The 61170-nt window shown below is 45.7% G+C and overlaps 2 protein-coding genes and 2 long non-coding RNA genes across 4 annotated transcripts; 2 read left to right on the top strand and 2 right to left on the bottom strand.

Annotated features, from left to right (window-relative positions):
- Window positions 1-8204: 8204 nt before the first annotated feature.
- On the bottom strand, window positions 8205-10177 carry LOC116652489 (rho GTPase-activating protein 32-like). Its single transcript, XM_085526514.1, has 5 exons — window positions 10058-10177; window positions 9486-9565; window positions 9271-9378; window positions 8865-9004; window positions 8205-8380 (listed from the first exon to the last, which is right to left on the bottom strand). Exons 1-5 carry the CDS (start codon window positions 10115-10117, stop codon window positions 8205-8207), a joined length of 564 nt encoding a protein of 187 aa, XP_085382640.1. The 5' UTR covers window positions 10118-10177.
- A 1050-nt stretch (window positions 10178-11227) lies between these two features.
- Window positions 11228-12471, bottom strand: LOC146755007 (rho GTPase-activating protein 32-like). Its single transcript, XM_085526462.1, has 5 exons — window positions 12381-12471; window positions 12182-12253; window positions 11741-11863; window positions 11551-11628; window positions 11228-11366 (listed from the first exon to the last, which is right to left on the bottom strand). The coding sequence occupies exons 2-5, from the start codon at window positions 12233-12235 to the stop codon at window positions 11253-11255; spliced, it is 369 nt and encodes a 122-aa protein (XP_085382588.1). The 5' UTR covers window positions 12236-12253; window positions 12381-12471; the 3' UTR covers window positions 11228-11252.
- A 15663-nt stretch (window positions 12472-28134) lies between these two features.
- On the top strand, window positions 28135-29697 carry LOC146755006 (uncharacterized). The gene is made up of 3 exons (XR_014938588.1): window positions 28135-28390; window positions 28491-28750; window positions 29417-29697. It is a non-coding gene; the product is annotated as an uncharacterized LOC146755006 (long non-coding RNA).
- A 16377-nt stretch (window positions 29698-46074) lies between these two features.
- On the top strand, window positions 46075-49640 carry LOC146755005 (uncharacterized). The gene is made up of 3 exons (XR_014938591.1): window positions 46075-46164; window positions 48798-49317; window positions 49523-49640. It is a non-coding gene; the product is annotated as an uncharacterized LOC146755005 (long non-coding RNA).
- Window positions 49641-61170: the final 11530 nt, after the last annotated feature.

Here is a 61170-nt window from a genome sequence, read left to right as displayed (position 1 = left end):
TAAAACCTTTCCCCTTTGTCCTATCACTGCCCACCCTCATAAAAAGCCTTACCGCCTCCTGTTTATACGCTCCCTTCAAGTACTGAAAGGCCACAATGAGGTCTCCCCGCAGCCTTCTCTTCTCCAGGCTAAACAAGCCCAGATCCCTCCACCTTTCCTCATAGGAGAGCTGCTCCAGCCCTCTGATCATCACAGTGGCCCTCCTCTGGACCCACCCCAACAGCACCACAACCTTATTGTCCCAGAGAAAGCATATAACCCTAATTCAATTGTTCTTCCACTCAGCTTAGAGCACTACTAAAACCAGCATCTTCACCTTAGCTCATCACTCTGCTGCAGTTCCTTTTACAAGGATTTCACTGGCAAAAATGAAATCAAAGCCGTCACAAGGGATTTAGCGCAGTTACGTGTTACTGGCTACGAGAGCTGTCAGCACAGTCACCTGTCAGGCTTTGCTGCTGTTCTCTTTATGTAGAGGCACAACAAGGTTCAGACACCTCACAGTGCAATTCTCACTTGGACTGTAAAGAAAAAGGAGGCTTGAAAAGCAGTGTGTGGAAAACAAAGAAACAAGAATTAGAACAACAGTGGGGCCATGGCACTTGTAGGAATTGCTCCGCCTTTAACAGCAGAGTGATTCAAAAAGGATGAGGGCATTCCAAACCAGACCAGTTTGGACAGATTAACAACTGCAAGTAGTGGGTTCCAAAATTCCAGACATGAAATCAAAGCTGGAAAAACTCTTCACATTTTCATCTCTCAGTTTTTAGTACATTGTGCATTACAGTGCAAACAAGTGTTGACCTACAACTTGGAAGCTAAAGAGAAGTCTGACAAAACAGACTGCACAAAAATGATGGATAATTAACAGAGCAAATTGGTCTTTCAAAATCTTAGTCATAGAAAGAGATCTCTGAAGCTGCTGTTCTGTAGAGCCCCAAAGCAGTCGCTTGAGGCAGTTCAGGATTAGCCAGAGACAAACCAGCCAGCTGTGTGAACTGAGACCAATTGCACTTTTCTAGTCTGTGGCCACTGACAGCTTCTGAGAGCTACCAAGCAATGCAACCTAGCAGAATTCAGAAGGGAAACCAAGAGAGCCTACCTGAGCTCCACTGCCTTGAAATGCTCTGTGGAGAGGGAAGGGAAAGAGGGGAAAACAAACACCGCTCTACATCCCTCTGAGCCAATAGACGCTTTGCCCTGGATTAGCTCTGGTGCTGCATAAGCTGGGCTTCCACAGCATGTGTTCAGGTGGTAATCAAGGCCTCCCTGGAAGAACACAAAAAAGACAGAGAAACGTTTGCTTTAACAGAGTTTATGTCTTCTGGTCATAACACTTCAGGAGCCTCAGAGGCTTCTTCTCCTGTGTATGTTTTCATTCATTAGATATATTTTCATTCAGTGTGACCTCACTAAGCAAATATTGTCTAAGACCATGAGTATCCCATAAATGTGCAGATCTCAAGCTGCTCACTTATCTAGTACCCTTGGCATGATGCTTTATTTTCCTCAGCTGATCATCTAGATTGTGCCTGTTGAAGGTGCAACAACAGCCTGTTGGTCTCGATTACCTGTGAGAGGCTCTAACTTTGGCCAGGAAAAATCATTTGAGGTTCAAAAGAAATTCTTTTGGAATCAGTAAGGCAGTCTTCCCATTCTTTCTTACCAGCACCCATCTTACATGTTAATAAAGGATTCTGGAAATCTGTTTTAAGATCAAGAAACAATTCATTTCAAGCATATGCAATCACAGGATCCATATTTCACCTGCAAAAGTCATTTTATTCTATCCACAATCTCATCCTACATACAGTTCCTTAGAAGGTTCCTTAGGCACACCAATCCCATGCTCCTATTACAGAGCCTTCCATAGGACAGGTGATAAACCTACAAGATTATCTACAGCTTAGACTACGAAAACAGGGAGTCTAGCTAGAGAAATTAATCTAACTGTGCATCTGATCAATCTGTTAACCACTCTCACACAGTTCAGGCCATTCCAAACAAGATGCAATGACATGTCAGCCACAGAAACAGCTTGATTTTAGGGTGTTTGTTTGGACAAGCCCCTGTTGCATACGGTGCTCAAACATGCATTACTTGGGGGCACACTGTATTTGATTTAACACATCCTTTAGCTTTGCACAGAGTCCAAAGTCCATCAGCTTCAAATTGTCAATCAGCAGATTTTCCCGGTGGATGAGAAAGCAGTCAGGAATGATTTCCACCCAAGTGCCCAAGGAAACATCTTTTCTCTTCTCTTCTTTCCTGCTGTGGACAGTGGTTCCCAGTCTACTCAAAGCTCGCTCGCTCTCGCTGTCTCAGAGATCTTCACTGACTGCTGGCAAGTACCCATCTTCCAATATCCCAGGTGGGAAATACTAGCTTGTATCTGTTGGAAAGGACCTGGGGACTAGGAGGACAAGTGGTGAGAGACCACAGGCTGAATGCAAGCCAGCAGTGTGCTCTGACAGAAAAGAAGTACAACAAGATCATCAGCTGCATTAAAAAGCAGCACAACCAGACCAGGACAAGTCATTCCTGCTTCAACACTCACTGGACCACATCTACAATACTGTATCTGCTTTTTGGCCAGGAAGGATAACAACCTGAAACAAACTCTGTGGATGACCTCCAGCCTGTGCAGGGGGCTGAAGCTCCCACTCAGAGAAGAGAAGCTGGGGAGAAAGATGTTTGTTCAGAGTGCCTTCCAGTAGCCTTAGATAGAGGGATTTCATAAGATGCCTAGGAAAATGCTCGTGCTGTAGTGATTTGATTTACTGAGAGATACCAGCAGCTTACAAATGCAAAGCTCTAACCAATTGATGAGGAAATATTCAAGCCTTCCAGTATCTAACCTGTGCTTCAAGACTTCAGTGACAGAAAATCCATTGGATGGGGCCAGAGGAATGCGTCTCACCCCACACCCTCTGTACAGCCACCATTTTTTTAAAGGATCACTCTTCCTTGAGGCACAAAACTAGAGCAGGTTACACAACAGACTGACACCACAAGGGCTTCTCTCTAGATACAAACTGCAGCAAAGAGCATCACAAAAATGTGAAACCAACACTCAGATCAGATCTGTGTCTCTACTCCGCTCATTAGGAGCATCATGTTTTACTCCCCTTTCAGAGGAAGATACTTCTTCAAGGATAACAAAATCCAGCTCAGCTACAGAACACAGTACCACATAGCAATAAATATCTAACATTTCCTGTAGGGAAAGAATCCTAAGCACAAGTTATTGTCTGAGTTTCAGCTGGGACTGAATTATCTTCTTCAGTGTCTGATATAATACTACGTTTTCATTCTAGAGAAACAATGGAGATAGCGCAGTGATGCTTACAGTTGCTGCCAGGCAGCGTTGTACAGAGCCACAGTCAATCTCAGCTGAGAGCCCAAGGAAGTGAGAAGGAACAGAACTAGGACAGCTGACTTAAACTGGCCGAAGGATATTCCATACTATATGACATATTGTGGAAGGAGTTTTGAAGGGGGTAGAACTTCATGTAAATCTCTTCCACTACTAGGAGGCTAACTGGACACTGATTGGTAGGTGGTGAGCAATTGCTTTTGCATTCATCATAACTCTTATCCTTTTCTCTATCTCAGTACATAATTCTATCTCAACCCATGTGTTCTACTTTGTGTTGTTTTTTACCCCTTTAATTCTCTCCTGCAATCCACTGGAATGGAGTGGAGTACTGTAACTTTCTCTCTCCCCCAACAGAAAAATAAAAACACATTCATTATTATTTATGGAAGACTGACTGCAGTTCAGGCTCACTGCTTTGAGGTCTCTGGACATAACCCTGACTGTGAACAGAAGCAACTGCTGAAACAATCTGTCAAAAAAAGACTGGAGCTTCCTCTTCCGAAAGGTGGTCCTTAGAAACAATGCAATCAAACAGCTCCCCTGTAAGATAAGGTTATCTGAAAATGCATTTAGAGAGTATCAGAGAAAGATAAGTAACAACAACAGCACAGAAAGCAGAAACTATTTCTTACCTCTAAGACTATAAATATTTCTTTGATGTCTCTCTTATAAGATCCAGTGGGCAAACATGTTGATGACTTCAGTTCTTCATGGCATCAATTTCTGTTTTAGCATGAGGCAAATCATCCTTAAGAGACCATAAAAGCAAGCGATGAAATCGCTAACTACTGTGACATACCAGGTACCACATCTGACTTGGGGACTAGCATCAGCAAGCTTGCTTGTGGTATTCAAATCTGTTTGCCTCGAGGCACTGTTGCATGGAACATGCCCATGTATGCAGTTGCTGTGTGCAGTCACTGCTATGTGCTACTCCTAACTCCACTTTGATATAATTGCCACTTCAGGGAGGAAAATAAGCTATAATTCCCCTCCTTTGGCATTCTTTATCTGATGAAGTTTTTACCTGCTTTATTGTTGCTTCAAATTCACTAAACTTTCTACAGACCATAGTTCCTTCTGTCAGGAACTTTGTTTTCCTGTCAGCAAGACCTTTCTAATCCTCAGACTTGCATAAATTTGCATAAATCCAACAATACTGTGCCTCCCATGTGCTGTACTATTCTCATTATATGACAGGAACACAAATGTTCAAAACAGAACTGCCAGTCCTGCCTGTGAAACACGCATCTCCTGAAAGGAAACTAACTTGGAAACAGTACTTCAGGGGAGAGAACCATCTACTGCAGTAAAAAATGCACCCCTACTGTCTGCCCAAGGGTGCAGACCAGCAAATGCTATTGCAAGAGTAACACAGAGAAGAGGAGTACCACCTGGAAGGAGAAGCTGAGGAGAATGTTTGGAATAAAAAAAAAAACCAACCAAACAAAAATAACAACTCTGCATCTACATCTTGAATAAACAAGATTTGTTCTCCAGTACTATGGTGAAGCAGACTTGGCCCTTTGTGAGAAATGAAACAGTGAAACAATGCAGGCTCAGGCATGGTGCCTCCAAATTGCTCCAACAGGATATGTTTCATGATATTTTTCATTGTATCTGAGATGTAAAACTAAGCTCTTGCAGTTTAATGAAGCACTTGAGTTTTTCCCCTTATTAATGCTAATTTTAGTCTTCTAGAGGCATTTAACATTATATCTTACATAGGCAGAAAGTGTACCTTTTAATATTTTTTTTTTAAGTAAGTTTATACTCAGAAGCAAATTTTAATCGTCATTTGATTGTTTTATGTAATTCATTGAGCTGCTGCTCCATGACTTCCATTAATGTAGAATCGTTAATTGTAGAATCATAGAATCTCTATGAATTTTTTTGTTTGTTTGTTTTCCTGTACTTTGAGAACAGAGACAAGGCACATAAATGACATGGACCACTGCAAATATATTACTGAGAATGTCAAATACCATTACACTGTTTCATTAAATAGATTCCGAAAATGTGTTTGTAGTATCCACAGTAAATGATAGCTAAGAAACATTGTACATTTATCCTAATCACATGTTAGTTTTCAGATGTAATTTCTTTACTGAGCCCAGGGGCTAAGGACAGCTCAGTAGGGGGATAATTGCAGTGATGCTACTAGTATGAAAAGTAGAATTGTAAAATCATACTGTCATTTGAGTTGAAAAAGACCCTTAAAGGTCATCTAGTCCAACATCCGTGCAATGAGCAGGAGCATCTACAGCTATGTCAGGTAGCTCAGCACCCTGTCCAGCCTGACCCTATCTTCAGAGATAGGGCATATGGGACAGTACACAATTTAACATCAACTCAGCAATGACTGACATCAATTCCATAGAAATTCTGAAACAGAGCTGTGAAAAATGAAAAGTAAAACATTCAGCATTTTCATTGGCATTTTGGTAAAGTTGCTGTAATAATGGAATAATGTAGCAATAATGTAATGTAATGATGTAATAACTTTTTCCATTTTAAAGCCAGAGAATACTGCCCTCTGAACAACGAGGAACAAGATTTGTGGTGCTCTGTTAAACTTTTTCCAGCTCTACAGCATCTTTCAAAAGGCAATGGGACCAGTAGGCTGCATTCCTATGTACCATCCCACCTGTCCCCGTGTTCTTGAGAACTCCACAACTCCAACAGAAGATATTATCATATTTAAATGCCTTTTGGCTTACCCCTAAAGTAACTTTCTCCATGATTTTTAGTGCAACTTTTTCACCAGTAAAATTAAGCGGCCCAAATTTTACCTTTGCAAAACCACCTACAATTCAAAACACAGTTGCTTAAAGTTGAGTGTGAATTCTTCACTAATATAATATTACAGGTAAAGCAGAGTACCTAGCATACACTGTGTGTAGTGCTTTAATTAGAGGAAGAGGTAATCAGCACCATCAATTTCCAACTGGTTTCAAAAATTCAATTTCAAGTTTATACGAATGAAACCTGACTTAGCGAACTGACAAGAGCTGTCAATCTATTCTCAGATTAATTCTAGAGTGGTGAGACAGACTGTTAGGCGTGCTGTTTCTGTACAAAGATGACACTTACCCGTTCCAACTATTTCATGTAATTCCTAGTACTTGAGAATTTCCTCGTAGTCACTGTCAGACATCCTGAATGTGCAAGAACTGAAGATCCTCCAAGCACGTGCAATGAGGAAGTGCCAGCAGTGTTCACATCCTACTTAGGACATATTCTTAGAGGCAGAAGGGACACTCGTGGCAGATCCAGCAATGCTCATCTTCTCACCAACGTGCATCCCCCTCTCACCCAGCAACAACAAAACACAGTGCATGAAGCTGGCTTCACTTAGGTTAACAATATGGAACATCCCTCAGGGCTTTGTGCCACAGAGCAGTAGCAGGGCTGGACTACAGCTTTAGGAAGCAGTGGAAGCCTTTCCCTGTATGGTTACAGTGTCCCTGCATGCACCCCACAGCCAGAGCATTGCAAGCTGAGCTGCCTTGATGTTTCTTGCACTCATCCCAATCTCTGCGAATGAAGACTCGGAATGCAGTCAAGGCGTTGATTGAGCACGAGCGTGCCTTTATTCAATAGGAGAAAGGAGGGGGCGTGAGGTCTTGAGGAAAGATGGGATTCATGAGCTTTTGTCATCATGAGTGTGACTCTGAGCTCGTGCTGTTGCCCGGAGCTTGGGTCTCTTGGTCTGATTCTACGCCCTCCTCCGAGATGCTTGGCTTCTCCTCAGTGATGCTGACCTGAGCCTGCATGGTGGTGTCACTTTCGGGGCACTCGGGCTGCGCTTGGGCTGGGCTGTTCTGGAAAGGCTCTGGGTCACAATCCGGGCTCGTGCCTGTGTTGTCTGGCAGGCTCAGGTCAGCAGCTTCAGGAGGGATGGGATGAATTAAAGCTTGCACAACGATGACGTTCTTCTCTCCATCGCTGATTTCATATTGAAGGCTGTCATCTGAACTGCAGCATCCTGTGCTTCCCATGAGCTCTCCATTGAGGGAAGCACAGGATGCTCCATCATCAAATGCCCTGTGTGTTCGGGGTAGACAAGGGCTCAAGTCACCTAGGAAGGAGTAGATGCACAGGGGTTAGTGTCATACATTCACAAGATCACAGAATCACAGAACGACCTGGTTTGTAAGGGACCTCAAGGATCATGTAGTTCCAACCCCCCTGCCTAGCAGGGCCACCAAACATACACATTTACTAGATCAGGTTGCTCAGGGCCCTGTCCAACCTGTGCTGCTGAGAAGCAGTGTTCTGAAAGCTGGATTTGCACCCTTACCTGCCAGGACCAAGACTTCTACTTCAGAGGGCTCCCTGGCACTGCTCTGCAGTTGGTGTTCAGCCACACTGGATGGTCTGTGCAGGCAGAAGGATGAACACCAACTGCCAGCTGCTGACTCTGCCCTCTTACTGGGAGAACTTGGTCTGGAGAGAGAAAACAGAGCATGCTGTCAGTCGTGGTGCAGGGTGAGGGAAGAGCTGCACCGAGCCCTTGCCAATTGTTGACTGTTCATGGCACTGTGTGCTTTCTGCCTAAACACAGCTTAGAAACACGCTCTGTTTCACACAGCAGAGCATGCTTCCATTCCTACAGCTCAGCCTTCAAGTCCTGCTGGCTAAATTCCTCTCAACCATGTCGATCAAGATGCAGAGCATGTGAGTAAAGGCTACACAGCCAGACAGGACAGGAGCTGGCAGGCTCATATATATATAATGGACAAAATTTAAACCAGTAAAACCCACCCAACCAATGAAGATAGGGGCTGGAATGGGAAGTCCTCTTTACCTTTTAGATGGAAGATCAATGACCGTGTGGAAGGTCCCTGGTACAGCTGCGGGGCCTTCCTCCACTTCTCTCTCTGCTCCACGTAGCAGTGGGAGAGCTTCTCTGGCCGCTTCTCTGAGCCTGTGCCTCCTGCAGTGTGAGCAGCTTTGTAGCAGGAGACACAGACTTGGGCCCGGCCAGAGAACTGTGCCCTGCAAGGGAAAACCACAGGTAAGACGGAGGATCAGAAAACAGCAGCACAGCCATCCCAGTTCTGCATTTCTGTCAGACTTGCATATCAGAGCCACTCACCGAAGAGGAGCTCAAAATAACCGTGTGCTCAGAAGTATGCTTGTGGCAAAGCACACAGTCATAATTAAGAGCAGCTCTCTGTATCGAAACAGGCAAACAAAAAGCCTAGAAAAACTAGGGGGCAGGGATCTCAGAAAGCTTTGCTGCCACATTTCAATCAAACTTCACCTGCATGAAGAACACCTAAACGGCAGGGACAGTTTTCTCCATGTAAGGTTTGGGTTTGGACACACTAAGGATCCAGCAACAGGGTGCCATATTCTAATCTAACCCCGGAAGCCTGCTGTCTCCTCGACAGCAAAATAATTTTCAAAGGTCTTGGAGAAGACCAGAATTGGATCAAGGTTTCAGATCAACATCGAGCTAATGGAGGAAGATGCTCACCCTCTCCCACGGCTGGTGTAGATTCGGAGCAGAAGATAACATCTGCGTGGCTGATGATAAACTCCACAACATCTGTCTGTGTCTGCAGCTCCGTGCAGGCAGCTTCACTATTGGAGCAGGCTGACTGGCTCTGCTGGGATCTGAAGAAAAGGCAGATCTTACAAGTCATTTCCCCAAGATCATTTCCCCAAGTCTGAATTTCTGTAGCCAAAAACTGTCAAACTGGCCTCTGGAGACTTCCGCAGTGGGCAAACAGCGATGCCACTGATGAAATTCTCCTGGATGATCAGGGACACAGCAGTCCCAGCAAAACAAGTGAGTAGAAACTCTCATCTCGAAATTGTGTCCCTGGGGTTGGGGGAGAGCAGAACGAAGCATCGTGTTGAAACAGAAAAAAGAAGTTTACCTTAAGAGGTTTGGAGCCCACACTATCGCTAAATTCTTAGCGTCCATGTTTGTCACGGAGCAGTTCCCTGCCAGATTTGCCAGATGTTTCATTAGGTACTGCAGAGTCCTGGAAAACAAGAGAGGCAGATGTTCAGCAACAAAAAGCAAGCCGTGCTGCAGTGCACAAAACAAACATAACTTCATCCAGCTCAGCAGACCGAGTGCAGCACTGACCTGTAGTGAGGAGCGGGCAGCTGCTGGATGGCATCCTTCATTCTGAGCACCCGCTCCTCCTCTGCAGCACCAACAGCGTCCTGGAAAAAGGCAGGAAGGGATTCAGACACCAGTCAGGCTGGAGAGCTGCCACAGGTTTGGGAACAATGGAAACAGCGCGCTGGTGGTCAGCACTGAGGCAGACTCGATGCCTTCCAAGAGGCATCAGGGGAACACAGCAGCACGCAGCCTGTGCCATCAAGGCCAAGCAGTGAAAACTCTGAGGTCTTTACAGCCTGATTGTGGAGCACAGCTCCTCACAGCAGGCATTCATCTACAATTTACTATTAACCCCATTCTACCAATAGCTGGGGAACAACAAAGGAAAGGGATTTCTCACTAGCAGTGTGAATACCTTAAATAAGCATCTCCTGGCACTACAAGTGCCATCAGTGAGAGGCAGGATGCGGCAAAGACATGCCTCATGGGGCTAACAGAAAGAAGACCTCAGAGCTGGGGCACTGCTGCAACCACTAGCCAGGACGCCCCGGGAAGAGGTACATATCTTTACCAAGACACTGCCCTGAGCTTACCGAGAACTTGTCATACAGCTGGTCGGTTAACAGAGGGTTTGGGAGCTCCCTGAAATACATTTTACACAGGGAGCTCACGCTGTGAATTTCTCGGACGCTGAGCTCGGAAACTTGCTCCGAATCAAATTCATGGCTGCAGAGAAGGACACAGAATTGGGCAGAGGGCTTTGAGAAAGACGAAAACAAGTCCAAAGCCACACAAATAACAGTCAAGAAAAGGAAGGGGTTCCTCTGAACACCCGCAGCATGGCACGGGCCCCTACTGACAGCTGTGTCAGTCGCAGCACTCTTACCGTAGTCGCTGGATCCTGGACGCCACGCCGGACAGGCGGTATATCCCCTGCACTACACCATGGTCCTCAATGAAGTCAGCGCAGCTCTGCAGGACCTGGGGGACTACAGAACAAGAGCCAGCAGTTAGCTCAGCTTCTTAAGTCCTGTTTCAGGCCGCGCCCATCTCACATCCCATCCTCTAAGCCCAGCCGGGCTACCGCTTGCTTCCTCCAGAGAGGAGAAAGCTGGCAGAGACAGCTGTGAGGAAACTGCACAGAGATGTGTTCTTGGCTTTCCAGAAATGCCACGACATATCAACAGCCTGGAGAAAGTAAGTCTGGCAAAGCCACAGACACTGCAAGTCCCATCACAGCTCCCTCAGGAATCGAAAGACCAGAAGAGCTACAAAAAGGATGCAGGATGCACTTTGTGGCCAGAAGGCTTCCTGCATTTTCAGACTGAAACAATTGCTGGCTATGATCTCCCTTTCACCTTTACATGCCCAACGGAGGAAGATCTCAGGAATGGGCTGTTCCTTACCATCACGGCCAGAGCGGAGAAGGTGCTCCCCCAGGTCACACCCAAACACCCCTTCCTTCTTCGGCTCCGGCTCCGTTGCTCTCCTGGAGCGGGCCGTCACCAAGGAGCGAAGGAAGGGGATGAGCTTGCCCCATCTCCTTGGCACTGCACAACAAAACAAAGAAACCAGTTCATTTCAGGCTTGGCTCGGTTGGACGAGGCCAAACATAATGCATTCGACAAAGCATGTAACAACGGGAAGAGAATTCCCAACAAGGACACGCAAGAACAGATTTTCCCTATTCCGGGAGGTGCCCAAGGAGCTTAATGCAGTCCTCTTGCTGAGATTTCTGTACTTGGGCATTAACGAACCCCCTTAAAGCCACATTCTGACCCCATTTTACTAACCCGAATTATCAAATGTAACATATGTACCTGGCTTTGGCAAGGAATTCAGGAGGGACTCGGGAACGTTTCCTCTGATGAGTTCCACGCACTCACCAGGGAAAAGCCCAACCTGTAATAAGAACAAAAAGACAGGTGGGCATTAGCGCGAGCCCAGAGCCAAAGGGAAGGTCCTCTGACACCGACACAGGGCAACTGTTTGCGTCCAGAAGCCATCCTGTGCAGGCAGAGCACCTCCAACCTGAGATTCCCGACTCTAGTCAAGTTGTGCTCTCTAGTCGGAAACGTGTACCTACCTCAAAGCCACGCTTGCCTCTCCAAAAGGGGCTCAGCTCCTTTGGTGGCATATCGATAATGCTCACCAGATCTCCAACCTGCAAGAGATTGAAACATCAATCCCACATTCAGCAAATCTGGTAGGAAAACACAGCTCAAATGACTGCCTTCTTCTATGCATGACAACAAGGAACAGCTGTAACTGCTTACCTCAAGGGAGAGCTCATCCGGCCCCTGGGCGACGTGGCTCTTAATAACATGGGCCGCCGCAACCGCTGGTACGTTTAAAGATGACACAGCACGCTCCAGCTGCGGCTTCCGCATGTTATCAGCCTGCAAAACAGAGCACAGGCCGTGGTCAGGGCACTGAGGACAAACCAGGAGGATTTCAAAGTGAGGAGCACATCTGCAGAGAAAGCTGCAGCAAATGCGCTTCGTCCTTATAATCAGCACTTCAGAAGGAGCTGCTATTTTGCATTGCCAGGCCATGCAAAGATGCATCTCTCTCTACCCAGACTAATCAGCAATGGCACTGGTGCAGAAAGTTGGCCAGGCCATTTTGGGCCCATTCTTTCCTGCAGGAGAGTACACCTGCAGCTCCCTCTGCTGGCTCAACACGGAAAAAAGACCAGCCAGAGCTTCATACTGTACCTCCGTCGCCGCCACCTCAGGCTCACGGCTGATCCCACTGCACGCAGCACCCATCACAGCAAGTGTGAACAGCTGGAACAGAGCAGAAACACACTTCTGTTTTCTCTATTCAAACAGCACAGTATGGACAGACTTCCTCAGAACTACCCGTGCATACCCTGCAGCAAAACCATGCGGGGGGACAAATCATGGCACGTACCTGGCAGTGAGATCACCTCAAGCTATCTGCAGCAGTTCCTTGTCGCTTTGCTCAGATCAAATGGGAGCAAAAGCTGCACAGAGGCAGTGGGCAGAGGGTGAGGAGAGGAGAGAGAAAGAGCAGGTCAGTGAGCAGGGCTAAGACATCCATGGAATAACACACACAGCACAACCATCCCATCCACTTCCTGCAAGACATGCTGAGTCTCAGGCTACGTGATGCCTGTCCGCCCAGCAACTTTACAATGCTTCCACTACTGAGCAAAGACAATGGAAGAAGCACGGGACAGGTGCCAACTTTACTGATACCCCCTTTGGAACGTGTGTACTGAGGGAAAATTACGTCTGATGGTCAAGAGTAAGCAATACGGTGCTGTGAGCTCCGACAGCCAGCAGTTCTCAACACCTCACTGCCCACCCATCCATCCCATGCTGGTTCAGCTTACCTACAAGCTGCTGCGCACGACGGTGTGAAGAAAAAGGCACAAAAGTCACTAACTAAAGTCACTAACTAACTAAAATCACTAACTAACTAAAGTCACTAACTAACTAAAATCACTAACTAACTAAAATCACTAACTAAAGTCACTAACTAACTAAAGTCACTAACTAACTAACGACTCTAAGTAACGACACTAACTAACGGCACTAACTAAAAGCACTAACTAACAGCACTAAAGGCACAAGAACAAGAAGACAACCAACCACTCCGACCACTAGCTCACCCACAAAGGAACACAGAACGCACCACTCCTCCCCTCATTCCAGACACTTATGACATCACCAACGGCCAACAGCCTGGTCCACCATGACCCCCCACAAGGCGGGGAGCCAAGACCACGTGGTCACATCTGATTCCAACACGGCACCACAACATTCCAGGACTCAGTGTGGGCTTGGAATTCTATCCTGGTGTGGCAGCGCAATGGGAGGTGTTAGGGCACAGCTGAAGAGCTGACAGACACTGGACGTTTCCAAAGGAGGGTGCCAGATTAACTCTCAGCATTCTCTTGCGGGGCTCTTAGGAATGCTTCAAACCCATTTTCACTGCCTAGCTCATTTCTAGAAAGTCCAGTTGAGAAATGCTCACTTTGTCTGGGGAACGCCTCTATGCATCATGAATGAAAAATAAAATAAAATGGGCACGCGACCCTATGAAACTTACCTCTCTGCTCTTGTTGTCAGCCAGACACCTCAGATGAGCATGACGTGTCCCTGCTCCTGAATGAAGATCCACCCAAGTCTGTGTTCCTCTCTGCTCCATCTCTGGGTCTAAAAGAAACACAGACAGAGATGATTGCAAGATCCTTTGTGCAGACGAAAGACACGGGTGCACACGAATTCTGTTTAGCAAGAAATACTACAGTCCCAATGGACTGCTGTGGTAGTACTTGAATCCTCATTTGGGGCTGGAGCTCAACAGGTCACACATCAGAAATAACACAAAGTGCATCTGGAAGACGTGTCTCAAAGCCCAGAAAATCCAACACGGGAGGGGGATGGACAGTGGACCACAAGTGTCCATTTCCATTGCAGCTCCCTGTAGAGAACAGCACCAATCAGCAGGCGTGAATCAATTCATTCACAAGCTGCACAATGACTCTGTTCTTTACATGATAAAAATAACACACAAATCCTGACCAAAAAGTTGGGAGTTAATAACGACCAAAGAGGTTCCTGTTCCTACGCCTCATCCTCTCACCCCAACTCCTGGGTGATGCCCACAGGCTTCAAGTCAGCTCTCAAATCCATTGAACTCCAGTCACAGAACTCCATCAAAAAGGATGTCACACATGTGACACTTACATACATTTTGCATCAGAAACAGTGACGCCAGCAGGAGCAGAGAGGTGACTGTCCCCCTGTACTCAGCACTGGTGAGGCCACAACTCAAATTCTCTGTCCAGTTTGTGGCCCCTCACTGAGAAAAAGACACTGAGGCATTGGAACGTGTTCAAAGAAGGGCAACAAAGCTGGTGAGGGGTCTGGAGCACAATGTGGCCATATGAGGAGAGGCTGCAGGAGATGGGAATGTCCAGCCTGGAGAAGAGATGGCTCAGGGGAGACCTAATTGCTCTCTATAACTTCCTGAAGGGAGGTTGCAGTGAGCTGGGGGTCGACCTCTTCTCTCATGTCATTACTGATAGAACTAGAGGGAATGGTTTCAAGCTGCGGCAGGGGAGGTTCAGGCTGGACATTAGGAAATATTACTTCTCAGAAAGGGTGGCCAGGCACTGGAATGGACTGCCCAGGGAGGTGGTGGAGTCACCCACCCTGGGGGTGTTCAAGGAACGTCTGCAGAAATCCCTGCTGAAATCCTGACCTCTGCCACAGGTGGCTGAGTGACACAAAAGCTGTGTCCTTGGTTCCCGGCCTTACCTTCTCATGCCGTTCATCTTGCTCTGCAGCTCCTGTTCTGAATAGTCTTCTTATATTCCCATGTGATGTACCCTGAAATACATCATTTAGTGAGTCTGAACAAAACATAAGACATTAATTGGAACTGTGAAGAAATGTTTTTTGCACTTTACTTGGAGGATGTTACATGCTATACCTTCTTTTCTCAATTGTAACACATGATTTTTTATAAAAAGAAACATAGCAAGTCAGCTTTTCAGTGTGCACATTGATGAAACTTGGTGAAATACAACTTCAGAAAAAGGTAATTTGAAAATTTGAATATTCTTTTCAGAATCTCTGCTATTAGTTACCGTTCCCATGTTCTGATTTGATGATGATTCTCTCAGAGCTGTTTTGTCACTCCCCCCCTCAAATGCACTTCAAGTGCTTTAGGAGCATCACTGGAATTTTGAATAAACTCGATATATTTTAGCAAAGCTGCTACAGATGCACGACTGCAGTACTTTGGAAAAATATAATCTTGATTGAACGCTGAACAGTGTTATTTAATTATAATCCAGGTAATTAAATTAATTAAACCAAGGAAATCACCTCCCAGTCAGTCAGCTCCCACCAGGGAAATCGCTTCCCTGCCAAGCAGATGCAACCAACACAAGCTGCTACATCACTCTAGGGCCCCACTGAGTCTTCCCAAGGGGTCTCCAAAGGCTTCCCTGTTGACTTCTGGGAACCTGAGAACACTCACATGGAAGCCAGTGCCCCTAATGTGCCCCAGAGGTTTCTCAGGGCCCCGCAATTAGCTCTACAGACATCCAGACATGCCCCAGAGCAAGTATGTGTGCTGTAGGGAGCCCAAGAGACATTCCAGAGCACCCTAGTACTCCTCAGTGCGCTCAAGGGTTCTTCACCTGTCTCTAAATATGCCCTACTGGACTTCGTTTTCTCTTCTGGAGCCCTCCTTGGTTATCAGCTTTGCTTTCTCATGCCATTTATCTCACTCCACAGCTTTTGCTCAGAATATTCTTTCTTGCATTCCCACATTCCAACAGAATCATAGAATTGTAGGGGTTGGAAGGGACCTCTAGAGATCATCGAGTCCAACCCCCCTGCCAATGCAGGCTCCCTACACCACGTTGCACAGGTAGGTGTTCAGGCGGGTCTTGAATATCTCCAGAGAAGGAGACTCCACCACCTCCCTGGGCAGCCTGTTCCAGTGCTCCGTCACCCTCACCATAAAGAAGTTATAGTGAACATTCATGTGGAACTTCCTATGCACAAGTTTCAGCCCATTACCCCTAGTCCTGTCCCCACGCACTACTGAAAAGAGACCAGCCGTGCCACTATGGCCCCCACACCTCAGGTATTTATAAACCTGGATCAAATCCCCTCTCAGCACCACCAATGACAACCCTCTGCACTCTGCCAGTCAGACAGTTCACGACCCACTTCACTGTCCACTCATCTATCCCATACTTCCTCAGCTTTGTTATAAGGATGTCATGGGGGACAGTATCAAAAACCTTTCTGAAATCAAGGTAGACTACATCTACCACTCTAGCCCCGTCCACCCAGCCAGTGACATCTTCATAAAAGGCCACCAGGTTGGTCAAGCACGACCTCCCCTTGGTGAACCCATGCTGAGTACTCCTGATAACCTCCTTATCACCCAGTTCTCTGGAGATGGCATCCAGCACAAGCTGTTCCATCACCTTCCCTGGGACAGAGGTGAGGCTGACTGGCCTATAATTACCAGGCTCTTCCTTCTTGCCCTTTTTGAAGACTGCAGTGACATTGGCCATCCTCCAGTCTTCAGGCACCTCCCCAGTTCTCCAAGACCTCTGAAAGATTACAGAGAGGGGCTCAGCAATGACCTCCACCAGTTCTCTCAGCACCCGTGGATGCACCCCATGCACCCATCCCATGTATTTATGGACATTAATGTTTCCTAGGCAATCACAGACCACCTCTTCCCTGACTAAAGAGAAATCTCCTATTGTCCAGACTCTCTCATTAACCTCCAGGGCCTGGGATTTCTGAGGGAGAGCCTTTTCACTAAAGACAGAAGCAAAGAAGGCATTCAGTGTTTCTGCCTTCTCAGCATCCTCTGTTATCAGAACGCCTTCCTCCCCCCCTTGTTTTTTGTTTATTAGCAAACTATTAATATACTACAAAATAATAGCACTAATTACCAAGTAACATCACCATGCCAGCATACCGACCACCTGCTTTAGAGATTTATCCTTCATTTTGTGTAACACTTCAAACACTGCAAAGAAACAAAGCAAGTGCAGAAACAGGACGCCACTTCCCTCAGGATTTTACAGCCTCATTCATGTCTGACAGATGGAGGCTCTGACAACAAGAGCTGTGTCTGTCCATAACAAGGACTCACCTCTGCAGGTGCAGGGGCAGCTCTCAGAGAAGCCTTCTTCATTTCTGCTTTCTTCTCTTTTTGTCTTTTGACTGGGAGCTGGTGTCAACCTGCCTGAGGGTAGGGAGGCCCCTTCAGAGGGATCTAGATAAGCCGGATCAACCTCACTGGGCTCAGGTGAATGGGATGTGGTACACCCAGGCCAAGTGCCAGGTCCTGCACTTTGGCCACAATAACCCCATGCAGCGCTATAGGCTTGGGGCTGAGTGGCTGCAGGGCTGTGCAGAGGAAATAGACCTGGGGGTGTTGGTCGATGCTCAGCTGAACATGAGCCAACAGTGTGCCCAGGTGGCCAAGAAGGCCAACGGCATCCTGGCCTGTCTAAGAAATAGTGTGGCCAGCAGGAGCAGAGAGGTAATCATCCCCTTGGACTCAACACTGGGGAGGCTGCGCCTCAAGTCTTATGTTCAGTTTGTGGTTCCTCGCTACAAGAAAGTCATTGAGGCACTGGAACTTGTACATGGAAGTCTGTCCCTCGAGCAGCTCCCATTCATCATCAGCTCCCATTATGAAACCCACTGTGCAAAACAGCAAAACTTCTACTACAGATGGCTGCAGTCACCAAAGCTCAGCCCACGATCCAGGTATCAGCCTTCTCCCTTCTGTTTTCCATCATAGCTCATAGTTTTGCTTCCAGAAATGGAACTCCTCTTTAACAGCCAAAACACAAACTAATACATCACTTTCACTGCTCCTTCCCGCACCCCCATAGGAATGGTTACCTGACATCCCCTACAGCACAGCACCTGCTCACAACTATCATTCAAACTCTATTCTTTCATACTTCTTGAGAGAGGACGGTAAAAACTCTCTTCTGCATGGCGGTAAGGACAGTCTGTCCCCATCACATCACTCTGTGTGCTGAAAGCTGCCATTGGATCTCTTGCAGCCTGCTGGCTGCTGCTCACAAACACAGGGAACTGCACCACACTGATTCTAAAGAGAGAAAGGAAGAAATGCTGGTGGGAATGAGCACCCAAGGTTTGCAGAGATGCTCCAGATTGTGCCAGAGATGGAATATCACAGTGCTGGGACATGATTGATCACTAAGGAAAACACTTGGAAGCACATTCAATCTGCAGAAGCTGTAATTACTGGGCACAGTCAGCTTTCCTATGGCTCAGCTGGAGTAGGAGGGTGCTCTCACACATCTGCTCAGGGGCTTCAGCTGAGACACTTGCACAATGCTGGGATCATTCTGATGGAAACTATGTCTTCAGATACCATGGTTAAATCCATCCAAAATGATCAAGCCGAGCCTTAGCTCTTGAGCAGCACTTCTTCCCCACCCTTCACTACTCCAAGCAGCTCCAACAAACTTCTCAGAAGAAATCCAGGCCAGCACAGACCTGGCAGACCAGAACCAAGTGCAGCTGGTGGGACAGCAGTGCCCACTCCTTGCTTCCACCCTGCTCCAGCAGGTTAAAGAGTCTGAGCCTCACTGGCCTTTGACAGCTCAAGACTTTCAGCACCTCATGCCAACATTTCTCACTAAGATACACCTCAGGCATTGAATTCTCTTCTCACTACCTCCTCCCAGTCCTCCCCTAGGAACAGAAACCATTCAGATTCTACAGCAAACTACAGCATCTGCACTGCAAGAGCACACTGAACCACCTGCAACAGTGAAACATGGTTTTGGAGAGTGGGTTTGAAAACACACCTTTAGACAGCTGTCTCCCTGTAGCCAAAAGGAAACCAAGCAGCAAAAGAAGAGTCCAGCCTGAAACATGCCCATGCTACTAGCCCAGGTTTTTCACAGTCAATGCAGAATCCATCGTGTTCTTGAGGTAACAAATGACCAGTGGGTCTCCCCTTGCTCCACCCCTTCTCCTTCAAAGCCAGAAAAAGAAAGAAAAAACAAGCAGAAGAAACCCAGACGTACCTTTCCACACACAGAGCAGAAAGTGGAACAGCAGTTGTCTCCTTCCTGAGACATGGTGGGGAGCATCCCAGAGGAAGCCCAAGTTCTTTGCTTCTCTCCACAGGGACTTCAAGCACTCTTGGCAAGAGCTGCTTTGGTTCTTTCTTCAACTGCTTCCATCACCAGAATCTCCTTTGGAAAAGGAACACTAAAGAAAGAATCAGCAAATGAAAAAGAATGAGCAGTAACCACTTTCCCAGCTTTCTTCTGACATGCAATTAAGACTCACGACTTGGGCAAGGTCTTAAAATCAGCTGGTTACAAGAACTGTCCCCAAATATATCCAGCTTCTGTACAGCTGCCGTTATTTCTGACAGCGAGTGTAATCATAGAATCATAGAATGGCCCGGGTTGGAAGGGACCTCAAGGATCATGAAGATCAATCACCTCCCTGTCCCTGCTGGCCATCCCCTCTTCTGATGGAGCCCAGGGGACCATTTGCTCTCTGAGCTGCAAGAGCACGCTGATGGCTCACGTTCTGTTTTTCATCCACCAGGACCCCCAGGTCCTTCTCTGGGGGGCTTCTCTTAAGGACTGCTCCTCCCAGGCTGTAGAAATGCCTGGGATTCCTCCAGCCCAAGTGCAAAACTTGCACTTTGCTGTGTTGAACCTCATTAGATTCACCTAGGCCAACCTCTCGGTTCAGCTCCCTCTGAACGGCATCCCTTCCTTCCACTGCATCAGCCGCACCACTCAGCAAACAGCAGAGGGTGCACTCCATTGCATCATTGGTGTCACTGATAACCATGTAAAAAAGCACTGGTCCCAAGAACTGGTCCTGAACACCTCCAGGGATCCCACCACCTCCCCGGGCAGCCTGTGCCAGTTAATTCTGTGGGCAGAACTGCCAGTATGAAATATTATGCTATCGTGAAAAAGAAAGAGAAGAAAAGCAAAATTAAGACTAGCTGACAAGCCTTGGCAGGGTGTTTTGCTCTCCTTAAATTTATACCCATTATTCAATTCTCTTTGGAGCTGTCTCCATGCCTCTCTGGAGTTTGTTCTTTGAGAAGAAGCAATTAAGTAAGCTCTCCAATGCCGAAGTGCATACACTACTCTAGGGCTTTCTCATCTCTCCATGGATCAACAAGGGTGACAAGCCAGCAGAATATGATGAAGAGCCTCATGCATACTCAGTGTAAAAAAAAAAAGGCAATTGTTGCTGGGAAGAAGGTGCATTTGCATTTGTGTCATCTGCAGAGGGTACTGCAGAAATGGAAAGTCTTCCACTGGAGCAAACAAAGGGTTCTCATTTATTGCAATCAAGGCCCAGCGTGTGGATCTCAGAGATCAGACCTACACCCTGCAGCAAAGCAGAGATCTTTTCTACATCTTTGCTCTTATTGGTAAATCTCACTGCAGCACCTGTCAGGAGCAAAGGCCTCGTTATTTCAATTTAGATCAGGCTAATGTGGTCAATGTTTGCTGCAAGATCTCTGAAAAAGTATCACCTTCTGTTCCTGCACTCATCATTGTGTCAGTGCTGAGCAATTCAAGATATTTCATTTGGTCTTCTTGCCGGATTTACTAAGTAAAAAACAACCAAACATCTCCTGCTACTGATTAAGAATGCTCTAAACATGCTTCTGCAGAGGTTTCCACCCAGTGACAAACAGCTCCTCCCATCACGAATGTTTATTTGTTATATTTGGTCATGCAAAGCTGATTGATAGAGATACTATTGGAATGATTGCTCCCCTACTTCTAAACTATTCCAGTGCAATCAGAAAGGCTGTCTGAACCTGGAGCTGAAAGTTCTGCTCTATGGTGATGCAGTGGTAAACCTGGTGACTGAATGCACTGGCCAATAGCTGTGAACTGCAGACATTCATCAGCTGGCATGAAGCAATCTGGTTCAGATACCAAGCAGCTGGGTAGACTGGCTTACCCTACACTCAGTGCTATCATATTTAGGGCAAAACCAGGACTCACGTCAGTCCATGGGATGCAATTTCAGGTATTTGGTACAGGCAGTGAATGCCTGCAGCCCCAGTTCTAATCATCAGATCACAGCAACTATGCCTTGACTGGAAGAGGAAAGGAGAAGGATCAAAGCAAATACCTCTCACTCTCATCTTGGTGCTGACATCAACATTTTAGGCAACAAATTTCACTTCTGCTCCATCATCGTTCTTGGTGACGTTCTTTATCATTAGGCTGTGAGTAGTTTGGGTTCTCTTGATGATGCAGGTCTCGCTTTCCTGTAAGACTTTACCACTGAGGTACCAAGTGCCACAACATTTTGTAAGGTCAATAGTAAACATGGTATCCCCTCCAGGTACAGCTTCACCAGTTGTTAGGGGGGATTTCACAGCCAGGACTGGTTCTGAGGAAGAACAACATGGATGTCTTCATGCTCTTTAGATGCAAGTCTGGTATCTCATTTATGGATGGAAGATTTAATCATAGGCACATTTCTACTTCTCCCTTTGCATGAGTGCTGGAAGAAGCACTTCTATGCTTCAGATCTGTTACAGAAAGTTCTGCTTCTTGCACATGTGAGATATCAAAAGATAAGGATATTCATGTCTCTGTCACAGAAACAGAACTTGTATCACTTTAGTGATACACAAGAAATTGTCATTGAAAGTCAATATCTGTGAAATTCAACTGGCTGCATTCACAGAACCTGGCGTTAAGATCTGGTTTCTGGTTTCTATCTTGAACCTCTTTTCCATAACCCAGTCCTCATTTATGAACTGAAGCTCTACTGAAAGCCTTTTGCTGTGTATGCTCATGCTGCAGTGCAGCGCTTGTGACCTTTAACAGCACATTCACATTCCTCTGATCACAGGCTCCTTAAGGTTGATTAATACCCTCTAGTCCAACTGCTCACCCATCACCACCATGATGCTCACCATCAGCAGGCTAAAAACTCAGCAGAGATGATAGATCAAGCACAACACTGGATTTGGGATGGCTAGAGATTCCTAAGATATTGAAGGGTTGCTTGCAGGTGGTGTTGGCTCAGGTATTCACCCTGCATCCCACCTCCCGTTCTGTTTGGTTGAGAATCATGCATTCTGCAATTTCACTTTGTAATTCAAAGCCCCTTTCTTTATCTGTTGAAAAACTGATCTAAAACAAGCCAAGAAGACTCCGTTGGAACTGGTGGATGCAGAACAAAGGCATCCCCAAAGGACAAGTTGCACTGTTTGATGAACATTATTGGATGAGAGTTAAGCTAAGATTTAAAAAGTTCTGGGGCTGTCTCTGAGCATCAAATACAGAGGAAGCCTGCATGATTCCCTGAGAATGGATACCTCCTACTTTGGTGTAGGGTGAAGGGAACACTAGCAGTAACTCCTATCACAAAATGTCACGTGGCTCAGACAAAAATGCCATCAAGAGGGGGCTTAATTAGGAGCAACAAATGGTCACAAGGTGGTCTTAGGGCAGGGAAGTAATCTATCTATGTGATACTGATTGATGCTATTAGTTCTTAACAGCTTGACACTAGAGGGGCTGTTCTTCTTTGGTCACCTAGTTTTAAAAGAATAGATGGCTCCTGTCTATTACAATTTTTAATGCATTATTTGTTCACTGATGCCATAAATGTGCCTGGCATAGCAATTGGCCTTGGTATATCCAGTGACTGAAAGCAACAGTTGTTGCTCTAAGAAATGCAATGCTAAGCTTGGTCTGCCTGTAGCTGACAGCCATCAGCTTGCTCCTCAGGCAGGTTCTGTCTGGATGGAATGAAGGGCATGAAATACTGATGTGCTCATCAAACGCTGCTTGTTAGTTTAGAGACAAGGTGTTGAATAGGTTTGTTCATGCATTGAAAACACGTTACTTAGCTGCCTTCATTTTAGCTACAGAAGAACACGTGCAGAATACAGAATTGATTAAAAGAAATAAGAACTGTCTGCATAGAACTTACTCTTTCCTTACACAGGAGAATCAAGCACACGTTTGTATGTGAGTATCTCCAGAGGTGAAACTCGATCACCCAAATGTAATGAGCAGAGACATTACAATCAGTTCTAACTGTATCTTCATGCTGTGCTGAATAAGCCTGAGTCAGGATGTAAACCACTTTCTCTTTTTTCTTCAGATGAAGCCATTAATGTTGTCAACAAGACCAAAATGACTCCAGAAATATCAGTCAGTCCTTCTGAAGACCTGGAGCTGGTGTGTGAGGTGTCAGCTGCAAGCGGAGCTGTTGTATGGAAGAAAGATCAAACAGAGGTGAAGCAGGACCAGAGGACAACCATCATCTCCCAGGGGACGCACCGCAACCTCATGGTCAAAAATGTGACCCTGAAAGACCAAGGGAGCTACAGCTGTGAAACAAAAGATGACAAAGCAACATTCCAAGTGAAAGTCAGAGGTGAGAAAATGCTTGGAATCCCAGAGATAAAGGAACGCTTCATTTGGTGTGTCTTGCATTTGGAGGATCAACTGACAGCCTCTCTGGTGCAAAACATTTTGGCTCTAGGACTTTCTCTGTCATCTAGTCTCATAGCATTACTTTTCTACATGTGCTTTTCCATCCAGGAATGAATTACTGCAACAAACCATAGGCAAGGAGGGTAACTTGTGCAGCTCTTGTAGTCAGCTGGTGTCTGCAGGGTTACAGTGCAAGAGCACACCAGGCATGCAAGGAGTGAGAAAAGGGGAGGTGTTTGAAGAGATCTGGTTACAAAATTTGAGTGACACAATTAGGTGGAAAATGCCAATAATCAGACTCATAAATGGCCTGGGTTGCAAAGGCCCACAGTGCTCATCCAGTTCCAACCCCCTTCTTTCTATGTGCAGGGTTGCCAACCAGCAGCCCAGGCTGCCCAGAACCACATCCAGCCTGGCCTTGAATGCCTGCAGGGATGGAGCATCCACAGTCTCCTTGGGCAACCTGTTCTAGAGGGCCGTTCCCTTCTGATTTACTGGAAATGTAGAGAGACATCAGAAGAAAAAAAGATAAGATAGGAGGTTCAGCAGTGCATGCAGGTGTTCTAAATCTCATGTCCAAATCTGCTATCAGACTGCAAAATGTTTAGCTTTGTGATGTGATGTGATATGATATGATATGATATGATGTGATATGATATGATATGACATGAAATGATATGTCTATCATTTCCCAAGGCAAAATAGAGGGGAAAGTATTTTCCTGTCTTAGTGAGGCATCACGATGCTCCCTGTGAAGTGCAAGTATAATGAAAACGGGCAACTGGAGTAAGCTCTGCAGCAGACTACAGCAAAACTGTGTGACTCTTGTGATGTCCCTGCAGAGAAAGAAGACGTGTTTACAGAGAAGGACAAGATACAAAAGGAGATGAAGGCTGCACCAACAGAAAATGCCACGCTGAGCTGCGAGGTGGCCCAGGAGAAGATGGAGGTGAAGTGGTACAAGGAGGGGAAACTGATCACCTGGAGCAAGAAGTTCAAGGTGGAGTCAGAGGGCAAACAGCGTCGGCTGGTGGTGAGCCAGGTGGAGAAGAAAGATGCAGGGGAGTACAGCTGCGAGGCTGCTGGCCAGAAACTCACCTTCAAGATTCATGTCACAGGTGAGACAGGTGTTGTCTGAAATACAGCAGAGAACGGTAAAGTAAAATCTAGTTTCTATTATACAGTGATCCAGTTGCAGTAGTCTGTGCTGAGGTTTTTTCCCTAGACTTGATTGCCTGGGTTTGTAGAAAGTATTTGGTTTTAGTATGGCACAAAGACCTGTTTCAGTCTGTCTGTAGAATAATAATTACTGATATATGTACAATGGAAGCAATATTCAAGATATTATTCAAATCTCTCCTGTGCCTGAGATCCCAAACTGTAATTCTTGTTCACCGAAACATTTGACTAAGATAAGTATGTGCAGTGAGGCTGGAGTGCATGTTGTATGTGCAGGCTTTCATGGTAGGAGAAGCAGGAACTTCTCCTAGTAGTACACTGCCTTTTTCCTATGCCTTTATGTTGGAGGCTGCATCTGGATAGGTGAGTCTGCTACTCACAGTAAGAGACCTGGTAGAGCTGACTATTCCCAGAGCTCAAAGTAAAATAGATATCTGCAAATCACACACAAAGAACAAAGGACTGCATTGGTGAGCATATTTCCTTTGTGTCTTTGACAGTCACAGTTGTGGCAATGGTAGATGCCATGAGGAGTCTGTTCAGGAAGCCAGGAGTACTGTTCTGGGTCATGAAAAGGCAGCCAGTGGTTTGACTATCACACGTTTATGTGTTTTGATGTTTCACAGTGGGTCTGAAGTAAAAGGAACTCAGGTTTTGGTTGCCTGCAGGACAGATGTTCTTTTGGGTTCAATATGTTTGCATAGTGACTTGCAACCATGGGACTGGTGTTCAAGGACCCTCTTGGTTCCTTCAGTTCCTGGGTTCTTTCTTGCCTAGATTTGACACTTAGTTTCAACAGAAGAGCTGATATTCTCTAGTGAAGGCTATTAGTTTGGGCACAAGTGGTAACCTAAACCTGTTCCAACCTGTACATACAAACCTGCAAGATGGTCTCATTTCAGTCCCTCAGTCAATACTTTTTCTTTTCTTCCCTCAGAGCCAAAACCTGTGTTTATAAACCAGGAGAAGGTGCAGAAAGAGCTGAGTGCTGCCCTGGCAGCAAGTGCCTCCTTCAGCTGTGAAGTAGCACAGGATCCAATCTAAGTAAAATGATGCAAGGATGGAAGACTGCTTGCCTCCTCCAGAAAGTTCAGAATGGAATCTGTGGGCAAAACGCGGCATCTGGTTGTGGAGCAGCTGGAGAAGAAAGATGCTGGAGAATACATCTGCGAGGCTGCTGGCCAGAAGATGACCTTCAAGTTGGAAACAACTGGTGAGCATTTGCTTTGGGAACACTAAGCAGCTTTGGTGGGATGTGGATGTGGGGGAATGGCTGGTTTCATTGACATGAGAGAACAGGCAGTGATGCTGTGAAACCAGATGGATGATGCTCAGCCTGGCCATGTGCCTCAGAGCTGTTTGCTCAAGGAAGCCAAGTGTAGTTGTGGGTTTGCTCTCAAGAGCACAGTTTGGTAGTGATGAGTTGGCGGTTGGACTAGATGACCTTAGTGGTCTTTTCCAGCCTTAGTGACTCTGTGGTTCTCTGCTTCAGGAAGGACCTACTCGCTGACTTACACACGTGTCCAAGTCAAGGATGCCGCAGAAATAAAATCTGTAGCAGAAAAGGCAGAATCTCGTGCCCATCTTACAGTGAAAGGTAATTATGCTTCTGATGACGATTTTGCTTAAATTATCTTATGTTATAAACCAGCTAACATCCTTTGCTTTAATGTCAAGGAAGTTAAACACCACCATGACCTTTCACAGAAATAAAAGCTCCAACCTACCTGCCTTTCTGCCCACAAAATATCCAGCTTGTCTTTTGGGATTTACTTTGCTAAGTAAAACAGGCGATTTTCTTAGGAAGTTGATTTTCTACCTTTAGACTTCAGATTTGTGTTTGAACGTTGAGGGATAAAAACATAGCTTGAATTTTTCTTCATCTTCTCTGTATGTTTGAAATGAGCACAGGTTGTGTTTTTTTTTTAATATATACAATGTTAGGGTATATATATGATGTTAAGTGTGGTAAAGAAAAGGGAGACATTTGAGTTAGCACACTACTCAAGAGTTCAGTCCCCAGCTTTGCCACTGTTACAATTATAAGGGCAAGAACATCCTGGAAAATGAATTTCTCCTAAGTAGAGTCATTACATTTGAGCTACAGAGACCTTTACTAGGAGAAAACTTGTTGTTCAGAGCTACGTTGCTGTATTTAACCAAAGTAATTATCAATGTCTGTGTTTCACTGATCCTCTATTCCATTTTGTAATGCGAGGAGTTTGATATCGAGATGGGAAGGTCATGATTTGATTTGGATGTTGGACTGGGAATCAGAAGATCTGGGCTCTCTTCAGGTTGTCAGTCTTATTGTCTGACTTCTTAACAACTTTCCTTTCTTTCTACTACTTTTTTAATGATGTTTTAAGGCATTTTGAGCTGATAGGTGTAGTGTTCATGTGCAGTAATGCTGACATGAGTAAGTAGGGTGATAATGTATGGGTTTTTTATATTCCTTCTAAATCTCTGCTTTCTCTTGTTCCATCCTTCTTAAAGAGCAATCCATTAATCTAGTAAAGGAGCTGTGTGATGAGGATGTGACTGAGCCTGAAGAAGCCAAATTTGAATGCGAGATATCCATTCCTTCTATGAAACCTCCCAAGTGGTATCTGCGTGAAGAAATCTTACAGGCTGGCAGAAACTTGATTATGCAGCAAGAAGGCACCATCCACCGGCTGACCATACCGAAAACCACCACTGATATGACAGGCACCATTCAGTTCTCAATTGGCAAATCCAAATCCACAGCCAATCTGCTCATCAGAGGTAACGTATCCTGGCTTGATTTACATCATGAAGATGAAGAATTAATTAACGTACAGTCTTCCTTCACTGGAGTCTTTGAAATATTGTGTGTTTTCTGGAGGGTCTGCTCCATTTCCTTTTAAAAGTCGTTGGACACTAAATAAGACAGCTGCATCTCAGTAAAAGATCTGTTTGAATAGTTGTGATGTGCTTACTATTCAGACCTACAGAGCTGAGGTTTTGTCCTTGGCTATACCAAAGAAGTCAAATCAGGTGGAATTAATTGTATTTCTGAACTAGACAAGTTTAAGTTTGGTAGCACCTAAATTTGATGCAGTTTGTCATTGATTTCATCTGAAGGAAACTTCCAGGCTTCTTATCTGCTGTTGTCCCCAGCGTAAGAGTCTCCATTCACATCCTAAAGTACTTGTTATATTTTCAACTCACTCTTATTTGAAAAAAAGCCTCAACTGGGAGCAATTTAATAAGCACAGAACAAGAGCTGGACCTTGCATTTAGTAGATAATATACAGTATTACTTTATAGAAATGTAGTCAATGGCATTCCCTATAGGCAGTCGTTTGTTTTATCTTTAGAGTGGTTCAAAGAACAATTGTGAACATGGAATTAATTGGAATGGAATACACGCAAGAGACTTTCCTCTTCTTCCAATTGTCCTCATCCTTTCTTCTCTTCCACCCCTGTTTTGCAGATTACCATTTACAAATCACCAGGAAGTTGGAGGACAAGACAGCTTTGGAACGTCATTCTGTCATCCTGTCCTGTGACTTCAGGCCTTCTCCAAAGGTTGTGAAATGGTTCAAGGGCCACACACCCATCGAGCCCTCTGAGAAGTACAAGATCAAGAGGGATAAGCATTCAGCAGAGCTCAAGATTCTGAAGCTGAAGCCCGATGATGCTGGTGTGTACAAGTGCAAGGCAGAAATTGCAGAGACTTAGGCCACGCTGACAGCTGAAGGTATGAGCATGGAGGGTGGCCTCTTCCATGTCCTATTTCACCTCAGATTTCTCTTCTTAAGGTTCTTATTTTTGTAACAGTTCACCTTGTTTCCCCACAGCTCGCAATGTAGAAGTGACGAAGCACCTGCATGATGTGGAAACTGAAGAAGAGAGCTCTGCTGTCTTCTCCTGCGAGCTGTCCCATGATGACGAGGACGTGAAATGGTTCCTGAATGGCAACCTCCTTTACACCAACAATTACAATGACATCAAGAACGTTGGCAGTTGCTGCACACTGACAATGAGTCAGGTTAAGCCTGAAGATGCTGGCACAGTGACAGTGAAGTCAGACAAGGTGTCAGAAAGCGCGCGCCTGAAGGTGATAGGTGGGTCTGGTCACAACCCTCCTGGATGTAAGAGATGCTAAGGAGCTCCAGTTCATTCTATTGTGAAGCAATCCTGCTTCTAAAGCTCACCTCTCTGGGGTGACAAGTTATCAGGGGCTTTCTTCCAGTGGAAGGTTCCATTGCAGCAGATATCAAGGAAGGAGGATGGTTTTGGTGTCCTGCCAAAGCATTCCATTGCTTTTTATCATCATTTTACTTAACACAAGAAGAGTTACAGGAGCAATTTTTTTACTGCTTCAGTGCCATGCAGTGTCAATGCTGTTGTCTCCAAGGATTTATGACTGCAGGGAGAGATCAGCATATCCTCTTAATCCTGTGGCCTGCTGTATGAGCTCTGCTCCATGTGAGGGCAATGCCAGCTCTCCAGCTTTAGAAGAGCTGCATCCCAATAACTTCATATGATATCAGTCCCACCCAGAGCAATGCAGGCTGTCCCTCCTGTTCCCTGTATTCTCCTACTGATTAGTTCAGAGTTCCTTAAAGCGCATTCTGTCAAGAGACATGAAACCGCTTTAGGTTCTATATTGGTGTTGTCAGTACTGGTAAAGATTTATTGATCTCTCCTTAAAAAGCTGAAAGCAACTGGAAATGTCTCAACTTCTGTATCACGTTGTTCTGTTTTGCCTGTTTAATTGCAGAGAAGCCTGCTGTCTTCATGAAGTGTTTGAATGATGCTTTTGTTGAGGAGTGGGGTGTGATTAAATTGGAATGCGAAGTCTCTAAAGAGAAGGTCAAACCAGTGTGGAAAAAGGACGGTGTTGTGCTCACTTCTGGCAACAAGTTTGAGCTGCTACAGTCTGGGAAGACCCTATGTCTCCTTCTCCATGACCTCGAGAAGTCAGATGCAGGTTTATATACCTGTGATATTGGCACTGATGTTGCCAAGTCAAATGTCGGCGTTCAGGGTAAGTACTGTGGAAAGTGAAGGAGTGCTAAAAGCACATTCAGTGTGGTCACTATGTCTTACACCTATTCCCCCACGAGCCTTAATAGTTTCTACAATAGAACTGTATTTCTGCAATTTAGCGCAGTGATGTCTGGAAAATTCCCATTGCTTTTGAAGTAAATGTATCTCCTTTTGCCATGAAAATCACAAAACACGTCAAGAATGTCCTGGAAATGTTTCCTTTCTAAACATCCCTAAAATGGAGAAATGGTTTGAACACCAGTAGGGGTAGGATGGTAACAAATTAGCTAATAGAAACATTTAATGTCTTGTCGTAGGCAAAACTCTTTTTCTCACGCAGCATCCTAGAGTTGTCCTCTCTGTTAGGTTTTTCCCTCTGTAGCTCATTGAATCTTCATTGTGCTCCATGGACTGAGCTGCTCTCCTTGTAGTTCTTCCAGAGCAAAGCCAAGAGATTCACGTCTCTTTTTTTTATAGCTTTCTGGTAATTCTGAGAGGAGAATGTCTTAGAGAATACATCAGTGAGGAACGCAGCCATGATCTGCAAATCCTGAGTTCAAACACCAGTACTGCTACTCACATTGGTCACGAATGCATTTTCTCCATCTAAACCTCATACTAACCTATCTCTTATCTTCCAGAGCTGAATATTGGCATTAGCAAACGGCTGAAAAACACTGAAATCCAGGAGGTAGAAGATTGCACTTTTGAATGCATTCTGTCCCATGAAAGCATTGATGAGTTCAAGTGGACACTGAATGGAAGCAGAGTGGAAAGTGGTGGGCGATTTAAAGCTTCTAACGTGGGTTGGTAAGAGACTCTCCTTATCAAAAGTGTGACTCCTACTGACTCTGGGGAAGTCGTTTTTATTGCCCGTGGTCTAACCTCCAAAGCCTCTCTGTCTGTGAAAGGTAATGAGATGGGAGAGATTCTGGGGTCTGATTCCTTCAACTGTCTTCTGATAAGATTGTCATGAGAGCTAACTCATAATATGGTTAAAGTGAATAGCAACCTTCTACTTGAACCTTGAAGCACTGAGAATTTCTCTTAAAAATAAGTAAAAGGAGGAACCATTTGACACAAATGTGAGAACTACCCAAAGCACTGGGGTAGTGTTGGAAATGGGCATCTCACTACAGCTTGTTCCATTAACAGTAAATCAGGAATGATCTGTTGAGGGAACTGTGGGAGCAAATATCCTCTAAGTATAAGCTGAAGGGATGGCCTTCACATCATCTAGCTGTACAACAAATTCCTATCTAGAACATGTGCATCTGAGAGCATCATCTGAGGCTCCCAGTGTGATCAGTGGAGAGAAGGAAGAGGCAGTTTTCAGACATGGTTCATCATCCTCAATGGGGTAGATTTAAGAGAGAATTAATGGTGCCTGGAATTCTATTGTCTGTACTTTACAGATTACTGCTGGCTGTAGGATGGCCTCTGTTGCAAGTGCCTCTCTAACTTATCTCCAGCATGTAGATGCGTGTATTTTGAGAGAGGCATCCTACCCTAAGTGTATGTTACTCAAAAAGCATTTTTTTTTTTTCAGAAAAACCTACTGAGGTAACAAAACAGCTGGAGGATAAGACAGCAGCAGCAGGGCAGGACATCAGCCTGAGCCGTGAGCTGTCGAAACCAGATGTGAACATCAGGTGGTACAAGGATGGCAAAGCAATCAGAAAAAGCCAGAAGTACGACTTGCAGCAGGAGGGAACTGGGGCCATTCTGATCATCCATGACTCTACCGCCAAGGACAGCGGGGAGTACACCTGTGAGACAGAGGACTCTGAAACAAAAGCCAGGGTCACTGTGCAAGGTGAGTTGAAAAGCACACTGGGGAAGGCATGTAGAGAAGTCGAGGTAAATATCTGCAGCCTGTGGGTGATGTTTTTCTCTTCTGTTTCCTTGAGCGGGATCAATTCTTAGTTTTCAGAAAATATGGTGGATTAAAATATTTTAGTTAAAATAATCTCTAAACTGAAAGATAAATGGCATGAGAAAGCAAAGCTGAGAACTAAGCTCCAGAAGAGAAAACAAAGTCAAGTATGGCATATTTAGAGACAGGTGAAGAACCCTTGAGCGCACTGAGGAGTACTAGCATACTCTGGAATGTCTCTTGGGCTCCCTACAGCACACATACTTGCTCTGGGGCATGTCTGGATGTCTGTAGAGCTAATTGCAGGGCCCTGAGAAACCTCTGGGGCACATTAGGGGGCACTGGTTTCCATGTGAGTGTTTCCAGGTTCCCAGAAGTCAACAGGGAAGCCTTTGGAGACCCCTTGGGAAGGTTCAGTGGGGCCCTAGAGTGATGTAGCAGCTTGTGTTGGTTACATCTGCTTGGCAGGGAAGCGATTTCCCTGGTGGGAGCTGACTGACTGGGAGGTGATTCCCTTGGTTTAATTAATTTAATTACCTGGATTATAATTAAATAACACTGTTCAGCGTTCAATCAAGAATATATTTTTCCAAAGTACTGCAGTCGTGCATCTGTAGCAGCTTTCCTAAAATATATCAAGTTTATTCAAAATTCCAGTGATGCTCCTAAAGCACTTGAAGTGCATTTGAGGTGGCGAGTGACAAAACAGCTCTGAGAGAATCATCATCAAATCAGAACATTGGAACGGTAACTAATAGCAGAGATTCTGATAAGAATATTTAAATTTTCAAATTACCTTTTTCTAAAGTTGTATTTCACCAAGTTTCATCAATATGCACACTGAAGAGCTGACTTGCTATGTTTCTTTTTATAAAAAATCATGTGTTACAATTGAGAAAAGAAGGTATAGCATGTAACATCCTCCAAGTAAAGTGCAAAAAACATTTCTTCACAGTTCCAATTAATGTCTTATGTTTTGTTCAGACTCACTAAATGATGTATTTCAGGGTACATCACATGGGAATATAAGAAGACTATTCAGAACAGGAGCTGCAGAGCAAGATGAACAGCATGTGAAGGTAAGGCCGGGAACCAAGGACACAGCTTTTGTGTCACTCAGCCACCTGTGGCAGGATTTCAGCAGGGATTTCTGCAGACGTTCCTTGAACACCCCCAGGGTGGGTGACTCCACCACCTCCCTGGGCAGTCCATTCCAGTGCCTGGCCACCCTTTCTGAGAAGTAATATTTCCTAATGTCCAGCCTGAACCTCTCCTGCCGCAGCTTGAAAACATTCCCTCTAGTTCTATCAGTAATGACACGAGAGAAGAGGCCGACCCCCAGCTCACTGCAACCTCCCTTCAGGAAGTTATAGAGAGCAATGAGGTTTCCCCTGAGCCACCTCTTCTCCAGGCTGGACATTCCCATCTCCTGCAGCCTCTCCTCATATGGCCCCATTGTGCTCCAGACCCCTCACCAGCTTTGTTGCCCTTCTTTGAACACGTTCCAATGCCTCAGTGTCTTTTTCTCAGTGAGGGGCCACAAACTGGACGCAGAATTAGAGTTGTGGCCTCACCAGTGCTGAGTACAGGGGACAGTCACCTCTCTGCTCCTGCTGGCGTCACTGTTTCTGATGCAAAATGTATGTAAGTGTCACATGTGTGACATCCTTCTTGATGGAGTTCTGTGACTGGAGTTCAATGGATTTGAGAGCTGACTTGAAGCCTGTGGGCATCACCCAGGAGTTGGGGTGAGAGGATGAGGCGTAGGAACAGGAACCTCTTTGGTCGTTATTAACTCCCAACTTTTTGGTCAGGAATCTCTGTGTGTTTCTTTATCATGTAAAGAACAGAGTCATTGTGCAGCTTGTGAATGAATTGATTCACGCCTGTTGATTGGTGCTGTTCTCTACAGGGAGCTGCAATGGAAATGGACACTTGTGGTCCACTGTCCAGCCCCCTCCCGTGTTGGATTTTCTGGGCTTTGAGACACGTCTTCCAGATGCACTTTGTGTTATTTCTGATGTGTTGACCTGTTGAGCTCCAGCCCCAAAGGAGGATTCAAGTACTACCATTGGGAATGTAGTATTTCTTGCTAAACAGAATTCGTGTGCACCCTTGTCTTTCGTCTGCACAAAGGATCTTGTAATCATCTCTGTCTGTGTTTCTTTTATAGCCAGAGATGGAGCAGAGAGGAACACAGACTTGGGTGGATCTTCATTCAGGAGCAGAGACACGTCATGCTCATCTGAGGTGTCTGGCTGACAGCAAGAGCAGAGAGGTAAGTTTCATAGGGTCGCGTGCCCATTTTATTTTATTTTTCATTCATGATGCATAGAGGCGTTCCCCAGACAAAGTGAGCATTTCTCAACTGGACTTTCTAGAAATGAGCTAGGCAGTGAAAATGGGTTTGAAGCATTCCTAAGAGCCCCGCAAGAGAATGCTGAGAGTTAATCTGGCACCCTCCTTTGGAAACGTCCATTGTCTGTCAGCTCTTCAGCTGTGCCCTAACACCTCCCATTGCGCTGCCACACCAGGATAGAATTCCAAGCCCACACTGAGTCCTGGAATGTTGTGGTGCCGTGTTGGAATCAGATGTGACCACGTGGTCTTGGCTCCCCGCCTTGTGGGGGGTCATGGTGGACCAGGCTGTTGGCCGTTGGTGATGTCATAAGCGGCTGGAATGAGGGGAGGAGCGGTGCGTTCTGTGTTCCTTTGTGGGTGAGCTAGTGGTCGGAGTGGTTGGTTGTCTTGTTGTTCTTGTGCCTTCTGTGCCGTTAGTTAGTTAGTTTTGTTAGTTAGTTAGTTTTGTTAGTTAGTTAGTGTTGTTAGTTAGCGTTGTTAGTTAGTTACTGTTGTTAGTTAGTTACTGTTGTTATTTAGTGCCGTTAGTTAGTTAGTTCCGTTAGTTAGTTAGTGCCTTTAGTTAGTTAGTGCCGTTAGTTAGTTAGTTCCGTTAGTTAGTTAGTGCCTTTAGTTAGTTAGTGCCGTTAGTTAGTTAGTGCCTTTAGTTAGTGGCTTTAGTTAGTATCTTTAGTGCTTTTTCTTCTCACCGTCGTGTGCAGCAGCTTGTAGGTAAGCTGAGCTGACGTGGGATGGATGGGTGGGCAGTGAGATGTTGAGAACTGCTGGCTGTTTGAGCTCACAGCACCGTATTGCTTACTCTTGACCATCAGACGTAATTTTCCCCAGTACACACGTTCCAAAGGGGGTATCAGTAAAGTTGGCACCTGTCCCGTGCTTCTTCCATTGTCTTTGCTCAGTAGTGGAAGCATTGTAAAGTTGCTGGGCGGACAGGCATCACGTAGCCTGAGACTCAGCATGTCTTGCAGCAAGTGGGTGGGACAGTTGTGCTGTGTGTGTTATTCCATGACTGTCTTAGCCCTGCTCACTGACCTGCTCTTTCTCTCTCCTCTCCTCACCCTCCGCCCACTGCCTCGGTGCAGCTTTTGCTCTCATTTCATCCGATCAAAGCGACAAGGAACTGCTGCAGATAGCTTGAGGTGATCTCACTGCCAGGTACGTGCCATGTTTTGTCCCCCCGCATGGTTTTGCTGCAGGGTATGCGTGGGTAGCTCTGAAGAAGTCTGTCCATACTGTGCTGTGTGAATAGAGAAAACAGAAGTGTGTTTCTGCTCTGTTCCAGCTGTTCACACTTGCTGTGATGGGTGCTGCGTGCAGTGGGATCAGCCGTGAGCCTGAGTTGGCGGCGACGGAGGTACAGTATGAAGCTCTGGCCGGTCTTTTTTTCCTGTGTTGAGCCATTAGAAGGAGCTGCAGGTGTACTCTCCTGCAGGAAAGAATGGGCCAAAAAGGGCCTGGCCACCTGTCTGTGCCAGTGCCATTGCTGATTAGTCTGGGTAGAGAGAGATGCATCTTTGCATGGCCTGGCAATGCACGCCAGAAAGGGAAATAACTGTGATGAGACTTGAAGCTCCTTCTGAAGTGCTCCTGATAAGGACGGAGCGCATTTGCTGCAGCTTTCTTTGCAGATGTGCTCCTCACCTTGAAATCCTCCTGGTTTGTCCTCAGTGCCCTGACCACGGCCTGTGCTCTGTTTTGCAGGCTGATAACATGTGGGAGCCGCAGCTGGTGCGTGCTATGTCATCTTTAAACGTACCAGCGATTGCGGCAGCCCATGTTATTAGGAGCCACGTCGCCCAGGGGCCGGATGAGCTCTCTCTGGAGGTAAGCAGTTCCAGGCGTTCCTTGTTGTTGTGCACAGAATTAGTATAGAGTGTGAACGCCTCGGGAATACTCTCATATTTTGTGTCGTAGAAGAAGGCTTTTGTTTTAGCTGTGCTGAAGCTGGGATTGATGTTTCAATCTTTTGCAGGTTGGAGACATCGTGTGCATTGTTGATATGCCACCAAAGGAGATGAGCCCCTTTTGGAGAGGCAAGCGTGGCTTTGAGGTAGGCACACATTTTTGACTAGAGAGCACAGCTTCAGTAGAGTCGGGAATCTCCGGTTGGAGCTGCTCTGCCTGCACAGGATGGCTTCTGGATGCAAACAGTTGCCCTGTGTCGGTGTCAGAGGACCTTCCCTTTGGCTCTGGGCTTGGGCTAATGCCCACCTGTCTTTTTGTTCTTATTACAGGTTGGTTTTTTCCCTGGTGAGTGCGTGGAACTCATCAGGGGAAAACTGCCCGAGTCCATCCTACATTCATTGCCAAAGCCAGGTGCGTATTTTACATTTGATAATGCGGGTTAGTAAAATGGGGTCTGAACGTGGCTTTCAGGGGGTTCATTAATGCCCGAGTTGAGCAAGCTTAGAAAGAGAACTGCATTAAGCTCCTTGGGCACCTCCAGGGATGGGGAAAATCCGTTCTTGCGTGTCTTTGTTGGGAACATGCTTTCTGTTGTTACGTGTTCTGTTGAATGTGTTGCACTCGGCCTCGTCCAACCGAGCCAGGGCTGAAATGAACTTGTTTTTTTGTTTTGTTGCGCAGAGCCAAAGAAACGGGGCAAGTTCATCTCCTGCCTTCGTTCCCTGTTGAAGGCCTGCCCCAGGAGAGCGAAGCAGCCTGAGCCTCCAACATTCTCGGGATCCATGTCCCTGCTTGACATCGTTGAGAGGTATTTAGCCAACAGGACTTGAGGGCTGAGCTGTAGGAATGGAAGCATCCTCTGCTGTTTGAAACAGAGCGCTTTTCTAAGCTGTGTTTCAGCAGAAACCAGGCATTGCCAGGAACAGGCAACTATTGGCAAGGGTTCGGTGCAGCTCTTCCCTCACCCTGCACCACGACTGACAGCATGCTCTGTTTTCTCTGCAGAATGAGTTCTCCCAGTAAGAGGGCAGAGTCAGCAGCTTGCAGTTGGCGTTCCTGCTTCTGCCTGGGCAAACCATCCCCTGTGGCCAAACGCCAACTGCAGAGCAGTGCCAGGGAGCCCTCTGAAGCTGAAGTCTTGGTCCTGGCAGGTAAGCATGCAAATCCAGCTTTCAAAACACTGCTTGTCAGCAACACAGGTAGAATTCATGCTTTCAGTGGGCTTGTACATCCTTCTGGCATTCAAGCCTGTGCCTGACATCTTCAGTTGACCCCTGTCTTTTCCAAATGAGTCTCTTGTCAACACAAGAGCTGGACCTGCACGAGGATCACTTTCAAGACAGTGACACTGTTGCTAGAAGCCTATTTGCTTCTGCCCACCATCACTGCATAGCCAAATGTCAAGAACCTGTTTCATGATTCATCTTGTGAAACTTTGACACTAACTGCTGTGCGTCTACTCCTTCCTAGGTGACCCGAGCCCTTGTATATCTCCAAGACGCCAGGCATGTTACGATGCAGCATCCTGTGATTCCATCAATGAAGAACTGTTACTAAGCACAGGATGCTGCAGTTCAGATGAAAGCCTTCCGTATAACATCAGTTATAAAGAGAAGAATACCATCATCGTTGAAGCTCTCGTTCATCCCATACCTGTTGAAGCTGCTGACCTGAGCCTGCCAGACTCCTCAGGCACCAGCCTGAACCGAGTGCCTTTCGAGGACAGCCCAGCCCAAGCACAGCACGAGTGCCCCGACAGCAGCACAACCATGCAGGCTCAGGTCAGCATTACAGAGGAGAAGCCAAACATCTTGGAGGGGGAGGTAGAATCAGGCCAAGAGTCCCAGGCTTTGGGCAACAGCACGACTTCTGAGACACTCTCGTCAGACAACAGAGAATGAGTCCCATCTTTCCTCCAGACCTCACACCCCCTCCTTTTTCCTATTGAATAAAGGCACGCTCGTGCTCAATCAACGCCTTGACTGAATTCTGAGTTTTCATTCGCAGAGATTGGGATGAGTACAAGAAACAGCAAGACAGCTCAGCTTGCAACGCTCTGGCTGTGGGGTGCGTGCAGGGACACTGTAACCATACAGGGAAAGGCTTCCACTGCTTCCTCAAGCTGTAGTCCAGCCCTGCTACTGCTCTGTGGCACAAAGCCCTGAGGGATGTTCCATATTGTTAACCTAAGTGAAGCCAGCTTCATGCACTGTGTTTTGTTGTTGCTGGGTGAGAGGGGGATGCACGTTGGTGAGAAGATGAGCATTGCTGGATCTGCCACGAGTGTCCCTTCTGCCTCTAAGAATATGTCCTAAGTAGGATGTGAACACTGCTGGCACTTCCTCATTGCACGTGCTTGGAGGATCTTCAGTTCTTGCACATTCAGGATGTCTGTCAGTGACTACGAGGAAATTCTCAAGTACTAGGAATTCCATGAAACAGTTGGAACGGGTAAGTGTCATCTTTGTACAGAAACAGCACGCCTAACAGTCTGTCTCACCACTCTAGAATTAATCTGAGAATAGATTAACAGCTCTTGTCAGTTCTCTAAGTCAGGTTTCATTTGTATAAATTTGAAATTCGTTTTTTAAACCAGTTGGAAATTGTAATATTATATTAGAGAAGAATTCACACTCAACTTTAAGCATCTGTGTTTTGATTTGTAGGTGGTTTTGCCAAGGTAAAACTCGGGCGGCATTTTCTTACTGGTGAAAAAGTTGCACTAAAAATCATGGAGAAAGTTACTGTAGGGGTAAGCCAAAAGGCATTTAAATATGATAATATCTTCTGTTGGAGTTGTGGAGTTCTCAAGAACACGGGGGCAGGTGGGATGGTACATACGAATGCAGCCTACTGGTCCCATTGCCTTTTGAAAGATGCTGTAGAGCTGGAAAAAGTTTAACAGAGCACCACAAATCTTGTTGCTGGTTGTTCAGAGGGCAGTATTCTCTGGCTTTAAAATGGAAAAAGTTATTACATCATTACATTACATTATTGTTACATTATTACAGCAACTTTACCAAAATGCCAATGAAAATGCTGAATGTTTTACTTTTCATTTTTCACAGCTCTGTTTCAGAATTTCTATGGGAGTGATGTCAGTCATTGCTGAGTTGATGTTGAATTGTGTACTGTCCCATATGTGCTTGTTCTGTTCCACAGCAGTCAGATGTGGTACCTGGTATGTCACAGTAGTTAGCGATTTCATCGCTTGCTTTTATGGTCTCTTAAGGATGACTTGCCTCATGCTAAAACAGAAATTGATGCCATGAAGAACTGAAGTCATCAACATGTTTGCCCATTGGATCACGTAAGAGAGACATCAAAGAAATATTTATAGTCATAGAGGTAAGAAATAGTTTCTGCTTTCTGTGCTGTCTTTCTTACTTATCTTTCTCTGATACTCTCTAAATGCATTTTCAGATAACCTTATCTTACAGGGAAGCTGTTTGATTGCATTGTTTCTAAGGACCGCCTTTTGGAAGAGGAAGCTCCAGTCTTTTTTTGACAGATTGTTTCAGCAATTGCTTCTGTTCACAGTCAGGGTTATGCCCAGAGACCTCAAACCAGTGAGCCTGAACTGCAGTCAGTCTTCCATAAATAATAATGAATATGTTTTTATTTTTCTGTTGGCAGAGAGAGTTACAGTACTCCACTCCATTCCAGTGGATTGCAGGAGAGAACTGAAGGGGGGAGAAGTAACACAAAGTAGAACTCATGGGTTGAGATAGAATTATGTACTGAGATAGAGAAAAGGATAATAGTTATGATGAATGCAAAAGCAATTGCTCACCACCTACCAATCAGTGTCCAGTTAGCCTCCTAGTAGTGGAAGAGATTTACATGAAGTTATACCCCCTTCAAAACTCCTTCCACAATATGTCATATAGTATGGAATATCCTTTGGCCAGTTTAAGTCAGCTGTCCTAGTTCTGTTCCTTCTCACTTCCTTGGGCTCTCAGCTGAGATTGACTGTGGCTCTGTACAACGCTGCCTGGCAGCAACTGTAAGCATCACTGCGCTATCTCCATTGTTTCTCTAGAATGAAAACGTAGTATTATATCAGACACTGAAGAAGATAATTCAGTCCCAGCTGAAACTCAGACAATAACTTGTGCTTAGGATTCTTTCCCTACAGGAAATGTTAGATATTTATTGCTATGTGGTACTGTGTTCTGTAGCTGAGCTGGATTTTGTTATCCTTGAAGAAGTATCTTCCTCTGAAAGGGGAGTAAAACATGATGCTCCTAATGAGCGGAGCAGAGACACAGATCTGATCTGAGTGTTGGTTTCACATTTTTGTGATGCTCTTTGCTGCAGTTTGTATCTCGAGAGAAGCCCTTGTGGTGTCAGTCTGTTGTGTAACCTGCTCTAGTTCTGTGCCTCAAGGAAGAGTGATCCTTTAAACAAATGGTGGCTGTACAGAGGGTATGGGGTGAGATGCATTCCTCTGGCCCCATCCAATGGATTTTCTGTCACAAAGATCATTCTCCCCAGCTTCTCTTCTCTGAGTGGGAGCTTCAGCCCCCTGCACAGGCTGGAGGTCATCCATAGAACTTGCTTCAGAGTTTGTTTCAGGTTGTTATCCTTCCTGGCCAAAAACCAGATACAGTATTGTAGATGTGGTCCAGTGAGTGTTGAAGTAGGAATGACTTGTCCTGGTCTGGTTGTGCTGCTTTTTAATGCAGCTGATGATCTTGTTGTACTTCTTTTCTGTCAGAGCGCACTGCTGGCTTGCATTCAGCCTGTGGTCTCTCACCACTTGTCCTCCTAGTCCCCAGGTCCTTTCCAACAGATACAAGCTAGTATTTCCCACCTGGGATATTGGAAGATGGGAACTTGCCAGCAGTCAGTGAAGATCTCTGAGACAGCGAGAGCGAGCGAGCTTTGAGTAGACTGGGAACCACTGTCCACAGCAGGAAATATGAGAAGAGAAAAGATGTTTCCTTGGGCATTTGGGTGGAAATCATTCCTGACTGCTTTCTCATCCACCGGGAAAATCTGCTGATTGACAATTTGAAGCTGATAGACTTTGGACTCTGTGCAAAGCCAAAGGTAAGAGTATCTGTTAAATCAAATACAATGTGCCCCCAAGTAATGCATGTTTGACCACCGTATGCAACAGGGGCTTGTCCAAACAAACTCCTTAAAATCAAGCTGTTTCTGTGGCTGACATGTCATTGCATCTTGTTTGGATTGGCCTGAACTGTATGAGAGTGGTTAACAGATTGCTCAGAAGCACAGGTAGATAATTTTCTCTAGCTAGACTCCCTGTTTTCATAGTCTAAGCTGTAGATAATCTTGTAGGTATATCACCTGTCTTATGCAAGGGTCTGTAATAGGAGCATGGGGTTGGTGTGCCTAAGGAACCCTCTAAGGAACTGCATGTAGGATGAGATTGTGGATAGAATAAAATGACTTTTGCAGGTGACGTACAAATCCTGTGATTGCATATGCTTGAACTGAATTGTTTCTTGATCTTCAAACTGATTTCCAGAAGCCTTTATTAACATGTAAGATGGGTGCTGGTAAGAAAGAATGGGAAGACTGCCTTACTGATTCCAAGAGAATTACTTGTCCTCAAATGATTTTTCCTGGCCAAAGTTAGAGCCTCTCACAGGTAATCGAGACCAACAGGCTGTTGTTGCACAATCAACAGGCACAATCTAGATGATCAGCTGAGGAAAATAAAGCATCATGCCAAGGGTACTAGATAAGTGAGCAGCTTGAGATCTGCACATTTATGTGATACTCATGGTCTTAGACAATATTTGTTTAGTGAGGTCACATTGAATGAAAACAAAATCTAAGATTAATGAAAATATACAAAGGAGAAGAAGCCTCTGAGGCTTCTGAAGTGTTATGACCAGAAGACATAAACTCTGTTTTTGAAAGAGCAATTTGCTCTGTTAATTATCCATCATTTTTGTGCAGTCTGTTTTGTCAGACTTGTCTTTAGCTTCCAAGTTGTATGTGAAGACTTGTTTGCACTGTAATGCACAATGTACGAAAAATTGGGAGATGAAAATGTGAAGAGTTTTTCTATCTTTGATTTCATGTCTGGAATTTTGGAACCCACTACTTGCAGTTGTTAATCTGTCCAAACTGGTCTGGTTTGCAATGCCCTCATACTTCTTGAAAAGCTCTGCTGTTAAAGGCAGAACAATTCCTACAAGTGCCATGGCCCCACTGTTGTTCTAATTCTTGTTTCTTTGTTTTCCACACGCTGCTTTTCAAGCCTCCTTTTTCTTTACAGTCCAAGTGAGAATTGCACTGTGAGGTGTCTGAACCTTGTTGTGCCTCTACATAAAGAGAACAGCAGCAAAGCCTGACAGGTGACTGTGCTGACAGCTCTCGTAGCCAGTAACACGTAACTGTGCTAAATCCCTTGTGGTGGCTTTGATTTAATTTTTGCCAGTGAAATCCTTGTAAAAGGAACTGCAGCAGTGTGATGAGCTAAGGTGAAGATGCTGGTTTTAGTAGTGCTCTAAGCTGAGTGGAAGGGCAATTGAATGAGGGTTATATGCTTTCTGTGGACAATAAGGTTGTGGTGCTGTTGGGGTGGGTCCAGAGGAGGGGCCACTGTGATGATCAGAGGGTTGGAGCAGCTCTCCTATGAGGAAAGGCTGGATTGTGGCTCTGGGCAGCCTGGTCTGGTGGTTGGCGACCCTGCACATAGCAGGGGGTTGGAACTGGATGATCTTTGAGATCCTTTTCAACCCAGGCCATTCTATGGCTGTACAGTTCCATACTGGAACAAATATAAAATGCTAACTATGTAAAACATGGAGTCAAACCTGTGTGATTTGTCCACACCAGGAGGTGATTAGAAAACATTTTTTTAAGCTACAAAGCTGCTTGCATGAAAGGAAAAGAAAATAAAACTACAAGAAAAAGGGAAAACCTTTCTTCCTGAAAATAGGAAGAATAATGGACCTGACATTAAATTTGGGTGAAGCTGCCTGATTTTATGAAGCTATTCCCATTATTTTCTTGGTGCTGTGTTTCCCAAATGAGTGGTTTCTGGCTGTGCTGCAGCACCAGTCTGCATGTGAACATCAGCTCTATTCACCATCTGGGAAGATTAGGACTTCCCTTCTCCCACCAGCACCACTGAATTACAGTTACTCAGTGGTTAAACAAAGGAATCCTTAAAGAAGGGTTTACAGCTGTCGTGTTATCTGAAGTGCTTGGGGCATTCTGATGCTATTAAGCTCTATGTATTAACAAGTTCAAAAAGAAAAGGTAGGCATCTGATTGTTGTGCCAGTTTCTAAGTTATTTGGAAAGCTGTACCACCCAACCACTCCTTCTGTTTGATGGAGGTGACAAAGCTCAGTTTAATTTCTGACTGCTGTTTAAATCCTGAAGCTGGAGCTGGTTCCTGGAGCAGAAAAAGCTCGGAAGCTGTCCCTCCTACAAGCAGGCACCTCTGAGCAAAATATGACATCTCGATTTCTGATGGTAAGGTCAGGAGATCTGATTCCAGCGTCTAGCTTTCGGCTTCATGCTATGTTAGTGGGACCTTTGGCATCTAGCACTGACCAACAGCAACTGACAGGCTGGTAACAGTGCACCCCAAAACAGTTATGTGTCTATTTATGTTATGAGGGAAAATTGCATTGCATTGAGATTTCCTATTTTTACACTTTGCAGATCTAACTCGCTGCTGGAAGAATCCTGTACGCCTTGTTCACACCATTTTCAATGAGCTGGATGAGTCTGTTGTTGGCATTTTAATACCATTGACCAGGCAGGCAATATGTATGGAGTATTTGGCTCTCTCTACAGTCATGAATGTTTGAGTATCTTCAACATGTGGCTCATTGCTTCCATTTCAGGCTGCCCAGAGAAGCTGTGGATGCCTGTCCTTGATGTTGAAGGCGAGGTTGGATGGGTGATGGGCAGCCTGAGCTGGTTAGTGGGCAGCCAGCCCATGGCAGGGTGTTTAGAACTTAATGATCTTGAAGGTTTCTTCCAACCCAAGCCCTCCCGTGATCCTATGATTCTGTGATTTCATTCAGGTTTATTAAGATGAGATGAGTTCTCCTAAATGCGCTGTTCTCCATATGATTATAATTGGAGTCTAGATGGATGACTTAAACCAGACTCCAAACTTTTTGATGGCCAAAATGAAATGAAATCAATCCTTTACTGTGTCAGTAGTCTGTAACTAGAGCCCATCAGGTAATTCCCAGCCTCCTGCCTGTATCAGTGGCTGCACACGGTGAAAAAGTCTGATGGGATTTTAACCTCTAAAATGTTCCAAAGCAACCAGAGGGTGAATATATTCACTATGCAAATACCTGCAGGAATAAGCTTGTCATGTATGTCCTCAGGTAGCACAGTAGTTAATGGTGGGACTCAGTAGGTCATGCTGAAAGTTGAGTCTGCTGATCTTGAAGGTCTTTTCCAGCCTACATGACCTTATGCTAATATTTCTGTATTTCTTTCTGTTCAGCTCCCAGAAAACCTCCCACCCAGCCCCCAGCTGACCCCGTGGTGAAAAATAAAACAGAAACCTCAGTGACGCTGGCATGGTCCCCTCCGAAGATGCACCGCCCCATTCCAATCGATGGCTACATTGTGGAAGGCAATAAACTAACTGGCTTCACGTGGGTGAGGTGCCACGAGTCTCATGTCCCCGTCCCAGAGTTCACGGTGAGCAATCTGTCTGAAGAGGCTGATGATCAGTTCCGAGTGTCTGCAGTCAATGCGCATGGACAGAGCCCGTATCTGGAATTCCCAGGGAGCGTGCACCTTGGTAAGCACAAAAACCCCAATGAAATTGGGTCAGTGTGAGCTGAGCAGCTGTGTTGGTTCCCTAAAGATGTTTCATTTGACTTTAAGGATAGTAGTGCATTAACACACCAAAGGCTTTCCTTTATTACTAGTTCTCCTGTCAACCTCCAGATACCACTAAAGTGATACAAGTTCTGTTTCTGTGACAGAGACATGAATATCCTTATCTTTTGATATCTCACATGTGCAAGAGGCAGAACTTTCTGTAACAGATCTTAAGCATAGAAGTGCTTCTTCCAGCACTCATGCAAAGGGAGAAGTAGAAATGTACCTATGATTAAATCTTCCATCTCTAAATGAGATACCAGACTTGCATCTAAATAGCATTAAGACATCCATGTTGTTCTTCCTCAGAACCAGTCCTGGCTGTGAAATCCCCCCTAACAGCTGGTGAAGCTGTACCTGGAGGGGATGCCATGTTTACTATTGACCTTACAACAACGTGTTGCAGCACTTGGTACCTCAGTGGTAAAGTCTTACAGGAAAGTGAGACCTGCATCATCAAGAGAACCCAAACTACTCACAGCCTAATCATAAAGAACATCACCAAGAATGATGGTGGAGCAGAAGTGAAATTTGTTGCCGAAAATGTTGATGTCAGCACCAAGATGAGAGTGAGAGGTATTTGCTTTGATCCTTCTCCTTTCCTCTTACAGTCAAGGCATAGTTGCTGTGATCTGATGATTAGAACTGGGGCTGCAGGCATTCACTGCCTGTACCAAATACCTGAAATTGCATCCCATGGACTGACGTGAGTCCTGGTAATGACCTAAACATGATAGCACTGAGTGTAGGGTAAGCCAGTCTACCCAGCTGCTTGGTATCTGAACCAGATTGCTTCATGCCAGCTGATGAATGTCTGCAGTTCACAGCTCTTGGCCAGTGCATTCAGTCAGCAGGTTTAGCACTGCATCACCATAGAGCAGTACTTTCAGCTCCAGGTTCAGACAGCCTTTCTGATTGCACTGGAATAGTTTAGAAGTAGGGGAGCAATCATTCTAATAATATCTCTATCAATCAGCTTTGCATGACAAAATAGAACAAATAAACATTCATGATGGGAGGACCTGTTTGTCATTGGGTGGAAACCTCTGCAGAAGCATGTTTAGAGCATTATTAATCAGTAGAAGGAGATGTTTGGTTGATTTTTACTTAGTAAATCCGGCAAGAAGACCAAATGAAATATCCTGAATTGCTCAGCACTGACACAATGATGAGTGCAGGAACAGAAGGTGATACTTTTTCAGAGATCTTGCAGCAAACATTGACCACGTTAGCCTGATATCAATTGAACTAATGAGGCCTTTGCTCCTGACAGGTGCTGCAGTGAGATTTACCAATAAGAGCAAAGATGTAGAAAAGATCTCCGCTCGGCTGCGTGAGGAAGCCAAACTGCAGGCTGAGCTTTCAGACACAGGCGCTACTGTGGAGTGGATGAAGGATGGGAAGGAGCTCAAGGCCAGTGAAAAATATGAACTGCACATTGTGGGGAAGAAACACACCCTGAAAATTCACAACTTCTCAATGGATGATGCTGTAAGTTGTCAGTGCATCTGTGAGGGGGATAAAATGCATGAGTTTGCATGATGAGGCTCTTCATCATATTCTGCTGGCTTGTCACCCTTGTTGATCCATGGAGAAACAAGAAAGGCCTAGAGTAGTGTATGCACTTTGGCATTGGAGAGCTTACTTAATTGCTTCTTCTCAAAGAACAAACTCCAGAGAGTCATGGAGACATCTCCAAACAGAATTGAATAATGGGACTAAATTGATGGAGAGCAGAACTTCCTGCCACGGCTTGTCAGCTAGTCTTAATTTTGCTTTTCTTCTCTCTGTCATGTTAGCATAATATTTCATACTGGCAGGTCTGCCCAAAGAATTAAATGAATTAGCTGATGGACGTTTCCATGTGCTTTGCACTGTAATGTGACTATCAAATGAGTAATCAATGCTGTTATTTTAAAATCTGTGTTGGCAAGCTGTAAGACAAACAGCTGCTGTTGGTACCTTGGTTACTGCAGAATCAGCTTTTGTGTATCTCATAGATAGGGAAGAGACCCTTAAGGGTCAGCTAGTTGGACTCCCTTGCAATGAACAGGGGCACCGCAGCTCCATCAGGTGCTCTGAGCCCTGTCCATCCTGACTTTGAACATCCTCAGGCTCACAAATCTTATACCTATGCCACACACTCGCAGTATTTCACCATTCAGCATCACCACTTGTATCTTCTCTTGCTGTAAATCAGAGCGAGCTGGTAAATCATCTGCTGTGCGGGTCAGCTGTGTCTCTCCCATGGGCATCACGTGGCTGCTGGGAGGCTCTGAAGAGCTGCAGCCAGAGGTGTGTCACCCGCTGGGCCTCGTGCCCAAAGGAGCCCACAGGAAAGTGTTGTTGCAGTTTGTCATGCACTGCACTGCCATGAGACTTGACGTGCCAGACATCCTCTGACACGTGAGCTCCTGCATCCAGGCAGGACATCTGAGACGTCTCCTTCAGCCTGACGTGGCTGCAGTTTCACACTGGTTTTACTAAGGAAGGAGAAGGCACGTGGATGAAACTCTTTTCCTGCTCTTCCTGGCATTAGCTCATAGTACAAGTAAAGCACTGTCAGGTCAAGCCTGGAGGAGTAATGCTTGTCACTGACCTGTTCCTGTTCAGGGTGGAGCTGGAGGGTAAAATAACACAAGAAATTGTCATTGAAATTCAATATCTGTGAAATTCAGCTGGCTGCATTCACAGAACCTGGCATTAAGATCTGTTTTCTGGTTTATTTCTTGAGCCTATTTTCCATAACCCAGTCCTCATTTATGAACCGAAGCTCTACTGAAAACCTTTCGCTGTGTATGCTCATGCTGCAGTGCAGCTCTTGTGACCTTTAACAGCACATTCAAGTTCCTCTGATCACAGGATCCTTAAGGTTGATTAAGACCCTCTAGTCCGACTGCTCACCCATCTCCACCAAGATGCTCACCATCAGCTAGCTAAAAACTCAGCAGAGATGATAGATCAAGCACAACACTGGATTTGGGATGGCTAGAGATTCCTAAGATATTGAAGGATTGCTTGCAGGTGGTGTTGGCTCAGGTATTCACCCTGCATCCCACCTCCCGTTCTGTTTGGTTGAGAATCATGCATTCTGCAATTTCACTTTGTAATTCAAAGCCCCTTTCTTTATCTGTTGAAAAACTGATCTAAAACAAGCCGAGAAGACTCCATTGGAACTGGTTGATGCAGAACAAAGGCATCCCCAAAGGACAAGTTGCACTGTTTGATGAACATTATTGGATGAGAGCTAAGCTAAGATTTAAAAAGTTCTGGGGCTGTCTCTGAGCATCAAATCCAGAGGAAGCCTGCATGATTCCCTGAGAATGGATACCTCCTACTTTGGTGTAGGGTGAAGGGAACACTAGCAGTAACTCCTATCACAAAATGTCACATGGCTCAGACAAAAAAGCCATCAAGAGGGCTTAATTAGGAGCACCAAATGGTCACAAGATGGTCTTAGGGCAGGGAAGTAATCTATCTACGTGACATTGATTGATGCTATTAGTTCTAAACAGCTTGACTCTAGAGGGACTGTTCTTCTTTGGTCACCTAGTTTTACAAGAATAGATGACTCCTGTCTATTACAATTTTTAACGCATTATTTGTTCACTGATGCCATAAATGTGCCTGTCATAGCAATTGGCCTTGGCATATTCAGTGACTGAAAGCAACAGTTGTTGCTCTAAGAAATGCAATGCTAAGCTTGGTCTGCCTGTAGCTGACAGCCATCAGCTTGCTCCTCAGGCAGGTTCTGTCTGGATGGAATGAAGGGCATGAAATACTGATGTGCTCATCAAGCGCTGCTTGTTAGCTTAGAGACAAGGTGTTGAATAGGTTTGTTCATGTATTGCAAACACGTTACTTATCTGCCTTCATTTTAGCTTCAGAAGAACGTGTGCAGAATACAGAATTGATTAAAAGAAATAAGAACTGTCTGCATAGAACTTACTCTTTCCTTACACAGGAGAATCAAGCACACGTTTGTATGTGAGTACCTCCAGAGGTGAAACTCGATCACCCAAATGTAATGAGCAGAGACATTACAATCAGTTCTAACTGTATCTTCATGCTGTGCTGAATAAGCCTGAGTCAGGATGTAAACCACTTTCTATTTTTTTCTTCAGATGAAGCCATTAATGTTGTCAGCAAGCCCAAAACCACTTCAGAAATATCAGTCAGTCCTTCTGAAGACCTGGAGCTGGTGTGTGAGGTGTCAGCTGCAAGCGGAGCTGTCGTATGGAAGAAAGATCAAACAGAGGTGAAGCAGGACCAGAGGACAACCATCATCTCCAAGGGGACGCACCACAATCTCATGGTCAAAAATGTGACCCTGAAAGACCAAGGGAGCTACAGCTGTGAAACAAAAGATGACAACGCAACATTCCAAGTGAAAGTCAGAGGTGAGAAAATGCTTGGAATCCCAGAGATAAAGGAACGGTTCATTTTGTGTGTCTTGCATTTGGAGGATCAACTGACAGCCTCTCTGGTGCAAAACATTTTGGCTATAGGACTTTCTTGGTCATCTAGTATCATAGCAACACTTTTCTACATGTGATTTACATCCAGGAATGAATTACTGCAACAAAGGGGAGTACAGCTGCAAGGCTGCTGGCTAGAAACTCACCTTCAAGATTCATGTAACTGGTAGGAAACACGTTTTGGTTGATATTCTTTGATTATTCCCTAGTCTGGCTGTGGAAATGTCTGTGTGAACGTGTCCTCTTTATTCTGCCATGAAACTGTTTTGAGAAGGATGAAAAGAAATGCTTACAAACGTGCAGCTAAAATGATTATTTGTTTTTAACAATATTTCATCCAGCTCTTCCCCTACAATTACTTTTATCATCAGCTGTCCATGGATGTCCAACTGTGATTTGTACAATGTGCAACACTGCTCTACCAGTTGATATTTCAACAGTACTATTTACACAGACGTCCTTTTCTGCTCCAAATCCACACCAGCCATGGGAGAGGGAGTAGGTGAGCATCTTCCTCCATTAGCTTGATCTAAATCTGACAGCTTCATCCAATCCAGGGCTTCTCCAAGACCTTTGAAAATTCTGTTACTGTTGAGGAGACAGCAGGCTTCTGGGCTTAGGTTAGAATATGGTGCCCTGTTGATGGGTCCTGAGAGTGTCCAAGCCTTACATGGAGAAAACCATCACTGCTCTTAAGATGTTTTGCAAGCAGGTGAAACTTGATTGAAGTGTGGCAGTGATGCTTTCTGAGATCTCTGGCCCCTAGTTTTTCTAGGCTTTTTGTTTGCCTCTTAAGATACAGTGAGCTGCTCTTAATTGTGGCTGTGTCCTTTGCCACGAGCATACCTCTGAGCACACAGTTATTTTGAGCTCCTCTTCTTCCAGTGGCTCGGATGAGCAATTCTGAGAGATATGCAGAATGGGGATGGCTGTGCTGCTGCTTCCTTTTCTGTCTTAGCTGTGGTTTTCCCTTGCAGGGCACAGTTCTCTGCCTGGGCCCAAGTCTGTGTGGGTCTCTCCATCCACAAAGCTGCTCACCGTGCAGGCGGCACAGGCTGAGAGGAGAGGCCAGAGCAGCTCTCCTGTTGCAACACGGAGCAGCAAGATACAAGTGGAGGAAGGGCCTGCAGCTGTACTGAGAAACTTCAACGCAATCATTGATTTTCCATCTGAAAGATAAAGAAAGAGGAATTCCCTTTCCAGCCCCTACCATCATTGTTCGGATGATTTTTATTGGTTTATTTTTTGTCCATTATATCTTTGAGGATTCAACTAACACACAGTTGCCCTATGGCCTCAGTGGAGCCACACAAGGTGCCTTTCCTTCCTGGTTGGGCAGGCAGTCACAAGATGCAGAAAGCCACGCTGGCGTCTATCCTGTTCTGTGCTGGCTGTACATGGAAATCTTGGGGTTTTCCAGATTTCAGGGCCATGTGCCTGAAACCAATTGTGCTTCTCCTGTAAGCAGAGCTGTTGGTCAGACTTGCTGGCACTAGAAATTAAAGGTGGCAGTGAGCTGAGGCTGAGGAGGTGTTAATGTAAGAGTCAGGGATGCTTTTGAGCTTCCCTTATAACTGTACGGTTCCTCAGAAAGCAGTTACGCCTGCCAGCTCCTTTCCTGTCCGGCTGTGGAGCCTTTGCTCACATGCTCCGAATCTTGCTTGAAATCATTGAGAGGAATGTAGCCAGCAGGACTTGAGGGCTGAGCTGTAGGAATGGAAGCATCCTCTGCTGTTTGAAACAGAGGGTGTTTCTAGGCTGTGTTTCAGCAGAAAGCAGGCAGTGGCGGGAACAGGCAACTATTGGCAAGGGCTCGGTGCAGCTCTTCCCTCATCCTGCACCACGACTGACAGCATGCTCTGTTTTCTCTCCAGACTGAGTTCTCCCAGTAAGAGGGCAGTCACCAGCTGGCAGTTGGCGTTCCTGCTTCTGCCTGGGCAAACCATCCCCTGTGGCCAAACACCAACTGCAGAGCAGTGCCAGGGAGCCCTCTGAAGCAGAAGTCGTGGTCCTGGCAGGTAAGGGTGCAAATCCAGCTTTCAAAACACTGCTTGTCAGCAACACAGGTAGAATTCATGCTTTCAGTGGGCTTGTACCTCCTTCTGGCATTCAAGCCCGTGCCTGACATCTTTGGTTGACTCCTGTCTTTCCCAGATGAGTCTCACAAGCTGCTTGAAACCTGCTTGACAGGCAGCACCAAGCCTTTGCCTCCTTGGACAGTGAAAGTTTGACGCTAAATGCTGTGTATCTACTCTTTCCAGGTGAATCGATCCCTTGCCAATACAGGAACCCACCAGCAAGTTGCAATGATGCACGGTGTGCTTCCATCAATGGAGTGCAGTTAGGATGCATGAGTCACTGCAGTTCCAAGGACAGCCTTCCACGTGACAGCAATGATGGAGAGAAGGATGTTTGACCTATTCAGTTTTGGGCCCCTCCCTGCAAGAAAACCTTGCGGTTCTGGAACGTCTTCAGCTACGAAGGTAGTGAGGGGTCTGGAGCACAAACCTTACGAGGAGCTGCTGAGGGAACTAGGATTGTTCAGCTTGGAAAAGAGCAGGCTCAGGGGAGACCTTATAACTCTCTATAACGTCCTGAAGGGAGGTTGTAGTGAGCTGGGGTTTGGCCTCTTCTCTCGTGTGATCAGTTATAGATCTAGAGGGAATGGTTTTAAGCTGTGCCAGGAAAGATTCAGGCTGGACATTAGGAAATATTACTTCCCCTAAAGGGTATTCAGGCATTGGATAGCACTGCCCAGGGAGGTGGTGGAGTCACCGACCATGGGAGTGCTCAAGAAACGTTTGGATGTTGTGTTGAGAGGTATGATTTATCCGGGAAGTATTGGTAATGGTTGGACCAGATGATTTTGTAGGTCTTCTCCAACCTTGATAATTCTGTGATTCTGAGCTGAGAAACTTTTCTTGCTCAAGTCCAGCTTCCAAGCTTAACCACCTACAATGAAGTTGATGTCGTTTTTCTGGTAGCCCTCAAGACAGTGTCCGCGTTTACCCAAAATCAGGAGGTAACCAGCTGCAGTGAAGTGAGCGATTTCAGTGCCTATTTCTGATGGTGGCAGTGAGTTCAGAGGTCACACTTAATTGACGGTGCCTGTTTCCATTCTGACAAAGGATGTAGTTGCAGCTGACTTCCCGAGGCTGCCATACGTGGTGGTGACGCAGCCTTGGGCTTCTGCGTTTGCATGACTCCCACCTTTCCTTTCTGTGTCTTGCAGGTCAGCTGGTGCTGGAAGCAGCCGGTATCTGAGTAGGAATGAAGGTGAGTGCAGGAGCAGCTGCTGAGGGGAGGAAGGAAGTCCATGCTAATGAGCTCTGAAGCATCTGCAGGTCCAGTACGAAAGGAGGCAGCAGTGATGCAGGGGGCTCCCCAGCAGGAAGCTGTCTGATCCAAATGCTTGCTGAGAGTTTGGAAGCCCAAGCCCTTATGGTCTCTGTAAGGGTGGCTAGAAAAAGATGTTAACCAAGATGGTGGTAAATAGTCAAAGATTATTAGCAAAGGAAAACTCACCAATGTTGGTGCCTTGACCAGAAAGCTGAGGCAGTCTCAACTGGGGAGCAGTCTCCAAGAGATTCTGCCTTAGTGGTGGTCAGCCTTTAAATGAGGTGAGGTCTCAGAAGAGGTGCAGTCGAGGTCCACCCCTTCTGGGAGCACAGCTAGATTACTCTCACCTGTGCTCCCGCAGCTGGCCCAACACTTGCCTCAGCTGATTAATCAGAGGTTCAAGCTGTGATTTCCCATACAGTCTCTAAGCTGAAGGCAGCATCTCCTTGATCTGATGGTGGTGTGCCTGAGTGAGGGAGTGATCCAAGCTGGATGCAAAAGAGTCATCTTAATTTCTCTCCTATTTTACTTCAGATGACACCTATTGGGTGTTGGTTTCTTAAAATTTGGATCTAGGAGGTGGCCTCTCCCTTTGCTTCTGGTGAAAGCACAGATGTGCAGCAGGAGTAGAAGACAAAGAGGTTTTCTTGGTGACAGCAACACCAATTATTTGATTCAAATGTAGAACTGTGATGAAGATGGTGAAGAACAGATCCGCCTCAAAGACATGCTTGATCACATAAGGAATGAGCATGTGATCCAAGACAGTCAGCGTGGCTTTAGCAGGGGAAGGCCATGCCTAACCAATCTGGTGGTCTTCTATGATGGAGTGACGGCATTTGTGGACAAAAGGAAGGAAACTGATGTCATTGACCTGGACTTGAGCAAGATCTTTTACATGGCCCACCACCACATCCTTATCTCTAAACTGGAGGGATGTGGATTTGACAGGTGGACCACCTGGTGGATAAGGGATTGGTTGAAAGGCCACAGACAGAGGGTGGTGATTCATGGTTCTGTGTCCAGGTGGAGGCCAATAACAAGTGGTGTCATCCAGGAGTCTGTCTTGGGACCAGTGCTTTTTTACATGGTTATCAGTGACACCAATGATGCAATGGAGTGCACCCTCTGCTGTTTGCTGAGTGGTGCGGCTGATGCAGTGGAAGGAAGGGATGCCATTCAGAGGGAGCTCAACCGAGAGGTTGGCCTAGGTGAATCTAATGAGGTTGAACACAGCAAAGTGCAAGGTTTTGCACTTGGGCTGGAGGAATCCCAGGCATCTGTACAGCCTGGGAGGAGCAGTCCTTAAGAGAAGCCCCGCAGAGAAGGACCTGGGGGTCCTGGTGGATGAAAAACAGAACGTGAGCCATCAGCGTGCTCTTGCAGCTCAGAGAGCAAATGGTCCCCTGGGCTCCATCAGAAGAGGGGATGGCCAGCAGGGACAGGGAGGTGATTGATCTTCATGATCCTTGAGGTCCCTTCCAGCCCGGGCCATTCTATGATTCTGTGATTACACTCGCTGTCAGAAATAACGGCAGCTGTACAGAAGCTTGTTTTTTCTTTGTTTTCCTGGCTTTGAAGGAGAAGGGGTGGAGCAAGGGGAGACCCACTGGTCATTTGTCACCTCATGAACAGGATGGATTCTGCATTGACTGTGAAAAACCTGGGCTAGTAGCATGGGCATGTTTCAGGCTGGACTCTTCTTTTGCTGCTTGGTTTCCTTTTGGCTACAGGGAGACAGCTGTCTAAAGGTGTGTTTTCAAACCCACTCTCCAAAACCGTGTTTCATTGTTGCAGGTGGTTCAGTGAGCTCTTGTAGTGCAGATGCTGTAGTTTGCTGTAGAATCTGAATGGTTTCTGTTCCTAGGGGAGGACTGGGAGGAGGTAGTGAGAAGAGAATTCAATGCCTAAGGGGAGGGGAGATCGGGGATTGGTGGGAGAGGGAGCCAATAGGAGGGAGAGAGGAGTTGGGCGCAGGGTGATGGTAACACCCCTTTGTGATGTCATAATGCCCCTTTGTGACGTCATAATGCTTCTTTGTGATGTCATAATGCCCTTTCTGATGTCATAATGCTCCTTTCTGACATCACGGTGTCCCTTTCTGACGTCACGATGCCCCTTTGTGATGTCATAATGCCTCTTTGTGACGTCATAATGATCTTTGTGACGTCACGATGCCCCTTTGTGATGTCATAATGCCCTTTGTGACGTCATAATGCTTATTTGTGATGTCATAATGCCCCTTTTTGACATTATAGTGCCCCTTTGTGACATCATAATGCTTATTTGTGACGTCATAATGCCGCTTTGTGACATCATATCACCCCTTTGTGATGTCATACTGCCCCATATGAAGTCCAGGCAGAGTCAAAACTTATGGACCTGCACGAGGATCACTTACCAGACAGTGGCTCTGTTGCTTCAAGCTTATTTGCTTCGTCCTGCCACCACTCTATTACCAAGTATCAACAACCTCTTGCATGATTCAACTTGCAAACGTTTGACACTAACCCTTGTGTTTCTGTGCCTTCCTAGATAATTCGAGCCTTTGTCAACCCCAAAGATCCAAACCAAGTAGTGATGTGCAGTGTGTTTCCATCAATGGAGAGTTCTTATTAAGCACAAATCGCTGCAATTCGGATGACAGCCTTCCACATGGTAACAGTGATGGACACAAGGGGCTCATCCACGTTCATGCTCTCATATCTCCTGGCTCTGCTGAAGCTCCTGACCTGAGCCTGCCAGACACCACAGTCACCTGCCTGGATTGTGACCCAGCGCCTTTGCAGTGCTGCCCATCCCAAGCACAGCCCGAGTGCCCCAACAGCAGCACCACCATGCAGGAGCAGGGCAGCATCAGTGAGGTGAAGCTGAGCATCTTAGATGGGGACTTAGAGTCAGGCTGCCAGTCCCAGGCACCAGGCAGCAGCACCAGCTCTGAGCCACTCTCATCTTGACAAGAGGAGTCCCATCTTCACCCTTGACCTCTCAAGCCCTCCTGTCTTTTATTGAATAAAGTCACTCTCATGCTCAATCATCGCCTTGGCTGCATTCCGAGTCTTCATTCACAGGGATTGGGATGAATGCAACAAACAGCAAGGCAGCTCAGCTTGCAATGCTATGGCTGTGGGGTTCGTGCAGGCAGAGCTCTGGGTTCCCATTTTGCATGGCTTTGGGATGTCAGCAGCAAGATCTCTACCATTTTGTATGGCAGCAAATAATCTCTAGCATCCAGGTTGCTGCTCATGATAATCCCAGTCTTCCTGGCTGTCGCTTTGTGATACCTTTTAAAGCCTTTTGATACTCTTTGATGCCTTGGCTGCTCCCTAACACCTCTGTCCTCCTGCCATGTTGACTCACGTCTCCCACTTTGAAGCTGGCTTTGCAGATCATCTCCAGCCCTGTCATCATCATGCTGCAGCAGGAGGTGCTCACCTGGCCCAGTGTCTGGCAGTGCTGCTTGTTCTGCAGATGAGCAGCTGCCTCCTCATCTCTTCAGCTACAGTAGTTTTTCTCAGTGCAGTTAGATGCAGTCACGCTCCTCTGGATTTGGTGTGTTAAATCCATGCTGCATGGCAGCAGTCAGTGCAATACAAAGGTGTTCTGTGTGCCACAGCATTTCTCCAGGGGCTGCCAAAGGTAGAAGCACAACACAGCACCATCCTTCTGACAGTAATGTCTGTGAGTGTTAGACATGTGAGCACTGCATCATCCCCAGCGTGTCAGTGCTTTTCCACACCAACCTGACTCTCACACTCTGCACTGAATGTAACTCTGCTCTTGTGGAGACAAATGCTTTCTGTCACATTCTCCATCCCTGCAACCATTTGCCGGTAGGCAGCTCTTGCCGAAGAATCAAGCAGCAGAACCTTTTGCTCACCCTACAGCATGCAAATGCTATGAAAGCAGAAATAACCTGGCGTGCTCTGGGTCTGCAAGGCTGCACAGATGGGAGAGGTAGATTGTGTTTTTGCAGTGGAAGTTTCCAGTATTTTCAGTACATAGTGTAGGCCCTAACTGAATGTATAACCCTCTTGTAAAACAGCTGTATAAGTAGTTTTTCCACCAAGAAAGTTGCTGAACAGAGTTAAGTTCAGACTGGGGGCATTCTGACATGGGTAGAATTGAGACAAGCACAAGATAAATACGCAGGGTGGGTAGAGCCCAGCACAGGACAGAATGAATGTACTGACTGTTGGAAACATTGCCCTTCTCTGTCCGCAGAAAAGTACAAGGCAGACCTAAAAACAAGAGGTTGGTAACTGACCTATATATTAGGTCAATTCAATTTCAATATATGGAAAGGAATCCTAGCAACAATCTGGAGGACTATGGCACAAGGCCATATTATATCAGGCTCTAGCAAATTTACAGGCAGTCACTGCACGAAGAGGTAGATTTGAGTTGCACATTATATGATTCCCACAAAGATTAAGGAAATCTGAAGCTTTCAATATATATATTTTTTTTATTCTTTTTTCATTTCATTTTTTAAACACCTGACCCAGACCCCAACCCTCACAGGAGCTGTAAAGACAACAGCATTAACCCGCAATGTAACTCTAATCCTAACCCTTACCCTGATTCTAAAATCGTCTCTAACTCCAAATGTAACAACAAAAATGATGCTAGAAGTTTGTAGCAAAAGGAACCTTAACCCTGATCATAATCCAAAAAAAAAAAAATCATTATGGTAACAATAATCTTTACCTTAAGAGTAATATTAATCAGAGCCCAGATGATGCCTGCATCCAATCAGAAGCATGCTTTGTATTATTTAAGAGTTGTATTTTTTCCAATGAACTCTCTCTATTATCATGTTTATAAAGTAACAGAGTCTGTTCTTTTTCTCCTGACACTGTGCCTTACTCCTGACATCCCCTGGAAATGACCCAGATAGGGCACCATCAAAGTAATGCTAATAGTAATGTCAATCCTAAGGGTATCTCTAGTAATGTCAATCCTAAGGGTATCTATAGTAACAATAATCTTTACCTTAAGAGTAATATTAATCAGAGCCCAGATGATGCCTGCATCCAATCAGAAGCATGCTTTGTATTATTTAAGAGTTGTATTTTTTCCAATGAACTCTCTCTATTATCATGTTTATAAAGTAACAGAGTCTGTTCTTTTTCTCCTGACACTGTGCCTTACTCCTGACATCCCCTGGAAATGACCCAGATAGGGCACCATCAAAGTAATGCTAATAGTAATGTCAATCCTAAGGGTATCTCTAGCCTCAGTGTTAATGGGACGCTAACAACAATCCCAACAGCCTTAAACATTCTGGTGGTGTGAAAGAGGTGCTGCCTTGCACATGCTGGGCAGTCCCATTGCCTGTTAAATGCAGGCGGCAGCGTAGAAACATGATGCCCGTGGTCAGAATGCCCTGTGGCAGATCCTGGCACCGGAGAACTGACCGGAGAACCATGAGAGAACTGACAACAAATCACTCGACATCAGAACCGACCCAGTGGTTATTTACAAGCCTTGGGTGACCCAGACAGGATCTCAGAGTGGTGAATGTAGGTACAGAAGTTGTTACTACTCTGTTTTCTTCTAAAAGCTGCTCAGCTGCTTTGCGTTTCAGACCATCCCTGGCTTCACTGTGTGCATCTGTCCAATTGATACCAGGTGTTTTTTTTCATCTCAGATGTTGGGGGGGGGGGGGGGAAGGGACATCAATTCAATTACTCATTTATTTATTGACAGACATTCATGTTTGCTACGTTTGGAGAAGTTTTATTTGTTTGCTGTGGTTTGGTTTTTTCTTTTTTTCTTTTTTTATTCCCCCTTCCCTCCTCTTCCATCTTTGTGTTCTTCCCCTATAATCAAAAGAGAACGGATCCCCAGGGTCTGTCCCGCAGACGTTCTTTCCGTGGTCTCTGCTGCCACCTGCTGGCCAATACACGGAACTGCCACTGTTGGGCGTTTGGTGCCGCAGGAAGCACAACGCAGATCTGAGTTCTGACCGGTCTACGCAGCAAATCTGCCAATCTTTATTGCGATAAGCCCTCCACATGGCATTGCGCATGCACTCGAACACGCAACAGGCATAGCTTTCTCCTAACTCCTTGAGGAGCAGGCAAGCAGAACAACTGAGCGCACCACTGCTTGTGATTGGGCCACCCCCATCATAGAGATGTGTGTTAGATCTTTTACCCACCCCTGGACTGGCCTAGTTGTTTTAACGATAACCTCTGAAATCTGAGTTACTGGTTCTACCACCTGTAGTGTAGAATAGGCAGCCAATAAATGCTTTTCAGCTGTGATGTATCTTTATTCTGCTCCATGCCAAACCTGTGACCAAATCACATAGGGGTTCACAAAGAACTCTGGCTCTGCCAGAGCCCCCATCCAGACCCTTCTTGAGTTACATTCACATCTAGTTTGGCTGAAAATGTTGGACTGAAAATACTCAGTGCTTGGGCCTGTTTAACAGATATTTTTTCCTGATTATGCTGTCCATCGATCTTTTTAAACTGAACTCCTGCTCTAATCTGGTCTTTAAACATTTGTTGTCTCAAGACCCTAATGGGTCCAGACTGGATTACCTTAGGGGCTGGACGCCTAAGTCATGGCAGCAGATGGTTCTCTGACCTTTCCACCACCATTCAGAGCCTGCATCTGGCCGCAGGCACTCTTGTCTCCCCATCAATTGGGCAGCCTGTTGTATTACAGCATCTGAGGGCCACTGGAGGGTTCAGTATGGATAACATAGACCCATACTGATGTAAAGGTGATGGCTGTAGGATGAGATCCCTCGTTCCTGATGAAAAATTTATTGACTGGGCTCCCAAAATCATCTTCATATATTGCCTCTTTCATGCTTAATTCTCTAATATAATTTTGTTAGTCCTCCATAGAGGACCACAGGCTGATGTTTAATGGTATGTCATTCTTATTTGGCCATGTTATATGACACACAGCCATAAATCATTCACTGATCAAATGGCTATCCTCATTATGTTGGACAGAGCATACAGTCTTTGCCTGAGGGCAGGGTGAGTAGTAATGGATGTCAGTTTTGAAATTTCCAGTCCATTCACCACAGCGCTTTCTGCCTCCATGTCCCATAACCAGAGCAGCTATGCTGGCATGCTCTCTTGGTTTCTGTCTAAACCACTGTACTATATCCATCAGTTCAGCTGCTGTATTATGGGCAGCAGGGTTTGGGGGGGTGGACACTGGTCAGGGCACTCCCACCAGCCTATCCTGCATTTTATTTTTTATTATTTTTTTCATTTTTGGGTTACAATCAGTCAGATCTCAAATAGATCTAGTCCAAATGGAACCTCAAAATCTGACCTTTTAGTGCCTTCATTTACAGAGTCCATTTTATACAGATTCCCTTGTACAGGGTCCCCATGGTCTTCCAGAGAGATGTTCCTGATCTTCCATAGGAGAATGATTGAATTAGGTTTTTTCCCCATCAAAACTGCCACCTGTCTTTCCAGTTTTTCAACACTGTCATTCAATAGCTGATTTGCATCAGCCTGAGCCTCTTCAGTTATGTTCAGACAGTTCAAGGCCATCAGCAGTGGCCATGCCACCATGAACGCAGCTAACTGTCATTCTCAAGTTGTACGTATGTCTTTGCTAAGACCATGGAAATACTCAGTCAGGTGGGCCAGGGACTCATGGACCCTCCCTCCGTCCCACACAGGGCCCCATTTTTCAGCGACAGAAGCAATGCTGCATTTTGAGGATCCTAGGAATCCCAGGACATGCCCTGACAAAAGGTCATTCAAAGGGGTAGTCTTTCCTCATCCAAACATCCCCATGATATTCACAGAATCACAGAATTGTAGGGGTTGGAAGGGACCTCCAGAGACCATTGAGTCCAGTCCCCCTGCCAAAGCAGGTTCCCTACACCACGTCGCACAGCTCGGCTTCCAGGCAGGTCTTGAATATCTCCAGAGAAGGAGATTCCACAACCACCCTGGGCAGCCTGTTCCAGTGCTCTGTCACTCTCACCATAAAGAAGTTATTGCACACATTAGTGCAGAACTTCCTATGGTCCAGTTTCTGTCTGTTTTCCCTTGTCCCGTCTCCACACACTGCTGAAAAGAGTCTGGCCTCACCACTATGGCCCCCACACCTCAAATATTTATAGACCTGGATCAGGTCCCCTCTCAGCCTTCTTTTCTCAAGGCTAAACAGACTCAGTTCCCTAAGTCTCTCCTCATTGGGGAGATGCTCCAGGCCCTTCACCATCTTAGTGGCCCTCCGCTGGACTCTTTCCATGAGATCCCTGTCTTTTTTGTACTGGGGAGCCCAGAACTGGATACAATATTCCAGATGAGGCCTCACCAGGGCAGAGTAGAAGGGGAGGATCACCTCCTTCGGCCTGCTGGACACGCTCTTTTTAATGCACCCCAGTATGCCATTGGCTTTCTTGGCTACAAGGGCACACTGCTGGCTCATGGTCAATCTGTCGTCCACCAAGACGCCCAGGTCCCTCTCAGCAGAGCTCCTCTCCAGCATCTCTTCCCCCAGCCTGTACTGGTGCATGCAATTATTTCTACCCAGGTGCAAGACTCTACACTTGCTTTTGTTAAACCTCATCCAGTTTCTTACTGCCCAGCTCTCCAGCCTGTCCAGGTCTCGCTGAATGGCAGCACAGCCTTCAGGTGTGTCAGCCAATCCTCCCAACTTCGTGTCATCAGCAAACTTGCTG

The sequence above is a fragment of the Coturnix japonica genome, chromosome 37 (genome assembly GCF_054131305.1).
Source record: "Coturnix japonica strain WE chromosome 37, WE-NBRP24, whole genome shotgun sequence".
In the NCBI taxonomy this organism is placed as follows: Eukaryota; Metazoa; Chordata; class Aves; order Galliformes; family Phasianidae; genus Coturnix; species Coturnix japonica.
The sequence above is the reverse complement of the archived record's forward strand: the minus strand, read 5'-3'. Positions and strand labels throughout refer to the sequence as shown.

Coding starts and splice junctions, on each gene's coding strand:
- LOC116652489 (XM_085526514.1), bottom strand. CDS start 10,117: ATGTATTTCAGGGAGCTCCCAAACCCTCTGTTAACCGACCAGCTGTAT. Junction 9,566..10,057: donor AGCTGTATGACAAGTTCTCG/GTAAGCTCAGGG, acceptor GCCTTTTTCCAG/GACGCTGTTGGTGCTGCAGA. Junction 8,381..8,864: donor TACACCAGCCGTGGGAGAGG/GTGAGCATCTTC, acceptor TTTCCCTTGCAG/GGCACAGTTCTCTGGCCGGG.
- LOC146755007 (XM_085526462.1), bottom strand. CDS start 12,235: ATGGGTGCTGCGTGCAGTGGGATCAGCCGTGAGCCTGAGGTGGCGGCG. Junction 11,629..11,740: donor CGGATGAGCTCTCCCTTGAG/GTAAGCAGTTAC, acceptor AATCTCTTGCAG/GTTGGAGATCTGGTGAGCAT. Junction 11,367..11,550: donor GAGGCAAGCGTGGCTTTGAG/GTAGGTACACGT, acceptor TTCTTATTACAG/GTTGGGCTTTTCCCTGGTGA.